We start from the raw sequence: 72089 nt of genomic DNA, 5'->3' as shown, positions 1-72089 counted from the left end.
AGAGGTGCTTCTTGCTCAAGGAATATGATAATGGATGCAGAAGGTGTTTTTTTAGGGTTATACCGAGCTGTTTGAGGTGTGATGAGGCAGATGCGGTATCAAGTGGAACAAGAGGACCAGACATGTGGCTGGCATGAGTGATATAGATTTAGCAGCCCAAGCCTGGTGAGGTGGGATGGGGAGGAGAGGTGTGCCCCTCTCACCAGAAGTGTTTCCTCGCACGACTTCAGATATTTCTGACCCAAAAGCTGTTGCAGGATGGGAAAAAGGAAGGAGTGGATTGATGCCTCCATTCCCACCCTGGATGTGGGCATAATGGTATATTTTCTTGATCATGTATTGATCTTAATGCTCGCAGAAAGTTATATTCTGGTAGCTGCAGAGGCTGAAATCTTTCATGTTCAGGTACAATCAGACATTGCATGCTTCTGTGGTACTAAAGTCTCCTAGCGCTACTTCCTAGGATAGATGGGCAGGTCTGTCTTCATGATGATTAGATCCAGCATTTTGGTGATGTCACCATTTTATTCCAACAATTAAACTGAATCCATCTTCCTACTTCATGTACGTCAAACAGTTGTCAGAAGACAGCTTTCAGCAAACCCTAATTCAAAGCAGCCATGTACCACTAATTTAGAAATTCATCCTAGTCCCCTACCAATTCCGTGGGTTTTCCAGATCTCTCTATGAATATTTCTCTTTCTTTCTATCTCTGGTTTTGAACATAAACAGATGGAGGGTTTAGAAAAAATAAAAAGGAAATGCTGTGTCGTTTCTAGCTATTGGTAAATACCCGGATAAAGTGTCCTCAATAGATTAAAGAATTAAGCTCTTAAGAAGCTTATCCAGCCTCATCTCCTCCTGTTGAACCTTTATTTTTTCAGAATTAGCACTGATTTGATTTTTTCCTGAAATTGTTTGCTTCCTGAGTGGGCTGTCTTTGCGACGTGTAGCTGTGCACAGTGGGTGCTGCTGATAAACGGGCAGCAGCCCTGAGGACAGCGAGCCTTCACCTACCACTTCTAGCACTGGAAGTGGAGGGGGCAAAAGAGGGAAGGAGAGGCTTTAAAAAAAAAGCCCCCAAAATGATAATGTAGCTAATGTGAGATTCTGAAAGCTGGTGAGACAGTAGGAAACACACAGTGCTTGTGCTAGCGTATGTCTGATAACAAAACGCTTAATTGCTTAGAGGAAAGAGTGAAGATGGGGCTCTGAACTTGGCTGTATTTTGCTCCTTGTCGCACAGTGGGAAATCAGCATAATCTTTGGTACAGTACCGAAATTCCTGAAACAATAGCTCTGCAATTTTGAAACAGTGGATCAAAACTTACATGGACTCATTCAAGGCCTGAAAGTTTTAAAAAGAGTAAGTCAGGGATAGGAATTTTAACTCAAATATCCCCAGATACCCAACCGGTATACATTAGCCCTGCTGACTTCCAGGTCAAGCCTGTAAGTCGGGCGAAACAGTCTTACTGTGGAAAACACAACTGTCACAGGAAAATGTGCTGGTAGTTAGGAGCTTCAGTAGTCCCGCAGAGCTTTGCAGAAGGAAGGGATGGTGGGGGTTTGTACGAGGGTTTGCACCCTTCAGCTGTGCAACGTGAACTCAAGCTCTCTTTGAACTTCCTGGTGATGAAAGTTTCCCTGAAAGATGAGGAAACCCTTTATATGATTCAAACAAATGATGGTTATATGCCTCAAAGAAGTAAAAGATGTGAAGGTTGCCTTGTGTGAAGCTGAGACAAAAGCTTCAGTGAAAACTTTTCAGAAAGTGAATACAATGAACTTTGAGGTCCCTCTGTGCAGGCCTGCATAAAAGCTTTCATCTGTATCAATGTACCCTTCTTCCCTCAGGGAAGTTAAAGAGAAAAATTCCATTTACAGTAGCCCGTTTGGTGTTTTGGAGTATGTCTTGCAACCACTTCCACACCACAGAATTGAAAAGGTCATACCCCATTTGGACAACTCTGCTTTGCTTCCAACGATGTTAGCAAATCATACTTGAAGAAAAATTTCTGATGTTTCCAGTTACTCACCTATAACTTTATGGATCTACTTTTCCAATTGCAGTTTCCCTTGACTGACTGAAACTGCTGAAACTGGTAAAAATTGCAACTGGACTATTAAATAGCAAATCCTGCTGCTCTTGTTTAATTGTCAGTGATGCCTGCTTATGATAATTTTGTCACTTTGTCATGGTGGTCACCACAGAAGCCCAAAAACTGAAGACATGCAGGGAATCTGTCATGGCAGAGACTTTAAAAATTTGCATTTGAAATGAACTAAGTAATATAGTAAGTTGTGTGACACTAAAGCAGTCGCAACTGCATCAGATGACAAATCTATGAGAAAGTCGTAAATCATCTAGAGGTTAGTTCAGAGCAGGATGAAACGCCTCCTATGAACACATTACTCAGGATTTGGTTTTAGGTGGGTTCTCAGACCTTGCTGTAGCCAATGATGGGAAACTAAACTTTATGGCCACTTTCCTAAAACAGCTTAGGTTTTATGAGGGGGTAAGGAAAAATTTCCGAAAATGAATCAGGACCACATTTTGAAAGCAGTGGGAGTCAGATGGCAATCCATCTGCTAGGAGACTGTCTAAATGTATGTGTACTTTGAAGAACTGGGTCCTAAGTGATCTGGTTATTCAAAATCCCATTGTAAAAGAGACCTAGCCACTTAGAAGTCTATTTCTCTGAGCTTTCATAAAGGGATCCACATTATGCAATACAATATTTTTGATGTCCATAAATCTAAGAGGAAATATATTCAGAATTGTGTCATTTAAAAATACAGATTTTCCTACAGCGTTACCTTTTGGATTACAATCATCAGCTAGTGAGTTGAAGTCAGCTTTTATAACATGCACAAATGATTGATGCTCTTATCAGAGGCATGGCAGCAACCTCTGCTGCGATGAGGCTTCTTGGGGCACGCTGTAGCTTGGGTCTCAAGTGAGCCACAAAGTTGCCTTGCTAGGGTGTAAGGATGCCCAGAAAAAAAACAAGGGAGAGTAGTAACCGCAGCAGGGCTGAAGGACCTACCTGTGCATAAAGGCCTGTCTATGCCTACAAGGGTAATGGTCCAAACTGCCAATTTATACTCATTATGGCTTTGCTTATGCAAATGTTGCATGGTCAGCTTCAAGGAGCTTCTGTGGGACTACTTTACAAAGTTAATCATGTATGCAAGTCTTTGCAGACCCACCTAGAGAAATTCATTCCAGCAGAGAGGGCCGATGTGCCATTAGTCATGTTTTTAAGACTTAAGAGGGACATAAATCATGCATGAGTTTTCACACAGGTTGTATACACAGATATACATTTCAATAGCATTGTTAGTGCTATTTGAAGTATTTATAGAAGTGCTTTGCATTCAGTGGTGAGTTAAAAAAAAAAGGAATCTGTGCTTCAACCGACATCTTAAAGGGATATTTAGAAACTTTACTACCGTTTCCCCTGAGGCCCTTCCCACGATAGCTGCAATACCGAGACATGGAAGGTTAATTAGGGAATATTTGTAAAGGACTTTGAAGATGAAAAGCTTGCTTTCTTTTTTTTCCTTTTTTTTTTTTTTTAAATGCTAAACATGCTGATGATTATGAAGGTGGGATTTCTGACAGCTTCTTTGTTTTGCATGCTTGCACTGAAGTGGTTTGCTATGAATCCAGTTTGCTGCCAGGTTTTCAGTGGCGAGTTTACCCACTCCGCTTTGTCAGTGTACCTGCTGCTGCCTTTTGTGAGGCTACGGCCTCTCCCGCGGACCAGCAGAGCCCAGGGTGCCTGCTGGCGCTGGGCTCAAGCGCCAGGTTGCACACCACCACCGTGGTTGCACTGCTTGCAAATGGAAGAACCTCCCTGTTTGTAACGTTAAAGTCCATCAGAGTTTCTCCCTGTCTTCAACAAGCGACAGAAACGTAACCTTGCAACCCAGGAAATGAAGCTTATTGAACAAGATCTGTGAGACTAACTCTTCTCATCTACAAAGGCAACCCACACTGACGTTCTGCTTAGCATAATACATCCTACCCTGGCAAGATAGAAAAGATGTGACAGCAGCTTTGCCACTGGCAAGTTTGACAAAACCTTCTTTCCATGAAATCCCATACAAAATGACAATATTTAGAGTGAAGAGCCAAGTGCTAAACAGTCTGCACTAGCGCATATTAATCATTTAAACACAAGAGCTCAGCAGCAACACCAGGCTTTGAGTCTAATTCTCAGAGCTTTCTGCTGTTTTAATAAAGAAAGTTCCCATTGTTTTCATTACACTCATTAGGTTGTTCTTTATCTACTATATGCTTCCACAGGAACTGAAGCATGGAACAAGGCAAACAGCAGTCTCCTTCACCACACAAGTTAGTATACTTTCATATTCAATACAATTAGCTAATGTTATTCTGCCAGCAGTGTTGATGTGCTAATTTATTAAGCTTTCATTAAGGCAGACCACTGTAGTACTGGAAAATTTTATACCTAATAAAAGTAGGTTTATGAAACAGGTTATATTAGTACAAATATGTTTTAGGGCATTTACACATTTGAATGTGTTTATAGCTGAGACACGAGGATACCTTGAGAAGATGCAAATAGCCACTGTTGGACTTCATCTTAGCCACTGCTAGTTACTTGATTGCTTGTTGCTTTGTTTGCCTGCTTTGCTTCTCCATATGGCGAAATGCACCTTCCCTATAAAAAGCATCCAGAGCACTATGACAGAAACCCATCATTAGAGCAAACCAGCAGTGTTACTGAGAGAGGTTGTACTGAGACAGAACAATGCACAGCGTGAGAATTTTCTAAAGGTACAAGCTCCCTGCAAAATGAAAAACCAATGCATTTCCCCAGCAAAGAGCAAATTCACAGCCAAGAAGCCTCTTTGGCCCAACCTGTGTTAAAATATTTATTGTAGAGTAATATGGTGTTGGAGGGAAGGCATTTATACCACATAAATAATTCTCCCTCTTTTTCTTGAAATTATATTATAAATTATCACTACAAGTTTATTGAGCACTACTTTCTCACCACCTATGGGTAAGCAGTCGCGCTCTCTATATTTATGTTTTCAATATAAAGAGTGTCCCTATTACATATTTCAAGGCAAAAATCATAGTCAACATAATAGAGGACAAGCCATAAATTCGTAAACTGATATAAAGCACCGCTGGCTCAGTGGATGTAAATCAGCAGGGTTCTACTCAGACCCCATTGCTTTATATTCACTGGAGAGCTGAAGCAGCCCCAGCACCAGGGAATAGCTCTTCTGCTTGGTGAATGGGAGTGAACTGCCAAACCCAGGCTTGCCTGTGAGTTTCCATCAGTGTTATTAAAATCCTGGCTGGGTGTCATCAGACCAAAAGTCTATGTAGCAAAATATCTTTCCTCTCCCAGTGGCTAAAAGTAGCTCAAGGAAAGTGTGTGAGAAAGAGGACATGTTTACCTCTTGGGGTAATTCAGTTTGTAATGAACCTATTTATTAATTTCCCGATAGCCTCTGGGTAATTTTTTGGTGTTTCTTTGTGTGAGAAAGCATAAATTTAAGTTGTGGTCATTAAATTAGTTTGAAATAGATGTTAACAGAATAGCAGTCTTTCACCCAAGAAAGTTTTCTTGAGCCAACATTTTGAATGATAACCTCAATACTCAGTAACCCAGCATTCAGGATGAAATGTCACCTATGAGCCCATTAAACACTCGTTGAGGTAATACCTTCTCTATGTAAGCAGCTGACAGGCTTGCAAAATAGGAAGTTGCACCCTGCAAAAGGATATATAAGTGCCTGTGTCCTGTTCTACCTGCTGAGCAAACCTCTTTGCATGGAAAGGTTACACCAGAAGACCACATACCCAGCATCTCTTTGTAGAAGTCATGCTTGGTACAGGGGTCGTCTTTTCCATGCAAAATCTAACAGGTTGATTTCAAAGGGACCTAACTGAGCTGGGTACCTGAGAAACCTTGCTAAGAAACATGCAGTACACAAAACAGTCTGCAGCCTGTATGTAGTTCAGCTACAGAGCTAATGCTTGTGAAATTGCACTGACCCTTTGTTAAAGGAGCTGTATAAAAGGCTGCCATCGCCGCAGCTGTCGTCTTAAACATGAGCTCAAAAATTTACTTCTGTAGGTACTTCCTCCAAATTGTCTCTTCCTACAGCCCGTGCTTCTCCTCCCCACTTCCAGGTAGGACCCACAAGCACTCCTCTTTCCGTGGCACTGCCCAAAATGCCACTTGCTACATCCTCCTCTACTGAAGAAAACAAGTCCAAAAGACCATCCGAAGAGCAAATCCACCTAATCCTGTCCAAAATATCTCCAGAGAGCTCAAAGCTTTGCCATGAAACAAAATAACAACATGTATAAAGGGGTTTAGTTAATAACTTAGGAAATTAAATGGTGGGTGCGTTAATATACTCAACAACAGTGACCAAATTTTGATGCAGATTTATTTTAAAGAAAATGCCAGTTTTCTCAAGCCAGTCAAGAAGCCTCTGACATGTCTTTTCTTAGCTCATCCCTCTTCCAAGTTTTCTTTCTGTCCTTAAGAAAGATCTTATTCTTCCATCCTGACAGCCCTTTGTGCAGCCACACCAACACCTATTTGCTCCTCTCCTTAGGCCATCCCGCACCAGCCCAGTTTGCGTTTCTTTTTCTCGCTTCCCTACCTGGGTGTAATATGCTTTCCTACCTCCCAGGGTCCTCGTGAGGTGAAATTTGTGTCACGTGCCATGAAGCAGCCGGGGCCATCGTGAAGGTCTCTGCAGGATTACTTTGCGTAGCCTGAATGTGCCACCTCCACCCTCCCGTCACCGGCTTCCTCCTGCAGCCAGCCGGGTGGCAATCCTCCGAGCTGGCCCAGCTACCAGCATTTGAATGGGCTCATCTCTGGCTAAATAATGATTTCAAGCTTCCCAGTGAGCATTGTCCCCCTGGGAGAAGTGACCTATTGGTCTGAACCAGCTTGTATTGAAGGGAAGCATTAGAAAAGCCAATGCAATTAGCACTCTGACAAGGATGCTTACAAAGATGAATTTGGGATCAGTGCTACCTCTAATAACTACTGCCTAATCACATTTTGTTTAATCATGTATAGATCCCTGTTTCTCCCGGGAACTGCCTGGTGCCTGCCTGTCTTTTTGTGTTGGTTTGAAGTGCGCGTTGGAGGTAGCCTCACCACCGAGTAACTACGAAGGTGTACCTTGCCGCTGCCTACCCCACGGTGGGGGTAACACCCCGATGGTATAGAAAGACTCCCTCAGCAGGGGTATCAGCATGGTTTTGCTTTGATGTGAAACTGGGGAGAAAGCAGGCTGACTTTCAGGAGGAAGGCAGCTGCGCGTGCTCTTGTGATGTTATATATTACTTAGGGAGATGTGCCTCAGAGGCCTGCCCGTTGCCCTCTGCGAATACAAAAGAAAGCTAAACTCCCAAAGATCTCAGGTTTTGGCACACAGGCATTTTGTTACTTTTGCCCACCTACACAACTGATGTCTGATGGAAGTTAGGTTTGTTGGCTTAGCACCCAGAACCCGAGAACAATTCAGAGCCTCACCTGTTTACAAGTCTATTCCAGCATCATTATTCACAGCAAAACATAGAGTGGCCAGATTTTTTAGGCAGATTTCCATTGGATTCTGAAGCAATAAAACAAGTACTAGAAATATCTTCCATTAGTAAGCCCCAGGGACCAATATACTTATTTTTAAAAGTATATGGAGGCATTATTTGCATTAGGTAAGACCGTGGCCTTTCCAAAACTGCCATTCACTGAAAATAGTCTTTTTTATTTCTTCAGTAGGATAAATTTGTGCTAGAGCCTCCTCACATGAAACAGAAAGGCTGGACAAAGACTACTCCCCATCAGCAGTTTAATGATCACAAAGCAAAAATGAACCTAAACCTCTTTGTCCTGATACAGTCTATTTCCATTATTTTAAGACTCTTCACAGCATCATCTGCACAATATTGCTTTTCTTGCAAGACATGAAGAAACCCAATAACTGAGCATTAGGGAAACGGAGTGCTTCACAAGAGCTTCCGAGGGCAGGAGGATGTCACCCTTGTTATGATCTTGTCACCTGTACACTTGTCACCAAGGGGTACAGTCATGTACTTCGGGTGCACGTTGCCATGTCAGACGTCTGCTCTATCATGCATGCGATTGCATTGCAAGTCTACTGAAACTAAACCGCCAAAGAGAAGGATTAATTTTCCATCAGATCAGTGCGGCGATCCTTTCCAGCAGCAGCCCGTACTTAGGTTGGATTAAATGTACCATGAACCTGTACTCCAAATGGACTGGAAAATAAGTCGCCTATGCAAGCTCGTTTTTTCTGCTCTGTTTGCTGGGAGACCTATTTTAAAGCTATGTATGTGGTGGACAGAGTTTCTTTCTCTTCCAAGAGAGGGCACTATTAGCTTTCCTTCTGCTGCTCTCAGACGCAAGGGTAGTTGTAGTAGTCTTGTTGGCTGGGCCCTAAGTGCCAAGCCCGAGGTACAGGCACCAGAAACTACGCAGACTTTGCAAGCTTGGTTCCCTTTTGGAAATCTCAAATAGCTGCATGTGCTTTCTACGATTGCCCCACGGCAGGTCTGGCCGCAGGGGAGAGCGCTGTGCCCAGAGGACCTCACCACCCTGCTGTGCCAGAGCTGCATCCTAGTTACATTTATGCCTAGCCCAGCTTGGTTTGCCCTAGCATGGCTTGGTCTCCACCGGCAGTGGTAGAGGTCACGTGTTGCTGTATTTCTTATCCACAAGCATTAAACTCACATGCAGGTCCTCTGCTTTTGATGATTCAACAGGCTCCAGAAGCTAGATGGAAACCTATACAACCAGCTGTGACCCTTACTAGCTGTACTTTGGCTTGTTAAATGAGTGCCAGTACAAATACTGCTAGATAAAAGCTGTCTGTGAGACATCTCTTGTATCGTCATCACTCCTTTCTGAGGGTGACAGTGTCCAGTGAAGTCTAGTGCAATCCATAAGTCTGTGCCCCCCAAAAAAAGAAAAGGAAAAAAAAAAGTGCAGACCAGTCCATATGATACTGGATAAAGATGACAAACACTTACTGCCCTATCTCTGAGCTAGTTCAGTTTCACGGGGCTGGAACTCACTGAAGGCAGCAGTCTCTGGGGTTAACACATGTATTAAATAGCATTCCTTCTGCTCTCTTTAGAAAGAAAACAGGTTTTAAAGTAAAAGGCTTCTGCAACAAGAGCTCTGGTGTTGAACTTCACACAGATGGTGCTTATAAGAGAGATTTCAATTCCCAACAAACAATTTAAAGTACCACCTGGTCTGTAATTCCAGCTCCTCTCCCAGCTAAACAGCAACAATAATCCACGTTGTGGGACTGGGGGCTTACTCCCCCATAGATACTTACCGGTGGGCTCCAAGCAGGCCACCTCATCTTGTGGGCAGGGATGTGGGGAGCAAGACCAGCCACTCGGCTGAGCACCCTGAGCAGGGCATGTCCCTTGGCACCTGCTGTGTCAGTGACACCCCTCCTGGGGGTCTGCCATGGGTCTGCCTCCGGTGGGCGCTGACACGGGAGCTGAGCCTCTCTCTGCCAGCAAACATAACGCAACTTTAAGGAGGCTGAGTCACCTTCTCTGCAGTTCCCAGCACCTGCCTTTGGTAATTGCAAGGTCCCTCTTTCTTGCCAGACTCATGCCTGGTACAAATACCCCTTGTCAAATGCTGCTGCAGAGTGTTGCCCCAGTCGGCAGCCTTAGGACAGGAACGAGCAAGGCCATCTGTGACCAGTAAAGTGCTGAAACCTGACTGCCCCAATGAGCAACCGCGAAGCCCTTCCACGTTCAGTGCTGTAGTAGGCATGTAGGTCTGTCCCAGGTGCCGTGGCAGGTGGTCAGACTACGGCTGTGGGCCTCCTCAGAGCGCGTTCGCTCTTTTATTGGCCACCTGGGAAATTTCTTAAGCGATCTGATCTAATGATGGAGCGTTCAGATTAGTTCCCTAGAGGCTGGCTTTGTTGATTTCCTAGGTCTAGCTCAGGAGCACCGAAGGGTGAGGCTCGCTCAGCGCTGCTGCCGATAATGACGGAGCATGTGGAAGAGACTTGTATTCCTCTCCTCTCTTTAAACAGCAATTTTCTTTATCTTATCTTAACCTACCATATCCTATGCAGACAGACAGGGGGGTTAAACTGCAGCTGTGTTTCTCTGGCTGTCTTCTCCTCTTGCACCCTTTGTCACTTTTTATGTTTATTTGAAGTTGGCCGCACTGAGCTCAGTGGAATTTCTGAATACTCGTCCTTCCCAAATACCTGCGCTTTTCTATACTGACACCATTCTTCATTTTAAGTTCCTCTCTTTTGGTGCTTTGACAGTGGGATTTAGTCCCATCAGTGTCCCCACCTCTCTGGGGTAAGTACAGAGGCATTGCTCTGCCTCTGTTACCCACCTGTGAAACACGGAGAACAGCAGTTTCCTGTCTGATAAAGACTTTTGAATCTAGAAGTTGTTTTCTGATCTTCGCAGAGGAGGTGTATGGACGTACAACATATATTTCAGTTTCCTTCTCGATATTAATACTTATTCTTCAGAACATCAGTACTAACATAATCTTCCCAAGCCAGTTGATCATTAAAGGCGGGGGGGAATCATGTGCCAAAAGAGCAAAGATTTATTTAATTACTTTTATTAAAATAAAAATATCATGCATTAATAAGCATTAGACATTTCTGAGAACCAGTAATATGAAGATTAAGACTACGTCGTTTCTGCATAAAATAGGTTGAGAGCTGGTAAAACATGCAGCCTACATATTGGAAGGGACTGGATGGAAAGATGAAAATGAGAAAGGTGCTGTAGTGGCTTTTTTTTCTGTGTACAAAGTTCATCTATAAAGACAAAAATGATTTAATTTACTAATCGTGATACTGGGGACTTATCCAGGCTGAATGTGTACAGACAGTTCCAGCTCCTCTCTTCTTTACTGTCTTGTCAACCCAGTGTATTTTGCTTTGTTATGTTGAGGACCCTGTAATTCCTTTAATCTTTGTCTGCTACATGTTCCACCAGTTGGCTAATTAAATGCCAATACTCAGGGGATGCTGGGGCTTCATTTGACTGGCTTTGCTAACAGAATTTCTCTTTCTGTCTAGTGTATAGTACAACCATTTAAGTCACCAGTGTGACTCTGGTTGAGACTTTATTTTGCCTTTCCTTACGAGGGAGTCCTGTATTGCTGTTGCGCAGCTCATGGCTATGCAATTCGGAAATGGCCAGCAGTATGGCTTCATATGCCACATGTCACATGAATGAGCTTTTGAGGGATTGCTTTGACTCTGCTTCTGCTATTATCATAAAAGTGAAGTGAGAACCTGCCATGCAATTGGAAAGAGCAGCTTTTATTAGCGCCCTGATAAGCAGCACCTGGGCTTTCATATTGCACTTCCAATGGTCACAAGTGTTAGCTGCATTATTGCTCACATTATGAAACGCCAGCACTGTGCATGCAGAGAGCCAAAGAGTCCTGGAGAGAGGAAAGGGCCCTGTTATTAGCTTCACTAAGCTCTGGATAAATCCCCAAGGTGACAACTTTTACCAGAAAAAAAATCTAAGTCCATCAATAAAGAACCCTTAATGCGAGTTCTTCTCTGGCTACAAACCCTACAAGCTATCCACTGATTTTTCTTCCCCCCAAATACAACAGTATATTACAATAAAAGTTCTCCAAAAATGAAAAACAATTAAAAAGAATAATATACACCTCATTTTTATCGCTCAATATACAAACAATCTTTGATCAACAGTATAAACCATTAAACCATATAAAAGTCAAGAGTTTCTTATTGTACAAATAGTGCTTTCATAGTTGAGTAACTTTACAATGCTGCAAGGGTACTGTCTGTATCTATGGATATATTGCTTGACAGTTTATTAAAACCAAGACATTATACCTTATACTCGGTTGATTGCATCAATACAAAGCAGCCTAAAACGGGCAATGGATCCATAGGATCTCTGATTATTGCGAGGGATTTTTAAAAATCACTCAACATTAGCCTTGTTTTATACTCTTAGTGTAATCAAGTTAAACATCCCATTAATTTCAAGGGGAACGGTATTAGGAATGTAGGATTAAAAAAGCAACCTAGGTATGTGAGCCAAGCCTCCTACCATTGTAGACAACTACTTTACTTATTCCCTTTCATAAAATATGAGGATAACATTGATGGTGGTTGCAAATGCACAGTCTCCAGCTAGCTTGTGAGAAGTAAGGAGAAGGGTCTGGATAAATTCCAGCGTGACTGGAAATGATGTACCGTATCAGCTACATCGGAACAACACCTTCCACCAGTCCAGTTGTTTGTGGCAGGTTTGATTCCTGGTTTTGACCTTATTAATTAGAAAAATCCATTACTTCAAGGCGAGAGGTACAGAGACACCACAAGGCCCGTGCTGTCGTGCATCCAGACAGCCCCATCTGCACCACGTAAGAGGATGAGAACAAAGCTGGTGGAGCACCAGCCCTGAATCTTGGCCGAAGGCATTTTGCCTCCTGACTTCAGCGGTGCAACAAGTGGCGTGTCTTTTGCCAGCTAGGTCTCCAGTTATCAATTTTTGGATGCTACTGAGGGTTTCCTTGACTACTAACTGTGGTACAGCCTGCTATGGCCGCACTCTTCTCTCCCTGTATAAGAAGAAGGGGTTGCATGAAGTACCTCTGACCGACCCGCAATTCTCAGTCCACGTGGCCACGGTAATACAGGTGATCTCCCAAAACACACGATGTCGAACGGAGGCAGGACGCGTGGCAGAAAGGAAAGCCTATCGTGGAAGCGCCGTGATTTCAACTCCCCTGCATAATTAAAGTAATACATAACCCAAAGTGTTATCGGTTTAAAGTCTCACTGCCTGCCTACACACTTCCTCGCATAAAAAGCAGTTATCTCATCATGTCTCATCTTCACCTCATTGTATTTTTTCCTGATACTGAGCCAAAACACCATGTATTTGTTTCTTTTTTTCTTGGCTGTGTCCCCGTTTAGCTATTGCGTTGAGTAGAAAATGAATCGAAATGGAGTAGAGGTTGTAGGTCTGGCCCTGAAGTGATACCTGGTCCTGATATTTGGTTTGGTTTTCTATGGACAGGCCTCACCCTCCCGTCAAGCCCTCTTGGCTCAGCGGAGGTCTGGCCCAGCCCCAATGAAGAGTGGAGATCTGTAGCTTTTCCCTGTAATGAGAGGCTGTGGAAGTGGTGATCAATACCCTATTCCTTTAAAGCAAGAAAACAAGACGTTACATCTTTGGTCCTAATGCAGCCCATTTGACAAGCTACTTAAAGGTGTCGTGGGGTTTTTTTGCATAAACATTTTTTCTATTTTTTTTTTTATTATTTCAAAAAGGCTCCTTAAAAGTTGTATGTCAGAACAAAGAGATAACACTTACAAAAAGAAAGCTAGAAAATGGGATCCCAATATAAAAATTTGAACCAGTGGTGATAAAACATTACAAAGCATTCTTGCTAAGTGTTATACACAGAGTTTGACATTTCATGAGTATATGGTTTCCATCAGGAAGGAGGACACAAGCACATTTTCATACTTTGTCCTGATTCAGATGTTTTCTCACAGAGAAACGTGGGGGGAAACAAAAGCCAGAGTACCGTAACTGCTCATTTGGAGAGGCAGCGGTCATACTAACAGAAGATGTTGAACCCTGAATCTGAAAAATGAGCGCTTGTCTGGAAATGCAAAGTTTCTCCTGGGCACCCTGGAGCACCCCCAGACAGACCAAGGACACCCCAGGCACCTTGTGATGGGACCTCTTTAAGCTGTTTGGGGTCCTGTGACATTGTTGTAGCCCTAACTGCGTCTCCCAGGGAAGAGAAGAGATTCACCCCATAGTACGAATGCCGCGTACATTGGTTTTCGCACAAGCACTCTCTGCGAGAGGGCTTCGCTTCAAGCTGGTAGCAGGGACAGGAGCCACGTGTCTATTCCCATGTGTACCTGCATAAACAGTCAATGGCCTCAGTGGTGTCCCTGGGCAAATTCGGCAGCTGTCTCGGATATGGATTGGCTGGCTGCACCCCTTCCCTGGCATTACTCTCCCTACACAAGCCCCTTCCTTTCAAATATACCACGGGAGCGTATTTTCTAATGCCGGGGCTTCACGCGGCCATCCTACGGTGCCGCTGGTGGGAGAGGGCATCACCCTGAGGCGTTCCAGAAACCACCATCTACTTCCAGCTGCTCTCTCTAGAAAACTCACTGCATTGTTGCCTGCCAGCTGGAAACAAAAGCAAGCCCCCAGCCTCTCGGATGAATTTAGCTAACAAGACCAATTGCAACATGAAGGAAATTTCCCAAGCCAACTCCCTTTGCAGCAAAAGAAAACAACCCAAGGCCCAAATGAAATCAAGTGCGCTGACACTGTACACAGGTCACTGGAAGACATCAAAGTAAGATGAAGACTCTTGACTTAACTTACGATTTCATATACGAGCAGTTATTAAAAGTCTTAAATTGTTATTGCAAAAGCAGTTTCATATTAACTGCTGCTTTATGATTAAGAGACACTAAGCACTAACTTGTAGTGGTTTTATTTTGCCTTCCATGAGAAATACAGTAAAAAGGGAAATTTTTATTTTCTCAATTGGTAAGACTCTCTTAGCTTTTAAAAGTGGCTGTGGCCTTCTACATTTCCCTATTCAGTTGCATTTTAAAAATCAGCATTTTCTACCCACACCTCCTGAGAGACAATGGCAGAACTTTCAAGTTATTTTTGGATGCTAATTCATTGTAAGCTCTCAAGATGCAGTGTATTTATTTTTTCTAACATTTGTAAAAACACAACTTTTATGTCCCATTTGGTAGCCTAAACTCCATGCAACCCTGCATCAGCAAGGTCCCATGCAATGCTGCCTAACCGTGTCTGCCTTTATGAGACCTATGACCTGCACGGGGCTCCTTGCTGTTACATAGTCAGTGAGCTGCAGTGGGAAAACCTGACTATTTCAGCTGCTTACCGATTTTTTTTTTTTTTTAATCTCTGTGGAAGTCATTTGGTACATTGCTAATGTCTGTCACCCTACGAGCAACAGCCACGCAGCTGCGCGGTCCCATCCGCTCCTGCTGCCGCTCTATCTGCCCCTGCAGGCACGGTCCACAGACTGCAGCACGCTGCCCAGTTTTTGTTTTTTGCTGGCTTTTGAATCATTACTGAGCTGCCGATTTACAAATCATGGCTTACAGGATGCCTATTTACCAGAACTACTTCACAATATAGCTGATCCCACCAATCTGCAATCTGTACATTTGTATGGAGAGTTTGTGGTCCTACAACCTCCTTCCTACTTTTCTCATCAAAACCAATACGTTAAAAAAGTGATGCTCTTTCAAGCTTACATCGCTTAATTTTCAGATGAATCTCCCTGTTTCTAGCAATGAGTCGCTACTGAATCTCTCCTAAATTGTGAGTGGTTTTATTTTGCCTTCCATGAGAAATATAGTAAAAAGGGAAATTTTCATTTTCTCAATTGGTAAGACTCTGTTAGCTTATGGGCAAGCATATCAACCTCTATTAAATAATGTTCATGCTATATAATGCTGGTGATACATATTGCTACTTCTTAGTCACTTTTTTGTTTTAGCTAACAGATTAAAACAAAACATCAATAAATTCTTTTGTGCAATAGTGTCAGAAAGATTCTGCAGGAGAACGTACACTATGTGATTTTCTAGTGTTCTGCTTGGAGACATAACAGATTTAGCAAATTGAAAATTATCTGTGATTTCTGTTAAGATCTTTTTTTGGTTTTACGTACATTCCTCTCGGGGCGGTGGGTGGAGAAAAGCAGCGCTGCCTGTGCGTACACGTTGCACGCTTGTGAGAGCAACACAACAAATCTGCTCTCAGGAACGCAAGGAGAAATCTGCCACTAATTGGACGTGGGAACTGAATTTTGGTTAGCGTTTTAAATACAAGCCAGTAATAATCAAAGTCAAACATCGCATCCTCCATGCTGCTGCGCCTGGGACTTGGTCATGGTGACACAGATGTACCGAACAGGACAATCTTTGGATTTTGACCCAATATACTGCTCTACCCTAGACTGCAGCGTGGGCAGTGAACTACTGCACACACACAAGCCGCTAATGCATTTTACACCATGTTACTTATAAAAGGGGTCATTTCACATGACCGTTCTTCTCCTTCATTCCTCAATAAATCTGTAAAAACAACGTTCTGAGGATTTGCTGCTTGATCCTGGACTCCAGATGCAATACTTAAACTGAGACACATACTGATATATTCAAAACACAGTGGCAGCATAAATTTGACTATTTCTTGCTACTTAGTATAGACTACATATCCTCTGCAACTCAGCTGCTTATGCTACCCTCAAGCAAATTGCCAATGTTCAACTAGTTACGGGCCTTTGTACCAAAATCACCAAATGTGCATTTGCTTTCTGATCTACTGGTTTGATTAAAATAGCCCTGCCAAGCTGCTGGTGGGATGCGTCTAAATTACTGACTAAATTCACACTTTAGGCATTTTACTCCTCCTACATTCATAAGAAATGTTAATGATGGAAAATCTGAAGCTCTGTATCACAGGCCCCTGGAAAGAGAAGCTGCTTTTGCTGCTGTGATTGCTTTATACTATGAAGCTAAAATCTTAGCCTTGCCTAGTCTGCCTATTCCACACTGATAACAGAAGATGATGCTGGGTATTTTAAGAAGCACTAGGCAGCCCTGTGTTTCAGAAGAGGGAGATAATATTTTCCATCACTCCAGATTATTCTTCCTTTCCTTAATTCATTCTCACTGCCCCTCCTGCATTGCCAGGATACGTAATCCCAAAGGGACAGGCAACCAGCCCCAGCCTCTGCCCCAGCGTGGTACAGCAATTGGCAGTATTCTGCCTTGAAGTGAGTAAAGCGTAACACTGATATACCCCTTTTCTTTGACAAATGTATAAGGGAAAATTATTTCTGCTCTGAGCCCCTTTAAGAAGGGAAATAAAACCACTTGGCTAGAGCTACCTGTGTTTCTTGCCCTAGTCAAGTTTAATTTAGTATAGTTCTTCCAGTCTGCCTCGTGAATGCTCCAATTTGCCACCATTTGCATTTCCTTGACATTTAATTAAAGTCTGTTAAACATTATTTGACACTTCATTTTTCAGTTACAGCAACATCTTTAACCGTTTTGTTGAAGAAGAAAGGCATTTTGACAACTCGATGGCTGCATAAGGGATCAGAAAAAAGATGTCTTGCGTTTGACCATCAGAAAGCAGACTAGCGAGCACTTTATAACCATGTACAGATGACTTTGAGGTAAGTTCCTCCTGTCAGTTTTTAGCAGTAGTGGTCAGTAGGTGATGCGTTGTGCCATTTTGCTCCTTGTGCTAGTTTTCCCCAGAGTGATCCACTCTATACTGCCCTGGGCAGAATCTCCCATATGTCCCCCAGATGCACTTCTCCTCTTCGTGCCAAGAAGCAGTATGTGGAGCCAATTTGTAAAAATCCGGTGGTTTGGAATAACTGTTTCTGTTCCAGGAGTTTTGGAAAACTATTTAGTAACATTATTTTTTTTCCTGCTGGTGATCTGAGCACCACATAGCAGACCAGCAGTACAAGCATCTGATCTTGTAAAAGATCCAAAAATTCTGTTAGAAACATTTATAAAAATACAGACTGTAGAAAGGAATTTGACTGTACAATGTGTACAGCTCTCAAGTTCATCCCAGAGTGGCTTCTTACCATGCTACCATTTGAAAATGAAAGGAATGCATCCGTAGGTCTTCTGTCCAGGAAGATCCTGCTCCATCCCAACACGCATCCGAGTGCAGGCCTTAGCCTCAGTTATTACGTGGAAATGGGCAAGAAAAGAACCAAACTACAATCAGATAGGCTTCGCAGTTTCAGCCCCCGTGCTGAAAAGGAAAGGTGTGCTTATTGATGCATTGCGGTCGCCATTCACTATGGGCAAGAGTCCGTTCCTGCAGCAGCCAGGTGGTTCACCGAGAGTCTGGCTTGCCTCACTGCAAGAAGAAATTCTCTATGGTCATGCCGACGCTTCAATGTATTCACTTTTTGGTGCTGCTACCCTCAAGTACTCCGGGTTCTCTGCCGCGGGAACTTTCAAGAGACCGTTAGGTTTGGTTTCCTTCGGTAAGAAGTCCTGCTGGTAGTCAGGATTGTCCAGATTTATTTGGTGGTTGCCTGCCTGGATCCAGTAAGGAGAGCTCTCGAAGACTGTCTTGGCCAGCGGAGACTGGTTGGTGTTGAGATATTCGGGGTTGTCCACAGCTGTGCTGTGTGAATTCTGGTAGCTGGAGTCCGTGGGGACCTTTGAGTTTGCTGTGAGTGAGAAGTTGTTGTAGATTGGATTCTGGACCACTGAGGCAGATGCTTTCTTGGGCACCAACTGGTTTACGTACTCTAGAATAAAAAGAAAAAAAAAAGAGAAGGAATGAAAATGAAGACATATAACTAATGCAGCCATTTGCATCACTCGAGGTCTAGTTTCAACCCAGCTGCCACTTGCTGTTCGCGCACAGCATCTCACTGAACCTTCCGGAGCAGAAAAGAGCCAAAGGCAGGGACTGCCATGCTGTGGCACCAAACGCGCTGCCCTGAAGTTCACCTTCAGGAATTCAGTTTGCAAAGTAGCAGAAAGATGGCTTGGACCACGAGACAGCGAGATAGCTACTGCTGATTTTAGTGACGTGGGGGTGGCTATGTCCCAGATACCGTTCTGAAATTGAAGTCAGGGAGCTTTGCTGCCAGAAGCTGTTTCCCTAGAAAAATGTTTAGAGATGAGGAAAGTGCCTAGAAAATACAGGACTGACAGAAACAGAGACTCCGCATCTCTCTTAAATGCCATCCCTTGCAGGGTCTTTCACCCTTTTTAGCTGTGATGTATTCTTGGAAAGGTTGGGTGGGTTTTTTTAAGGACACAAAGCATCACGGCTGCATAACCCAGCACCAGCTCCCTCGGTGCCTGCTGGCTCGCTCTCTGACCGCCTACGCTGTAAGTCCACGTGAAACCGTGAGCTGCCTTCTGTGTATCCACATCTGAAAGCAGTGAAACTGCCAGAAAGCTGTTTATATTGCTGAAATGGTTTAAGGGGTGAAACCCGGTTTTTAGAGGATATTTTCCGAAGTGCAGAGGTGGTAGAAAGCTTTAAACATATAACCACGCATGCGAACTCCCCGGCCACATGGCACACATGGCAAACATGAGGAACCTGGCCACTGAAGGAACCAAAATGAGAAACGGCCAGAAGCAGCCAGAAAAAGTCTAGGAAAAGGATACGTGCGCACGTTTTCCAACCAATACAGGTAGGAAGCATTTGGATTGCTTCCTTTCTACAGAAAAAGAAGGATAGCGATTATATTCACAACCAAATGTCTGTGAATGAGTGGCTGTGGGATGGAAACACGGGAGAGGTACTCACCCGGGGCTGGCAGGAAGCCGTCGTCTATGCTGTCCTCCAAGAAAGCGCCCGTTGGGTCTGAGCTATACCTCTGGACAAAGCTGTCTTCCCTCACAGGGTGTCCCTGCTAGGTTTGAAATAGAGAAAATCAATATTAAAGGCACTGTTTTGTAGAAGTTGATCCACATAGGCAAGTTGCTCCTTTTTTAAAGATCATCCCACTTACCCCGTTTCTGTCAATGCAGGTTGTAGCAGAATTGTTGCTAGTAGCACTCTTTTAAAAAGAGAGAGAAAGAAAATACAGACATTATGAGAAGCAGTTCACTCTTAAAATTGCTTGTCATGTTTCCACAGTGGAGAAGTTTCATACCAATGAACTCAAGAGAGGAGTGCGGGATGTTGAGGGGCTGTTGAAGAAGCCCTGGTGTGGCACGAGATACTCATCCGCGTCCACTATATCTTCCATGTCCTCCTCCTCCATCAGGGTGCGATAAAACTTGGAGTCCGTAGGGCTGGGCAGGTGCATCCTATCATCTCCCTGTGAGACAAGTTGGTGTGAGAGAGGACTCGCAGACTCCTTTCAAGCCCTCATTATCCCCTTCTCTGAGAGACAAAGTAATTTAGTGAGAGGTCCAAGATGTAAAATCTTGATCTGTGTATTTAACCAAATTTACCTAGAGTTTAGGGAAATTTCGGCATCCAATCTCTATCTATGCCGCTGTAAAATATCTGTGTTTTGAAGAGAATCACTCTGTTCTCCTCTCAGGACTGCAGTATAAACTGTTACTGGTCCTAGACTGGGACCAGTACTAAGAAAATAATGACTGGTCTTGAAATTCTGCTTGTGGTTCTAGCTGAATGTGTTAAGACCTGAAAAGCAATAGTAAATCTGGCCTTCAGTTGTCCGTATTATATGTTTTCATATGCATTTCTAATCATTTTGTGCCTCATAGTAAATGCCCATCAGACATCTTCCTACCATTGGGTTTAGTACCTGTATAACGAGATAGCGTGGGGGGTCACGGGCCATTTTCGAGAACTCCGCTATCAGTTCGCGAAACTTGGGACGGCTGTCTGCATCAATCATCCAGCCTGGAAGGATGACAGGGAAAGCAACACACAAAAAAAGTTGTTTTGGTGATCAAACACAGAGCTTAAAAGAAAATGTAACAGTGAAAAGAACAGCACCATACATGCTGTTAAGGGTTTACCCGTAAGGGACCACCATAAAAAGTTCATTCACCAGCCACTGCTGTGAATTTCAGCATTTAAAATGCACATCTTGGCAGTTTTGGGAAGAATGAAGGAGGTAATAAAACCCCATGTTGGAAAAGCTCCAGGCTGAGCCTGTCTCCTCTCTGCTGGCCTAAATCCGCTTGGGCAGGCAGGTCCCACCTGAGCGATAATTACGCATCAGTCCTGAGGATACCTAATGGGTGGCCAGCCTGGATCGGTCCAAATTAGGCTGCTCTGAAAAAAGCTCTTGAAGGAGGGGAAGCAAACTAACTTCAGCAGGCGGCTGCAGACGTACGGTGATTTGACTGCCTAGTCTTCACTGCACTGCTTTGTGAAATCCTGGGAAGCCTAAAGCAGAAGCTACTCTCTGTACCAGATGTTTTCTAAAATTCAAAACATCCTCGCTGGGGAAAGATTAACCGTATCTAAGCTGTATTTAATTAGTAAACGGACTTTAACAAAAACAAGTCCTACAGCTTAGTGTGAATCAATGCTAGAAGAGATTTCGAATATAGATATTGGTGGTTCAACATGTGAGATTACTTAGGAAACTCACACTTTCTGTTACCAACTAACAGATGAGCTGATGTAGAGACTCTTGTGCTTAAAATTAAAAATAATAAAGGTCAAGCTTAGAAACAGCCTATCCATAGTGATGGAGAAATGAAGTGATAATATGCCATCTGAAATCTGCATTAGACAAGATCTCATCATTGCCAGTGACTTTTTACCATGCTAGAAATATAATCCCCTACTAATTCAAGAAGAAATCCTTTTTGCTTTTAGACAGAGTGGAGCATTTGGGAGTTTGCTGCTGTTGCAGAAGTAGCATCTACTATTTCTGAATTTCTCTCTGAGTTCCATACGTTTAAATACTGCTTCTTAAATAAAAAAAATAAAAATTGTTGTGCAATAACTTTGAACATTTCGGTTTATACTCTCTGCTTATAAAAGAGATGACTGGGAATCCTAAATTCCTTCAGACAAAACGGCACGGCTTCAACAGGGTCTGTGCTGTAGCCTGCAAACACGGGGTGATCAGAGCAGTGAAAGATGTGCAACCGAGTGATGTGGCAGAAGGAAGGCTCAAACCCCAGATCCTCATGCTCTTGAGTTTAAATTCAGTGTAACGGTATGAAAGGGGATGGGGACACTCCACTGATGGTGTTTTAAAAGCCACAGGTACCTGATTAGGTGCTTGGAAAAACGCCTGCTTTCTACATCTGGACTGACCCAAAGGAAGGGCAATGGATGGAGCTGCTGAGCTTTGCAAAGGCTCAGCCCCTGAGGACATGCTCTAGTGCAGGGCTTTCGAAGACCTGGGACATGACTGCTGCAAGCAGAGATGTTGGCAGGGCTGAGGTGTCAGGAGAGTTCAGCATCACCGAGGAGGAGTTTCCAGGACACTGCTTTTGGGTCTGGGCACCTCCCAGGCTAGGTGCACACATCTGGATCCCGTTCCTGCTCACTCTGGTGAGCACAGGATCGGGCTCTCCCCGTGCGGTGTCTGTCCTGACAAAGCAACACTGGGGCACTTTAGGACTCCCCGAAAGTGCTGCACTACGGGGTGTTCATGGTAGCGTGGCTCCTATTTCAGGAACAAGTACATTTTGCTCCAGTGAGAAGGTCTTAAATGCCACCTAGTGGGCTTCTTATCAGCATCCTCACAGACACCACTGGTAACGAGCAGGGATGCGGCAGTCATGGTCTAGAGATGCACAGGAAGCCAGGTAATAATCTGACATTTTAGCAGCTGATATAGATGGAAAAGGGGGTTGGGGTTCAGAAGCCCTTTGATGTGCCCTAACAATGAGCAAAAAGTGCTTCAGAGACCCCCAGCTCCTGTGCTACTTTACAGCAACAGCCATGTGCCGAAAAGGAGCCATCTGAAAATGAGGAAGAAATCGGATGAGGAACTCCGTCTCCGTATGTACATCTGCCATTACGGTGGTGCCTGTGCTCACAGCACTCCTTCAGTAAAAGGAACGCATAATCCGTCTGTGTGATTGCAGGGGCAGGCATATTACTGAACGAAGGGGCAGCCTGCAGGAGAAGGCAGTGTTAATTTTATTTTCTAGACATACAAAACCAGAGTATCAGGTAAAGTGGGTGGTGTTATGCTGATTTACACTGCCTGACAATATCAGTTTAAAATAATTGACAATATCAGCCAGTGGTGTGAATAGTGAAAAAACATTAGTGGGCTGAATTAGCGACTAATGAAACCATATCCCGTGCTCCTAGCTAAAGCTCAAGGTGCAGGAACACACTCTGGTGTCACCACTCTTTTCACATAACCCTATTTCTGTGCAATCACCAAGAACGCAGCATATACAAATGTGACATAACAAAGGCAATTATGCTACTTATTCGACTTAGGTGAGCACCCACAACTCCAAATGTGAACTCACACTTGACCATGATCATGTACACATCGATGGTACAGATGGGGGGCTGGGGCAAACGCTCGCCCTTCTCCAAGACAGAGGAGATTTCACTGGCAGGGATCCCGTCGTATGGCTTGGACCCAAATGTCATCAGCTCCCAAACTGTCACACCTGCAGGGTCGGAAGAGAAGACAATGAGAGGGGCTTTGTCAGGAGCCGGGGTGCTTGGCCTGGGCGTAGAGAGGCAGTGAGTGGAGAGGGCTTTCCCAGAGGCACTGCGTTGCCAGAGCCCCACCCAGGAAAAGCATTTTCTGTCATGATTTTGAAGAGAGACAAATTAATAAAACAGATTGAAATCATCCTGATTTCCTTTTGGGGTATTTTTTGGGTATTCTGGTTTTTTTTCAATCTCAGCTAGTATCTCAAGTGTTGAACATCCCACAAACTTCCCAGCCGCACAGAAAGGAAATGCAGGTTACCGCCTCCTGACTCCAACCCAGCAAGTGGTTTTAAAAATGGAAGTTGTATTTTTGTTTCAAAACAATCTCTTTGGAGACGAGCAAGAGCAGTTTTTGAAAGATGTGTAAACCAGCTGCCTCAGTGTTGTTTGCTGACATACCACGTACTCTTGTGATGTAGCTGTTGTGATTGTCTGGTAGCTTAGGATACAAAACAAGATTTTGGATGCCAGGATACATAAATGGATTAAGAGGACCAGAGGCTGTACTTTTTCTAAAAGAACACAGGATCTGACCATCTGCATTAAATATTTTCCAGGAATATAAAAGCCCATGGAGTGGAAATTTTGCAATAAGTTGCTTTGAAAAGTTTCTTTTCTCCTCCTCTTTCTTTCAAGCTGGCTTATGAACTATAACGAATATAAAATTAATTCTGTAAGGAGGTTATCACTTTGCTTCCCTTTTAGCGTTGTCCTCTCAATACCAGGACAGCACAAACATTTTAGGCCACAGCAGTTACACTGATTGACACTGACCGACAGCGTGGCCGATGGTTTTAAGTCCTCCCTCTAGTTATGTGGCTTTATTGTCAGCCCAGTTATATTTCACGTGAAGTTGCTGAAGAAAAGCATTAGCAGAACTTCAGCAAATGGACAGAGTCTCCTACCTGCAGCCCCTTTCAGGGGAGGGCGCATCATCTGAAAGTATATTCTGCAAAACATCTTATACCTCACTAGCATGCAATTTCATGGGAATTTTACTTTATTGAATAGGTAATTTGGGCCCATCGTTTACGTTTAATCTCTCAGTCTCCTCACAATAGGAAGAAAAAAGGTCTGTGTAGAGTCACTAGCAAATCCTGCAATTTTCCAACCCATTTGCAATAATTATAACTGGTTTTAGACTCACCATAACTCCAGACATCACTTTGATGAGTGTAAATCCGGTGTAAAATTGACTCCAAGGCCATCCATTTAATAGGAACCTAGGAAAATTCACGAATAAGCCTTAAGAGGCCGACTGAAAATTTATCAGCGATATTTACCACCAGGGGGTGTTTAAACCAATAGTTTGGTTGCCGAAGGGAGAAAAAACAACCAACAAACAACACAACTATCCCAGTGGTACAGCAGGCAACTTTTGAGTCTTTTTAACTTTTATTATTATTTTCATTTATTATGTTGAACCTGGGAACTTGTGAAATATTAGGCATATTAGAAATATCTCTTACAAATCAGTTTTACAATATTTTTAACAGTCAAATTACTGTTTTTTTAACCTTCTCCTATCATAACAGGACACAAATCCAATCTCAGGCTGTATGACAAAGACTGATCTGCGCTCATATGGTTTCCATTTATGGTCTCCGCAATATTTGCAAGCAGCTTCTCTTTAATTTCTCAGCAGGACACATTCCCTCCATCAGCACGTAGTACAACACGAAGGCGTGTTGAACCAAGTCTGACAGGTCTTTCTTCTGCTATAAATATACAGCATTCCCTTTCTCTTCATAAACTGCACAGTGTTATTGGTGTTGGCTACACTGATGAATTCAGCCATGCTTTTTTTTTTTAATGTTTTTTTAATAATCTTGCTTTTTCCCAGACATTCTGGGTGGGAATTTCAAAAGCATTCGCTGCTCTGCTACCTCCGTTCCCACTGCAGTCCCACTGGCCTGACGCTGCTTCGGCTGATTTCAGAGGACTCCCACAGGCTTCAAAGGCAGCACGCTGAGACGGCAGTTGAGCACTTTGAAAAACCCACTCTTTTTTTTTTCCCTGTGTTTAAGGCTCGTGTGCAAGCACAAACACCGACAAATGCACAGCGGTTCATTTCTCTGATGCACTTTACCTTGCCTCCCTCGGCGTGATACTCCTTCTCATCGGCGCCGAGCAGCTTTGCCAGCCCAAAGTCCGTGATTTTCACGTGTTGAGGAGTCTTAACGAGGACGTTCCTGGCAGCAAGGTCACGGTGCACCAGGCGACGCTCCTCCAAATAGTTCATTCCCTGCAATACAACAGACCATGGGTAGGCATCACGCGCTTTGGGCTTGGATGCGCAAACGAGTTACCAAACGCCAGCTGCTCTGTGGTAACTGTACGCACACCACCATAAACACGTGGTAACCTATCCCCCCTTCAGAAAAAGGTTTGCTGTTTTGATTTACGTGATGCTTATTGCAGGGTGAGGATGTGCGCTTGCACAGTTACAAGAAAAAGTAACTATTACCCTCCAGGAACCTTTCTTTGGGTCCATGTGCCAGTGGAGTCATGGAGAAAAAAGGGACAGTAGCAGGTATAGCAGGGGATGCGGTTCCTTTGGGATTTAGTTCAAGAAATACAAAATTGGGATAGGACTTGCAAATAAGGGGGTAAACCCTTCTTTCAGCTCTATTTGTGCAACCCCAGTCACTTCAGGAGAGCGCAGTGCAGAATTTAACTATCACCTTCCATACACACGCAGGCCAACCCTACAGAGAGTACGTAGACACTAACGGCCTGGGAGAAGAGTCCAAGCAAAAATAAATTAATCATTCAGAGTTGCCAGTTCTGCATCTCGTTACAGTGTATTCTGCCTTCTCCCTGCTGACGATGAGGCATCCCACCGCAAAGGTGAGAAAAGGAAATAAAATTAAAAAATTAATTTTATGGCTGAGCTTAGAGTGGCATCTCTTTTCAAGTCCTCTTTGAAAAGGCAAGTTCTTCCAGTTTCACTGCCTCCCATGATTAGACTGGGTTCACCATAGCATACGTGCTTTTTTGGTACAACTGTCTCTCGTGGAAGAATACAACTAATTGTGTTGGTCTGACTTTTAAGCTCTGAATCTAACAGCTGCATTTCTGACCACAGAGATTATTTCCCTTTCCATCAACTCCAATCTCTTGGTATATGGAATCAAAAAGCTCATGATTTCTAAGCTTCCTGCAAGATGCTTTCTAAAAACCACAATTATTCCCAGTCGATAGGTTTCTGCTGGCAGCAGCTTACACGCTTGTATTTTTATGAAGAGAGAATTAATAAAAAAGTACTTCTAACCTACAAAGTTAACACCAAAATGATCATGTTGATGTGATGACAGAGCACTGGAGGGAATAATTCCCTTCCAGCCTCCACCCCCTTCCTAAGCCTGCTGCTAACCTGGACCACCATCGAATCCTCCACCCAAGTCCCTCAGCAGAACTTCACCCATGCGCTGCTCGTGTTGCCAAAACAAACCACCCAAACAAACTGGCGCAATGCCACTATGAGCGTGCATTTAATTACACAAATAGATCTTTAGAGAGCAGAGCTCTTGAAACAAAAAATCTTGAGCTGCCGACAGAAAGCAGACTGTCTTAAAAAAAAATAATAATCACATAATCTAGCCCCAGCAGGACAAAAAACTTCCTGCTAAACATGTCTTGCTGCAGGGATTTATTAAGACTCAAAGCTGCTGAAAGGCAGAATATCAGTTTCACACTAAGCTGTTTAAGACACTGATAGCTAAAAGACTTGTGCACGTGCATAACCGTACACCGAAGATGTTGAACTGCTCGTCTAGAAAGTTCAGCAGATCTATAATTGTGTGCAGGCCTGGGATTTAAGCCATTTTTCATCATTAAGTGTGAGACCAGGGTGTTCAAAGAGTTACTTCACAGTGTTTCTGCATGTGGAGTGTCTATGCTCTGTCATAACATCTTGTCTGAAAGACAGGACTCCATACCTCAGAGAAAGATAATGTTTATAAATGCAGAGAAAACTTAATTCAAAGCTGTGAAAACAGAAACAAAAGTAAGCTTCCCAGGGAACTTGCCTCCTGCTGGTTAGTTACCAGACATAAATATATTTGTTTCAATTTTTTCCCCCCTCCAAAAGTACATTTTTAAAGAGTCAGAGAATGTCCAAAAATCTGGCATGACTTTATCAGAGTAGTAACACCAGACACATTGGTGGGAAAAAGCCGTACGTGTGATTTACGAGCACTTTGAGGAGAACTTCAGTGCGGAGCAGCACAAAGGAGTATGTCGAAGGTCAGGCATCGCTGGAGAGGGTAGAGGTTGCTATGGGCAAAAATCAAACAGAAGCTAACAATTGTGAATGGCAACCTTTCGGGCAAGTGATGCCCCAAGGATCAATTTGGAGACTGATTTTGCCACCTTAAAAATTAACAAGGAGGAGGAGGAGGAGGAGGGAAATGTGGCCTCCAGCTCATCCTCCAAAGGGAATGAAACCAGGACAGAGCAGTAATTGATTTTAAACAAGACAGCAAAAGAGTCAGAAAAAGGCAGTTCACATCCCGGGTGGAAGCATAAATTAAAATTCACTTGCTGTGGAGCGCGCTGTAAAAAAGTACACACACTGAGATGAAAAATGTGCTCTGTATACTTTTGGTATACATTTCTGAGGTCCTCAGCATGTTTCCTGAAAGCAAACCGTGGCCGGGCAAGCCTGGGATGTATACAAGGTCTCGGGGGACCGATAAGGCTGTAAGTGTGTGGTTAGCTTGCAGACCGTCCTTCCCAAAATAAGCAGCATTAAAGCAGCCGGGCTTTGCGGATACTGCCATCTCATACGACAAATTTCCAACAAACTGCAGCTATTTTTTTGCTGCTTTTGCTCCATTCTTCCATGCTTGCAAATGGCTAACCACCTTCCAAACACAGCATATTGCTGCTAAGGGCCAGAGGCCGTACTTCAGTCTCCTTTGCTGCTCTTCTCTTTGGCAAACAGTGCCAGGTGTGATAATGAGTCTTTTATTTGGCACTATGGCCATTGCAATTAGATTACAGGCACCAACTCAGTGCGTATAAATTACAGAACAGCCCGGGGGTGCCTAAATGTCTTTCGGTCACAGCCAGCCTGTGCTAGAACAGAGCTGGTATTTATTAATCAGCAGTTCTGATCTCCAGGCCTCAGAGATTTCAGCCTGAAAAATCAGGGTCATTCTCTGAGGCACCGTTTGCCCTGAGGCACAGCCCAAAGAAATCCACTGGTGGAAGCAGCACTGGAAGCAGTACGGCAATTGCCAAATTCTACTCCCTTGAAAATGGTAAATTGTTTAAGACAAAGTAACTGCTTACTGTCCCTTATAAAGTATCTAGGAACCATGTGGTGAAATATACAGACTTACAGAGACAAGTAAGTAAATAAATACATTACGCGCTGTCAGATCGCCTTGTTAGAGTCTGAGTTTTAGCTGATCTGTCGGCGTGCCGGTCCGCTTACCTTTGCAATTTGCACACACCAGTTGAGGAGGTACTGGGAGCCGATGTTGTCCTTGTGCTCTCGGATGTAATCAAGGAGGCAGCCATAAGGCATCAGCTGTGTGATGAGCTGAACAGTAGAAGTGAGGCAGATTCCCAACAAGCGGCACACATGAGGATTGTCAACACTAGCCATCACGTAAGCTTCCTGAGCAGAAAGGAAAAAAAAACAATGTGAAACACTCCTTTTGGCACGACAGAAATGTTTGGATGCAGTATAAAATAAGTTGGTCATTTAAGAGGTTGCTAAAATACTATATGTAAAATCTGCACTCCATCCATATCACACACAAAATACTTGTATTTCCCACTCTGTGGACCAAGTTTTTTCCACTCGGTGGAAGGTCCAGATTTTGAACACTGAAGCATCACTGAGATGCTGCAGAAAAGCCAGTCTCCCACTACTGGGACATAAACATGGGACATAAAATCCCGGGGACAAAACTTACGGACCTAGGAGGAATTAATAAATTGAACATCAACTGGAAGCTGACGGGACTTCATAATTTTGAGCACCTAATTGGAAGGGCAACACATCTTGTGAACATGTGTCAAATGGCTTTTTTCCCTCCACAAATCTTTTCACAAAACTGACTGGAAATCAGTACTTTTGAGACCTCTGTCCCTTTGTCAGGGTTAGTACTAACCCAGAAAGTCAAAAATTGTCATCTAGGATGGGACTGACAGTTTGACTTTTTAAGAGACAAGGCTTCTTTGACCACGTTGTTCTTCAGTCCATGTCAAACCAAACAGGTTAATGATCAGTTCACTTCCTTAGAATTCTGAATACACGTCTTACTTTAAGCAACGCTTGTGAAAATATTGTCCCCAATTGGAAAAACCTGTTTAGACCCACATAGCAATGCAAATAATACCAAGAAGGTACTTATAATGTGGGAGCCTAAGCATAATAAACCCTTTGGTCAACTGGAATTTGGGGTTTGAGTTTCATAAATATGTGACAAATTCGCCTTTCAAGCCTGGGTTCACGCTATGTAGCTTTAGGTACCTATCTAAGGTACCCAAGGTACCTCCTCTTCCTTTGCTCTTCTGTAGGAAGGGAGAGGCCCCTTCAGAGGCTGGTGCAGCACGCTCCAGACACACTGAATACATCCTTTAACACAGCCACATGGTAAAAGCCCCCGACTTCATGGTTTTTGCATATGAAGACTACTTACGGATTTAAATTTGAGATCCATATTTATACTGACATCCACTGTCACGTGCAAGCTCAAAGAATGGATTCCAATAGGGGGAAAAATTAGCGCTGAAGTTGTGGTTTTTTAAATTAACTTTGTGTCTGATTTACAGTATCTTACTTCTAGACATTTTTAAAGCCCTTTAATTGAAAACCAAAACAATGGGAAAGAAACGGGAATTTTTCCAAGCAGTGAGCTTTCAGGTCAGCATCTTAACTCAGCATCTGGAGTGACACAACTAATCATCCCTTGGCAATTCAACATTAGGCTAGCAGCCCCCCAAAGCCTAAAATAATAGTCAGGCAACTATTGTAGCAGGGAAAGGAGCAAATCTGCACTTTCTAAGAGCTTAAGAAACGAAATACCGTAACACTTTACTCATCATCTAAACAGCTTTCCACAGATGTCACATAGCTGGTAAGAACTATTATTAAACAAAGTTATTAAAGCAATGACGTTCAAGAAATAAGCAACCCCAATTCTTAAGCAATACTTTCTGGCCTTGGTATTGTTGTTTGATGTGCCAGCCTAAGCAAAACATGATGTAATACAGTTTTCTTCTGAGGTGCTAATTCTGCATTTGGTATCCTTGTTTTGGAGCCTCTGGGATTAAAGTGGTCTGCAGGCAGCCAGGTTAAAGAAGATCTCTGGCAGAACTGGGTAAGGGCTCCTTAACCTACTGCAGGATGTGAGCCCGGCATTGAAAAACAACCCTCTGTCAAGGCTAACACTGATTCTGCAGGCTAGCCCGAGGAAAGATAAAGCAAGAATACAATGTGCTATTCAATTACATAGATATTTGTGGCAGTGTTTTTTAGAGAACCTTGCGAATCCACTTGCTCAGATGCAAGTAAAGACCAAAACATGCTAAATCTCTCTAGGCTTCCAAACCGAGCCGTTGTACCGATGAAGGGTGTCTGTTCCTTGCCTTGCTTCCTGTTGGGATTCAGATCCATATTGTATTCATTTCAGCAGGGGGGAGAAAAAAATCTGCAGAGTCGGAGCTGTTCTCACTGCCCATCTGCCGCGCAGCCCGCGCAGGGCTGACCTGGGGGCTGAGAACTGGGATGCTGGAAGAGCAGGGTGGGCGTACGGGCCACACAGCTTTCAGAGAGCGTCCAAGCGTTGACACTGCCTATTACATTTGATACTGCAAAGGAAAATAGGTCACCTCTTCCTCGCAGGGAGCAGAAGGGAGCTATTGTGCGGTCGTGGGTCCCTCTAAGTAGCCCAAGACATTAAAGTGGGCCTTTGTTTCAACTGTTTATCTTGGAAATCTCTGCGGTATGCTCTGACCTGCTCCAAGTATGCTTGGTATTCAACAACAATCTTCTGAATTAGCCCTACCTTAATAAAGCCACGAAAGCTCGCCTGGATTCTATGAGCTAAAGCTGCTGTGCTTGTTCTATACCTAGCGTGTTTCTGTAAGACAAATCATCTTTAATTGGACATTATTATCTCTGAGGTTTCAGTGACCTTGAAAAGTCGGCTGTGCAGCAAAAATTTGTTTTGGGAGGAGCTTTTGGAGTCATCCCTCTGACTTCTTTCACTGGTTTTCTGTTTTTTTAAATTTTCCTCTGAAATATAGAATGAATTCCACCAACCAAGTCATCTGAAAAATGAACAGGACTGAAAAAAGCAAGAGCTTTTTGTTAAGGATCTTAATTCAATGGAAAAGAAAAGATAATGTAGCGATATGATACAGAAACTTCTTTGAAAAGGGAAAGTACTTTGATACCACCGAAGAGCGCACAGTCCCTGCACCTACTGCTCCGTCGTGTGAGTATCTTGATCTGCTGAAGGCAGGATGCAGTACTGTAGGCTTGTTCATTAACCCTTCCTTCAGTATACAGGAATTTAATGCAGTTAAGTCCAAAACACCCTTTGCAAAGACTGTGTTATGCTGCTTATCGCTGTGAAGAGGGAAACGAGGGGCGGAGCTCAGGGCAGGCAGCTGAGCAGCATCTTTGCCAGCTCCTCAGTGTGGGGAACGCCAGCGAAGGGAGGGACCGCAGCCTGCCCGCAGGCAGGCGAGGGGCAGGGACCAGGGCCACAGCAGTCAGGGACGTGGGGAAGGGCTGAGACTGGCCTGGAGTCTAACTAAACTAAAATCAGGATGGATATTGCTTCATGTATGGATTCTGAGATGGACCACCTATTCTTTTGCATTGCTGCAATACACATAACAAATCACATGGTACGTAACACATGATCTGTTGAAGTAATGTATTGGAATAACACTATTTATTCAGGGTGATTGGAAAAATCCAGTGTGCTTTATTATCATCAGTGGCAGAGGTATGTTTGTTCACAGCCATTCGTCCTGACGCTTCTCACTATGAGACTGGCCTTTTGTTAAGATCTTCACCAGCTTGAACCATTTGAGATCAGCCTTCCTACCTGAGGTGTCATTTGCTGTCCAAAGCTGGATTTTTTTTTTTTTTTAAATAAATTTCCTGCTAAAGTGGTTCAGTTCCTACCAAAATAAAAAAAATCCACAGTTTTCCCCATGGCTGAAGGACCATCACCTCCACGCAAACAGGCTGTCCCAAGCCGTGGACCTGCACTTCATAGGCCCATTTAGGACGTACCAGGGACATGTGCCCTGTCCCTGCAAACAAGCACTCGATAGATGAGCCCCGGCCAAATCCTGGCTTCCAACCTACGCTTTCTAGAGGCACACTCATGCAGGTATAGCAAGCAGAAGCTTAAAGACTTCATCTGTACCAAATACACTGTGTTGCTTGGGGAGTCCCTGGCCTGACCAGTCCTCTGGAGTGACCCAGCAGGCTCCAGCTCAGGGCTCGAAGGGCTGACCAGGGCACACACACACACACACGCAACCGCTTCTTGTCGCTGAGGACTCAACCGTAGCACAGGAAAGCTGAACTGAACGTATACTGAAATCTGAGCGCTCCTCTCTGCACTCAGCATTTTCCTCATATATAAGCATATATCCTTAATGCTTTATGTTATATGGCTTCAGATCTAGCAACAGAGTTCAGATTTTTAGCTATTCCAAGTTCAGGGAACTTGTATTTAGGACTCTGGCTCACCCGTTGTAAACTCACACATTTATAAACTCCTGAATTCCCATGCCTCTTTCAGGAAGCGAGATAATTTCTTGCTGTTCATGGCAGAGAAATCAGACAGCTGGGGTATTTTTTTTCTTTTGGATTTATAGTTAATTTAATCCTATGTAACCAAGCAACTAGCTTATGACAATCTGCAATGTCAGGATTGAAAAATCATTAGCTATGTTGTTATGGGTTTTAGTTCTACTGCCGTAATGGCAATGAATGCCACAGTTTAAGGCCTGAAACATCAGAATAAAGAAAACAGAATTAGCTGTAAATGTACGGTCCTGACCTCTCCTTAGGTGCCACCCCACGAGTATAACATCAGTACTTGGACTGTGAGCAAGGGGTTCATAGGAGACACAAAAGCACTTCACAGACTGGGCTGTAAAGCCCAGTACTTCTAGATGGAGAATGCAGTTTGGGGTGCAAAATATTTCTTCCCTCCCAAAATCCTGAAATCCCTTTATTTGTTATAGAGGAAAATGCACAGAGCACTGACAACTTTACAAAACAAACATGAACACTTACATCAAGTATTTCCTTGTTGGCTTTTGGTGATGTAGCCTCTCTCAACTCTTTAATAGCAACAGGAATTTTGACCTTCTCCCCTTCTGGGATCCAAAGTCCCTACCAAAAAGAAGTACAAAGAGTTACTCAGTCTCATCTCTAACAGGTTAATTCTCACAATGACATATACATTTTACATCTTCTGAGTAGACTTAAATATTCTGAGCAATGGGAAGGCATGGCAGACAACAAAAATATGCAAAAAACGTGTCTTGTGTGCGTTAACAAAATCCTGTTAATGGAGTGAGTGGTATTTCTCTTTCAGTCACCTCTGCTGTATTTTTCTGAAAAACCATATTCATGACCTTAGCCCAAGAGATGCATAAAGAGCAACTTTTGCGGATGGAAATCTAATTCATTAGTGCATCACAGCAACTGTATGTGCAAAACCTTGCCACTTCCAATATATAAATCATGGGATGAAAAGAATTGGCATTTTCTCATGAAAACAAGATGGCATCTATACTGTACAAATAATCCAGTCCTAAACATATGCACTGGCAGGTAGGTTTATGTCCGATTGGTTCAGTGCTCTACATCTATAGTGTCAGGAGGCCATTTAGACGGCAGGTGAACAGCATGGCACTGCGAGGACACCCTGCTGAAGTACCCAGCAATGTAGCTGCACATTTTCAGAGGTCAATGGGATTTGTGCCCCTGAAGTTCCTAGCCATAGCTGGAAGCCTGCTTCGGAACATAGAGCTTTATAAAGAGATATATGAATCTACAATTTATATTTCAGTACTACTGGCAAAGCCTGAAACACATATCCTGAATAAAAGGAGGAGCACAGAAAAGTGGAACTTGGTGAAGAAAAAATGCAGAGGATAAACAAACCAAGAGAAAAAATACCTTGTGGACCTACACAACTGAAGGTGTGTAGACACTTCCACACATCTGAGTCAATTCTAATGAAAGAGTGATTGACAATTATAAAAACAAGACCCCACAACACACAGAAAAATGGCTTAGCACTGAGCTGACCAAAGTGTATTTCTTTTTTTCCTAATATTCACAACAGGGTGTATTTGGCTGTGGTAGTTTCTCAGTAGAGTCTCTCAGTAGAGATAGGTTCAGCAATATGGCTTTGGCAACATCTTAGGTAAAACTTCCCATGTTACCCAATTCATAACTCAACTAACGATGATTGAGTCATCTCTTTACCATTCAATATATACATGCTATAAAATCTGATTTAAAAAAAAATCTACACAATGATCGTAGCTCCCAGTTCATGCTTTCTTTGGGTGGCTTCTGCATGAGGGAGCAAGATGAAAAGGGGAAGAGAAACATGGTGATCTTACCTTATAAACAGTGCCAAAAGCTCCAGAGCCTAAAACTTTGACCTTTTTAAATTCTGTTTCCTTTAAAATTCTCAGATGAGCCTGGTTCGGTGCCTCCCCGCTGGGTGTCAGTGGTTCGACAAGCTGGTGCAGAGAGAAGACGATGTTAGAAGGATATACAGTCTAGGAGGACAGCAAGCAGCACACTTTGGGGAAGCAAATAAATCCTTCCTTTAAAATAATGAACATTTTATTCCATGTGAAGTTTATGGGGGGACAGCTGCACTCTGACTTGCAGCAATAAATACGTAGAGTTGCTCCAAATTTCAGAGGTAAAATCAATCACGGAGTGGTGACTGCCATTTTGAAGGAGAATGAAGGAATACTGTTCAAATAAAGGCTTTGACTTCAAAGCCTTAAAATACATGGCATGAAGAACAATGTAATTACCACAGATCCTAAAGAAGATTTTTTTTTTTGAACTGTGAATAAATTATAAAAATGTTTTAAATAATGGGCAAGAATCACCTGCAACCTTTCAGGTCTGCTCTTGTTTAACTGGATGAAATTCCCGTGGTACCAGTGGCTCCCCCAGACCGCAGGGTTTACAAGTTCTGAGAGTGATTCTTTTCTCAATGAAAAAGATGTTGAATTGACTATCAATGTTTTCAAAATTTGATCTAAGCCTTATTGCAAACAGCAGTAATGCCCTCCAAATAGAGATATTTAACACTTTTTTGATGCGTAAGTCAGCTTTTTCTCTTAGTGCTCTTTCTTTTTCCTTTCCTTTGGATAAAACCATATTTAGCTAGATACAATCTGATTTTAGTGGGCCAGCAACCTTTCTGTTGTGATGAAATATCCTCATTTTGAGGAGTCCAGATGGTACAATATGAGCTGAGCACAAACTAAACTCTACTATAACAACTGTAGAATACAGTGGCATGTAAAATATTGTTAGGTAGTGCATTAAGAAGCAGGACAGCTTTTTTTTTAAGGATTTTAGCAGCTATCTGCACAGCCAGTGAGCACAGAAGGAAGCTGCAACTGGGCTTTTAGCAGAATGCTAAATACAATTTGCTAATTATTTACTAGGATTGGACTAGAAAGAGAAGGGGGCTAATCATAAAAGAGCGTCTTTAATCCAGGATAATGAATTTTGCTATTTTATAGGTGAGGTACCCAGAGGGCGATGCTGTAACACACACAAAACCATGCAGAAGACAAAAAGCAGTGTAGAAACCTTGTTCATGCCCAACAGGGTGAACCATTCACTTTGATGGCTTTGTGGGTTTTTTGTGCTAAAAACAAACCAAAGACAAGACACAAACACTTCCTCAATTCCTTTCCCTCCTCTCCTTTCTCTCTCATTTTTTTCCTCAGGATCAGACATACGCCTGATCAAGGGAGTAAAATTTTCAAAAGTGCCCAAGTGCCACAGCAGCCTCAAGGCTTGTCTGGAGGGAGAAACGATTTGAGGCTGAGGGTCTACACAGCAAGGTGGTATGGATTAGCAAACACATTGCACCTCACCCTGAAGGCGTAGTTTTTTCCGAGTAGACAATCTCAATGATTTTCATTGAGATTTAGACATCTAAATCCCCTAAAGCTTTTGAAAATTATATCCAGAGGGATCAGACTTGAGATTAAGTGAGAAGGTGTTAGGTGCACACCGCCTCTTTTCCGACTAGCACGGCAGACGCAGTGTTTGCCAACACAAGGGCTTGTTGAGTTACAAGGCAGACGCACGGTGTTTTAATTCTTTGGTACGAGGAGGCCAGCACCCACTGCCCCAAATAAAGCAGCCGGTGTTGCAGCCGTGCCGGCGACGCTCACCTCCCTCTCCTGCAGCAGCCGGCGCAGGGTCCGCTTCCTGACGATGTGGCGCCTCCGCAAGTAAAGGCCGATGCCCAAGCCGACCACCACCAGGCAGAGGAGACCTCCAACGACGCCAGCTGCGATAGACGGGATTTTGGAGCTGCAAGACAGGAGGGCATGCAGAAAGAGAAAAAAATGCTTAGCTGTAAGACTTAAAAAAAAAACCCTACAGAGGTTGCGTGAAGCCTTAGGTTTTGATCAAACACACACTCTGGACATCCGCTTAAGCCTATTGGACATTTCAGATATCTTGGGCATCTGTATTTTTCAGTTTCTCATCCAGTAACCTGCTCAAAGTCTTCACTCTTCTCTCAAACTCGCAATTGGAGCTTAAGCAAGGGGATTTCTCCTCCCTCTGACAAACCCACCAAGCGCATGAGCATCAAACCTGTGATGCCTATATAAGCCAGCCATGGGCAGCCTGCATGTGATCAGATACACGAAGCACGTGGAGAGAAGGCGATATCAAGAAGGCATACACAGTTGTGATACCGGCAATGAAGCTGACATTTCATCATCATTGGGGGGCCACGCTGTAAGGGTCACAATGAACTTCAGATCATTGGCCCTCCTCCCCAAGTACAAATGTCTGAGGCCAGGTAATGTGTGAACCATCCACATTGTACATACGGATTGCTGCCTCTTTATTAGAGCCTGGGTCATTTCAAATTTAAGTTGAAAAGAAAAACCTGTTTTCCAAGGTTGTTTTTTGGTCTGTACTTAGAGATCCATCACAGCTCTTTCTAAGTTGCCCCAGGGATTACTATTAGATAGAGTCACTTTTTAACAGTACTTCTAGGCTGAATTTGTCTTGCCATAGCATGACTTTGTGGCCAGAAACTAAATCCCTCTCTTAGTCAGAGAAGCGTGGTTGCTTGTTGCATGACCTTGAGCAAGTTGTGAGGCCAAACAGTGCAACGTAAGATCTAGTGTGAAGAATGAACGTCCATCTGTGCACAGAGCAGTTGGAGATGGACAGATCACAGGGCTGGAAAAAACCCCGAGTCTCTGAGATGAATCCCCTGTAATGCAGGTAACCATATCAATCCTAAACATAACTCTCTCTGCATTTAATCCTTTCTTTTTCCTCTTTTTGTTCTCCAGTAATAGATCCCAGGTCTCACCTTGACAAACAAGGTAAGCAGAACAAGGTTTTGGAGTCTTGTGCCAGCAGGAATATTTCTCAGTTCTTTAAATCATTTTTATAGGTCGGAGCCTGCTCTAATCTGTCACTTCCCTGTACAGAGCTGAAGACAACTTTAGTCCCAGCCTTGCAGTGTCCAGCGTGGAAATGTAAACACACATGCATTCTTTCCAGCTCTGTCGTTAATTGTAGCAGATTAAATACTCACCCGTTTGGACAGCCTTCAAGACCTGGCCCTTTGCACCTGTAAAAACAAATTAACGTTACAAACATATTAGCTCTGGCATACATACTTCTATCATTCCAACTAAGAGGAGTGCTACTGATTGAAAAGTTTGTGTTTCAGAGCAGTCCAAGTATTAACAAAGCAATTTATAATAGTCATACACTCTAATAAACATCAGCCAATGGCCTTGCTCCAAAAGCTTTTATCTAGAGGCATAGTTATGCTCCACAATCAGCTTAAAGAATATTTTAAAACAACTTTCTATCATGTGGTAGAATGGGGGAGGACATAGATACACAAAATCCAAATGGACCTGGATTCCCTGGCTCTGCATGGACATCTGCGTTAGCACAGAAGCTCAGGGCTGACCATGGAGGACAGAAGTGGCCTCTCCTCTGCACAAGGGCAGAAAGCCACATGGAGACGTGTCACTGCAGACCCTCCTGCATAATCCTTGTTTCCTGACAAGTAAAAGATTCCAACTTCCAGATTTTCTATTGCAATGGAAAACTTGGGTAGCAGATACACGCTCCCATCAGAAAACAGGATTTGACAGCACTCCCTTCAGCTATAGTCTGTTGGTATGGGTCCATGATATTTTTCTTTCGGAACCTAAGGTCTTGTGTTGCTGGTAATGTAAACAGGTACGACAGTTATCCAGAGAGCCAGAAACTCTACTAGCAAGTCATTCACCCTCTGTTTGAGCTTAAAATGCCTGAAATTCATTTTGGCAGCCCAATGCAGAAAAACAACACAGATGAAAACACAGTGACTGCGTTCACTTGATGGTCTAACGGGCGTGAGAGGCACCGTGCATTCCCTAAATGCTGCTGGGCTATAAGATGTATGTTCTTCATAGGAATTGTGGTCTTTGTGGTGTCTACTGAGGAAGGAGAGCATTACAGAGAGGGTTACATCATCTCTGAAAAACAGAGCACAGCAAGGAGAAGAGTCCAGTTTGCGGTATCCACTCCCTGCGCTGACTTAAAGAAAATGGATCATCCCAAAACAACTCCAGAGGAGGTCAAGTAGAGGGTAAGGAGTGAGCCTGTGCCAGGAAAACTGCTCTGAATTCCCTCTCACCGAGAGGAGGAACCAAAAAAATTTCAAAATGGCAGGTGGAGTTGCAGATCTTATCTCATAACTTGATCTAGGTCTGGGGGAGGAAGAGGTGAAGCAACTACTCATTTTATTGGGATTTTGTTTGTTTGTTTGTTTTCATTACTCTGATCTTCCCTCGTGTATTTGCCTTGTTTCTGGGCCAACACAGTGCTCCAAGACCCAGCATCTGGAAGGTCTTGCGAGTTCACTGGGCTCCCATGCAAGAATGTGCATCCCGGTGTCCTGGACATGCTGGAAGTGCTGTGCATACCGGTTCCTGGATCCCGGGCGCCCAGCTTTGTTAGCGTTCCCTGTCTGCCTACGGCTTGGTTTGTTTGCTCAGTTGTGTACGTAAGCACAGAGAGGCTGCACGTGCAGAACAGAACCACCAGCTTGCTTATGGTCACAGGAGACGTATCTCACTTTGCACCGGGCTTTTCTCTTCGGGCGCACAACAGAAAACGGATCTAGGACCCAAGACCTCATCCTATCATGCTTTTCCACCCAGATCTGAATTTCTATATGCTAATGCAACAAAGCATGTGCAGCTTCTCCTGATAAAGATGCGAAATTAAAAGACCTCACATTATTTCAGAATGTGACTGTGGTCTCTCAGTTATGTCTTCCTAAAAATACCGATTTGCCGTGCTACTTTATGATGGCAAGTCCTCCATGTGCTTCCTAACAGCAAAAAAATTGGCTGAGGAGACAGTATCTACAGTCTGAGGAATGACCGACCAGTTATTTTCCTACACCAGAAAGTAGAAGCAGGAGAGGTGTAGATTTTCATCTGTCTCCTTCTTTTTTAAAATTATTTCCCACACAAATCCATCAATATCAAGTCTAGTGGGATAAAGTAAAACGGTGTTTGGGAAGAAAATGACAAATCAGCTTGTGCTTTTCAAATCCCAGGTGATTTTCTGATTCATTTCACAAGTCAAAGGAGAAACAAAGCCTATGACAAATATCCATCCTGGACTAAATATAACCATCTTTCTTAATGTGGAATTTTATGATGACACCCAACATAAGTAACCCAGGTTTTATGGAATCTAAACATCACTTTTTCCATTCCTGAATCGTTTTTCTTCTGCTTACAGAAACCAAAATGAGAAATGTGACCTTGTGTTATGAACTGCCTCAAGATCTTATGGATATATCAGATGGAACTTAGCAGCAGTTGTAGTTTCTGAAATATTTCTCTATTTATTGGAAAATTAGTAGTGTGTACAGTCCCTGAAAACTATTGCATCCTGAACTCAGCATTTCATCTGTCTACATAAATATTAGCAGACACAGCTATTTATTTCCCAAATGCATCAAGATTTTAACATTTTTCTCCTCGACCCATAGCTCCTAATTTGATGTAATACAGCCAGGTTGCTATGATTTATGGCCTTTCAGGGGGAACTCACACTATAACACCTTAAGTTACTTCACAGCCATAAAAGAAATGGAAAACGATTGGGCTTTTTAAAGCCTTACAAGAACTTTCCTCTGCCCTTTCTTTCTCATTAACCTTCAGAGTGTGACAAAGGCATCACATTTGTGCTGTGCTGCTGCGACTTTCCCTCTTGGACCCCTGGCTGCTTTTGCACCACCCCCCAAATTCCCCTAGCATTTAACTTGAAGACTGGCGAGATACGTAGTGTTGGTTGCGACTGTGGAGGCAGGACGCGTCAGCCAGTGCTATTAGCTACAGTTGTGGCTTCTCTCCTTCTTGCTCTTCCACCCCACTGTAGCTGAATTTAATTCCCGCGCTCCAGGAGAGTGGCAAGGGAAAACCAAATCCTTCAACATCGAGCAGATTAATCAAGCTGGTGTCTTTCATTAGTTGCTGGAGGTATAAATGTGGTAATTCTAGGGCTTTTGGGATGTCGCTGTCTTTATTGGAGTGTATTTTCTCAGCTGTACTAACGGCAAAGGGAAGCCAGTGTACAAAATCCCCAAGGAGTTACAGGGAAAAGGGGACAGAAGGGGTCTTTTGGGCAGAGCAGGAGAAAGCTACCTCCCTTCTGTTTTCTAATGAAGGCTGAACAAACAACTCAGCAAAGAAAATCAGACTAGATGGGATTCTTCACAGTGATACAAAGGAAGAAATGCACTACCAGTAAGCACACCTACATAAAAAAAACCAAATTCATCACAAAGCTCAGTTGGGAAGAGAAGTCCTCTTTACTTGCAGCTTCTTCAAATAAGGAAAATAGAGCCAAATCCTGGAAACCCTTACTTACATGACTACTGAAGTCAGCACACTTAATCAAGCTGATAAGATTTTGTGGGCTCTAGCCGTGAAATTGGACAGGGACAGAAATAAAGTTGTTGTTTCTTGTCATGCAGAAATCGCTGAGACTGTGGTTTCTAAGGATGCAAAAACTTTGCGAGACAGATGTTTTCCACCCACTGCTGAACAGATCCCATTCCCGCAGCACAATGAGGGAAAGGCGTGAAGAGAAGTAAGTGGCATTACTGATTGATTGCCTTCACAAGGAAAATACTGTGCCAGACTGCACGTTCCCAGATTACGCTCCTGACACTGGCTCCCTACCCATCAATGCCATTAGCCTCAGATGTCCCATCTGTAAAGCAAAAATAGTAACACTACCTTCTCTTAGCTCTCTTGAGCCCTTCCGGGATACAGACTATTTCTTCTGCTGCATTTGGGCAGCAACTCGAACAGGGCCATTGAGCATGTCCACAATATAACTGTGTCAAACTTAGCCCAGTTCTTTGATGTAAGAGATGAAATTGATACCGCTTTTTATGTTCTGCTTCATAACACAGGGCCAAATACACTGAGCCGTATGTTGGGTACCCCTAATTTTCAAAAACCTCTCCTTACCCCTATCACCTGCCAGGCTCCCATCCACTGCTACAGCCAGGCAGGAATGGACTTTTCTGATGAACTCTGCTCTGGGGACTTGCTTGTGCACAAAGAGCCACTGTGTGGCTTGCAGCTACATCCATATCTGGCAGATTATGTTCTCCAAGTTTGCATTCATTGGAGTCTAGTGTTTGATCTCGCTACTGAGGCCGCACAGTTGAAAGCCTTGTTCAGATGTGGTTACCCATTACGCTGCTCCAATAATCAGCCACATTTTCATGTGGCCAGTTAGAAGAAGGATATTGGATCCCTGTGGCCAGTTTGTATCAGTAGGGACTACTGAGGTCATTAATAAAGAGCAAAGTTATTAAGATCCCTTTTCAACTGAGATCATTTGTTCTCAGGCGTGTGATGGGAAGCCCTGATAAGCCTTGCCTGCGACTGTAACAAAACACAGGGGGCATCGCCATAAATCATGGCAAACCCACATGGCTGTTGCAGCTACCATCTGAAAACCAGAGCACTGAATTCGCTGTGAGCACTAGCAAGGGCCGTTACTTGCTGGTTTAACCCTTCATCTCCTTTTCTTCATGAAGGTGGGGGCCTGGGCACTCTGCTCGTTCATGACCCGGCAGTTGAGTTCGCTAAATATACAATGGGATGATGGTTGGTCTGAATATAGTTGGAGGCCAGTGTTATAACCTCTCTCTTGCAACACATATTACAGGCATATTACAGAAGAATTTTGGATCTGACAGACCTGCAGGGTACAGGGCAGGGGCCTGTGAAGGAAAAGATACTAAATGTGGGTCGTTTTTTTGCTCTGAAAGCATCACAGTCCAACAACCAAGTCTCAAAATCTAAAACCTCTTACTGCCCATCCCATGTCCTTTGCAGATAGGAAACCAGGAGAGGAAACAGCTGCAGCCCTGTTACTTATTGCCATGTAGGTTAAATACAGTTGAATTCACAGCTCATTATAGGTGGTGATTTAAGTGTGCCTACAAATGAGGACAAAAACGGTTCACACAGATTGGGTTTACTGTGATACCCATTAATAAAGCCACACTCAGGAGGCAAGCCAGGCTTGAAACTCAGACCAAGTGCTAGCATATGGAAAGAAGGAAAGAAAGAAAATCACTGTGGTACCTCACTGGGATTTCCCTCCCAAAAAATGAAAGGTGCAGAGAAAAATGGGCCCCAGGAGCCCAGCATCCACCAGATGTCACTGATGTTCCTCCCACAAAACAGAAGACCCAACACCAGGCCCAGATGTCACTGATGTTCGTCTCACAAAACAGAAGACCCAACACCAGGCCAGGTGGGAAAAAACCAGAAAGTGCATCACTGGTGGGTGAGTTCTGTAAAATTCCAGGAAGTTTCCTATTTAAATCAACAAACAAAACCTGTTTCAAACGCCCTGAAACATTCTTCCTCTTTTTTTTTTTTGTGTAAAGAAGAAGTGCCACTGAACTTTTCCTATTTACAAAGTCTGCTGCGCTCTGCTTACAATACCTGCGCACTCCTGACCTCTCTCGCTCCCTGGTATTACTTCTTGGTCATTTGAAATGGGACCATTAGGAAAGGAAAGAGCTCAAGACGAGCTGTTCCCCTATTTTTTTCCCCCCTGTTTCCATTCAGCCCAAGGTTTTACTCACCCCCGGGTACAGTTTGGATGGCAGAGCTGGCAAACAGCATTCCCGTCCGCATATTTCCAGACGAGGGTGTCATTCTCACCCAGAACCCCCGCCGGGCAGGATTTCACACAGTGGGGGCCGTCTATAAAATGGGCACACTTCATGCAATTGTCAGGGCCCTGCGAAGAGAAACAGCTTGTTTATAATGCCCTTACATCAGCCTATTCAGGAGGAAATTCAGAAGATGAATCTAAATGCCTTCCACTGCTGGAAGTTTCCAGCATCATCTGGTTTTATTACGTTGCTACCTGATATTCTTGCAAGTATTTGCTCTTGTAGGAAGGACTGTACAAAAGGCAGTACCTGATGTTTAAAGCTAATATTTCTTGAGTTTCAGTGTTGCTGCTTTTTTTTCCCTGCCTTCTGCCTGTTTGGAAAGTTTGCATTTTTTTTCATTTAAAATGGGGCATAATTTAATGTCACCTTGATAAGGGGTAAGCTCAAAAGCAGAGGGCCAGGCTGCTGCCTGGTGCAATCTACCATCACATGATTTAAAATGATGGAGCTGGACATGCTGACACCTCGCTGAAGTACTGGCCTCAAATAATTATTTTCCTGTTTCTTAGCACAGGTTCTTCCCTTTGTTAGAGAGAAGCAGGGGATTAGGAGGCAACCCAAGGAGTCCATGCGTTTTTTTACTTTGAAGAGCACTTAGTTTGTGTTTAAAGGCATTGCCTTTGGCTATTTTTGGCAGAACTGTTTTTATTCAGACTATAACAGCACCAGGAATGCCCTAAATATTTTAAAGCAGGGAAACCAGCAATTCTGGGTCAAATTCTACTATGGAGAAACACCAGACCAGATCCACAGTGCTAGTTTCAGTGGGACTACAGTAAGACATGCTATAGGAAGATTATTTTAATTACTGTAATGTCTAAAGGCCACTCTAATAGACTGATTACTAGATGCTGGGCAAATATGGAACAAGGGGGTGGTCACTGCCTGAAGGAGATTATAATGTTAATAACATCCTTTAGGCCACGGTGGTCTAAGCTAGAAGGGAGGATGGAAATGCTTCACATTACTGAGCAGTGACTCTGCAGACTGATGATGGGCAAGGGTCGAACACTCAGTGGCTGCAAGGGATGGCAAGAGGTGTTTAAAGAGTTGGGTTAAAGAGCACAGAGGAGGATCTGTGATGGAAGGACGAGATTCAATTTCAATTAACATCCCCCCCCCCAAAAAAAAAGACAATTAGAGCTTTACAATTAAGATATGAGTTTGAGCTGATTAAAAGGAAATAATTTTGCACTGCTGCCAAGCTGGACATTTCCTAACGCAAAAGGGTATTCTCAAAATTAAAGAAGAACAAAATTCTGGATGACTAGTAAGACTACACTGTATTGACTTTCGTAGAAAGAGCTTTTGTATGAATTTGGAATATTTAAACAAGGTTGAAAATCGAATTATTTTGTTTTGATCGTCTTCCTTTGAACATAACTTACACCTGCAATTACTTTAATATAGGTATTTATTGTAACCTAGTCAGAGGAGGGAACATGGTTTTAAGTAAAAACTGTTTCCTGAATATTTTCCAGTAAATATCTGGTTTTTGATTGATAAGCCAATTTTATCATGGCTTTTCAAAAAGGCAAAAAGCTACTGTTTTAATCCACTATTTTTAATAGTTCTTTCTTTCGCTCTGAATAAAGAAATTTGATTTGTTCATGCCAACTTCGCTGTTCAGTAACAACATGTTCCCGAAATGTTCACCAAATTACCGTATTGTCACATATGTAAGTAAGCCTTACATTTTTTTCTGTAAAAAGACACAAAAAACAAAGGCTCTGCAATGCCTGTGACTGTGGACTACACGTATGATGGGTGACACAGAAGAGAAATAAAACCCTGAGGTTCCCTCTCCTCTTTCTGCTCCCCTGCCCCGAGATCTTGCCCTCTAACCCCGCCACTGCCACTCCACCCCGGAGAAGGGTAAATGAGACCTCAGGATTATCTCAACATGGGAAATAGGTATTAATACACAGTCTGAGGCGCAGGTTTGCTAAGCTGAATCTGCTCTTACAGGTCCAGTGCAGGTTGCGTTGTACGCGGTGGAGTTTTGCACCAGGCACTCAGGGTGGCAGGGGAGGCACTTGGAGTCCCTTTCAAACTCTCTCGGCTCCCTGGAAAACACCAAAAACAGGAGAAATAATTAAAACCCAGGCTGATTATCAAGTGATAAATTGTGGTTGTCTCTCCTTTTCTTGACTTTTCCAGTTTAAATAGATTGGGATGATGGTACTGAGACAGGAGGAGGTACAGGGGGACCCTCCTGGTTACACCGGTAGCGCTTGCTCAGCACAACCAGGGAGAGGTAAGGGAAATTTGGTTGACGGTGAAACACATGGCACTCCAGATTGCACACTACAAATTAGTTTACTTTGCCTTTTAAGCTAACGACACAGAATATTCACAATGATTTCCAAAGGCTTTTAAACGGTAGTGATGCAAAGAGATCAGCAAAAACAGTTCAAATGATTCCAAGGCTCCAAATAATAATTAGGAAAGTTAAACAGCAATGCACTGGTAATTAAATTCATGCCCTCCCTACAACACACAATGAATCATTAAAATATGAAAGTTGGGAACAGATGGTTTCAATAGCAATAAAGCTGTTCCACTTCAAGTAATGGTGTTATTAATTAAACTAAATCTACTCATCATTTGACACAAAAAATGCCCAGATCTGCCCTTCAGGACATAATAGCTGCTGGAGGGAATTCACTTACAAAAAAGACAGCTGCTGAACTGCAAGTTGCTAGACAAATACAAACATCAGGGGCATCAGCACCCTGTTCAAGTACTTGCTTAACACTCAGGATTTTTAAAAGTCAAACTTTGAAAGATTTATTAAAAGTCCGTGTAATTTTCGGTGCTAGCCCTGTCTTTCTTGCCTACATCACCTGTTGAATTGACTGAAAAACCCAGCCGAGCCGCAGCCCTGACACACAGGCAGCGATACATTTTCCTTGGCCTGAGCAAAGCCGAAGCAATAATTTTGCCTGAAATTGCTGCTCCCAGTGCTTTTCGGATGAAAGCTCATTCTCCCTTGACTGCAACTTTGCAAATTGCAAGGGCGAGCCGCTCATTTGAGCAAATGTAAGAGTCCCTTTGCAGTAAGGAAGCCTACTGAGCAGTGAAGCCCTGGCTCCAGGGGTGACTGAGCTCCCGGTGACTGCAGCTGGCTCTGGCTCTTGCCCGATGTGCTTGACATGACAGGCATGGATTTTCACATGGGGCTTTAAGCTCCTTTATTTCTTAGGGGAAGAAAGCGTAAGGCTTAGCCTCCTTGGGCCTCCAGACAGTCTCCTCACGGGCCTGAGGGGATGTTTTCATGGCAGTCACCGTGGCAGGAGCAAACTCCTAAGCAATGCTGAACGGGGAGGGAGAGCTACCTCAGCTCCCGGCTTTTCCCTCTTTTTAGGTACTGTGCTCACACGACATCTGTGCAAAGCTGGTGAAAACCTTTTTTCCTAGCTACAACATATTCTAAAACCCAAAATCCCCATATCATCGCCAAACCTCAAGCAGTGCCCGGACACCTTACCCTTGCAGGATATTGCACTGTTTCACACACTCCTTCTGGCGATCGAAAAACCTGCAGGAGAAGCAGTGGAAGGGTCCGGGGCCCCAGCAGCCCACGTCTGAGCACAGGGGGTCACAAACATGCCTGGCAGCAGCTGGGAGAGAGAGACAAGAAAAAAGGCCATGGATGTCAAGGCAGGAGAGAGGGCAAACAGCACTGCAGGTGACTCCATCCTGACCAGCCAGTTTCTCCAACCTGTTCCAAAGCAGATGTGAATGGTCCTGGCAGTGTGGAAAAGGAATAAGCACAATTCTCTTAATTCTCAAAGCCTGAAATTAAGAGTGACTTCCAACCTTTCAAAATAAAAACAAGCTCCTCTGTGACGGCTTAACAGCTGTGTAATAAAGCCAAACCAGTACCAGGCTGAAAGAGTTGGGTTTGTTCAGCCTGGAGAAGAGACCTTTTTGCAGCCTTTTAATACTTAAAGGGGGCTTATAACAACTTTTTACCAAGGTCTGTAGTGACAGGACAAGGGGCAATGGTTTTAAACTGAAAAAGGGTAGGTTTAGATTGGACATAAGGAAGAAATTTTTTATGACGAGGGTGGTGAGGCACTGGCATAGGTTGCCCAGAGAAGTTGTGGATGCCCCATGCCTGGAAGTGTTCAAGGTCAGGTTGGTCGGGGCTTTGAGCAACCTGATCTAGTGAAAGATGTCCCTGCCCAGGGCAGCAGGGTTGAACAGGATGATCTTTGAAGGTCCCTTCCAACCCAAACCATTCTGTGATTCTATGATCAATTTCCAAAATACAACAAATTCATATTCTGCAAAGAGAAATAATTAGATTTTGGCCCAGGACCACTGCAGTCAACAGCAGCATGGTTGAACAACAGCTTTGACCTTGTCAAAGAAGTCTGATGTTCGGAGTTAGCTTCTGTATCCTTCAACCTACGTGGCTTCACTATGCCCATAGTGGTGAAGCAGCTCCTTCCCAACTGCTGGACACCATGAAGTCCACAACCTCAGTGGAAAAAAATCCCACTTTTCCCTCACCACCGTCATTAAAGCACTATCACTGATTAATTTTGCAGCCAGGGGAATAGAGAGAAAAAAGCCTTGCTCAAATAACTCTTGCGTTTTAGCACGAGCTTCCGCAGGAAGGCAGCATTGACTTACCACACTCATTCTTATTTCTGTTCTGTATAATCTTTGTTTTCTGGCTCTGAGTTGCAAACAGGCTGCGCCAGTCCATGGTGTCAGCGTAGCAGAGGTTCTTATTCTTCATAATGGCAACATCTCCGTCACTTATTTCCTTGAGGGAGCGCAGCCCCAGTGACTGTATTTTCAAGTTAACAACGGCGAGGGAATACTGGCCACTAAAATGGAGATGGATAAAAAGAAAAAAACACAGAAGAAAGAGAATTGGTAGGCAGGGTTTAACTCAGTACATTTTTCTTTTGGTTTTCAAACACTTGTTGCTGCGAATTCAATTTTGTTCAAGCAAGACATTGCTCAGCCCTCTAAGCTTAACGCCTGGTACATGACATACCTATCATAAAACAACTGCAACACTCATATCTAGTTTTGCATGGGAATTTTAAGCTAAAACTGGCAGGACAAGTAAATGATGTGCAACAGTGGTTGTAGTAGAGCAGCTATTATTTTGCGCTGGTCCACCAAGCCGTCCTTCCTCTCGGGGTAAGCCCAGGTGGGCATTGGATGCACTGACGGTGTCTGCACTACAGGGCAGCCACGGTCTCCATCCCTGACTGCCCAGCTACCTCAAATCCCAAAGTGATTCTGATCACATCGTATCCTGCCCCGGAAGGCAAAGAGTGTCTTCTGTCCCGCTTGCGCTTCCAGGCTGGTGGGGGAGAGCCTGGTCCTAGATCAGGCTCAGGACAGCCCTCCACCTGCAGCACAGAGCTGAGGGTCTCACCCCCCCCAGGGGACATTATCTACTGCTACAAAGATGGTGCTCGACTCCTCGCAGGCTTTTTCCCATTTTGCATCAGTTTGGGGACACCCGCGTCTCACCGCTTGGTACCTTGGTGTGCTAAGAAAAATGCAGCTCTAAACAGAGTTTCTTTTACAGTTGCTCTGGCACATGATTTACTTACTGTTGCTTGGTTCTGCCTCGTATAATCTCCAGGTTTTCGAAAGCATAGAGATCAGTAGCATTATCAGGCCAGGCCTGAATCAACAAAAATCCTGAAATGCAGAAAAGAAGATTAAAAAATAATAAAACCACAGTCAGTAGTGGCAGCAGGACCTCCTCCTTGAGCTCCTCCTGTGCCGGGAGAAGGCGCTTGTGCTTTTCCTATGCTTATCTGAGAATCTCAAAGTAAAACATGACATTTTAGGGAGCAGGAAGATATTTTTAAACCCCATTTTATAAACAGTTTACTTCTTAGCCCACCGCGAGGGCTTAGGAGCACAAGAGCCGAGCGTGTCGGTGACCCGCATATCCTGCCACACCGAGCCGCCACTGAAACGGCTCTTGCCAGCAAATACCCTGGCTGAGAGGCTGCGGGAGAAAGGCATGGCTCCGTCCCATTTGTGAGCTGCCCTCAGGGAACAGCAAAACTGAAAAGAAAGCAGAAATGGAGCAGAACAGACAGCCGCTCGGGGTGGATTTGCTAAGGCAAGTAGATTTCCCTGCTCAGCCGAGGTGCTTGGGAGGAGGGGGAGAATCTGGGAAATTGCAGGCTGCCATATGAAGCTCTAAGGTTAGTCATTGCTACCCTGAAGGAAACCAGACAGGTAAGAGACAGAAAGAAAAGGGGAACTGGAGTCACGACTGTGGACCCAGCTCTGATATTACACTCATTTTATAATGGGCTGAACAAAATTACTTTTAATTGATACTTGGTGCAAGACTTGGCTCCGCTGGCCACTTTGTGCTCGTGGAGACACATTCACCCCAAGGAAGAGCTCTTCAGGCTGGAGAGGGTGTCTCCGCAAGGATGACGCAAGCCACTGAGCACGCTTCCCTAAGGAGCTGCTGAAAGGTTTTCCACAAATAGAAACACACTTGGCTTTTTTCAGCCGCAGTGGCACGCCTCTGCATCACCACATACTTCTTGGGTGGCTGAGGATCTCCTCTGCTTTTACTCTTCGCTAGGGCTGACAGTTCAGCAGAAGGGATGGTCTGGCCAAATGACACACCTTGGATGGGAGGCCAGTATGGGTTACGTGGGTGTAACGCTGGCAAGGCACTGCTGACCACCTTTGTGAAGAGTGACCCTTGGTAGCTCAGAGACAGAAACCGTTTGCTTGCACTTCTCTTCATGTGCTTAAAAAATTTCTCTCCTCTCCCTTTGTGTTTTTGGCAGTACTGATCAGAGACCATCTCAGCTTAAAACCCATTGCTGACCTGATATTTCTTTGACTGTTTTGAAGACATCCAACTTCTTGGGGTCCAGGGGTAGAGTCTTCGTGAACGCATCGCTGAAAAACACAGAATGAGGAATTGGGAAAAGAATGGCTCAGCCTGAATTTCTCCTTAGCCCTTCTCCTCCAGCGCTAAACGACCAGCGGGCAACTCACCCTAGAAATGCAACTGGGAGAATGCTGACGTCTCCGTTGATCTTCGTACAGTTTTTGAAGGAGTCGATGTTTGTGGCATTTATGGAGAGGATCCCTTTAAGTTCACCTATTCCAATGCCGTTGCACACTGTTAAAAGAGAGATACAAAAGTCAGGGAGGAGAAGAGTGAAGCCCAATCACATGGAAGGGAATAAACATGAAGATGCCATTAGCCCACAAAGCACTCCCATATGGTCAAATGTATCACTGTAAAATAAGTTTCACAGATCTTTTGCCTACTTTTCCTTTTCAGAAAGCACCACAGGACAAACACTTCCTGCTTGCTCAGCTGTGCAGCCCTGGTCCGAGCATCTCCGCACACAGGCTCTGGCACATGCCCTTGTCTCTCTTTGTCCCATTTTCATTTTATTCCTCTTGATGAGATATTGGGAAGGACAAACGAAGGTGAAGGCTGATGTGCAAGATAGATACACATGCACACGACACACAGTTCTACTGTACTTGTGCTGTATCCCAGTTGGAGAGCGTGCTCCACAGCCATGTTTCCTGATCAAACCACTTGTCAGATCTCCAACTATCACTGGATATTTATCATTGAATTTGCACTTAATTAAGGTCAGAACTCCATGTACTTTTTCTAATAAGTTACCTATCATCTCAAAGCCTTACTGGTTTATTCCATGCTTTCTATACCTTTGCTGCATAGCCCATCACACTTTTTACACTTCCGAACACCGTTTTCTTCCACTTCATAAGTATCAGTATTGCATGAGCGAACGCAGGAGCCGTGGTCTGTCACCACGTAGTTGTCTGGAAAAACAAGGATACAAAGGTCATTGAAATACAAGAGGGATGCGTTGGGGGCTGCACAGGCACTTCAATAATAGGAAGAAAAAGAGGTTTTGAACTTTTGGCATACTTAGCAAAGTACAGGCATTAATTATTAATTCTCACAAACATCCTTTGAAGGTAGACAGACATACAACGCTATCACCATTGTACAAAGAGGAGAATGGCCACAGAAGGATAAAACAACATTGCCAAGGTCAGCCTATGCAGCAGTGCCATAATCGGGATCAATACACGGCACTTCTGATCCCTCACCTTCACTTACTCTTCCAGGCTAAGGGCCAGGCAGGGCAATGGTCAACCTCAAAAGGGATATCAGTTCTGCAAGCTAAACCCTCTCTTACATGTAAGTCTCAATAGGTTAAAAAAACATGGACATGGAATAGCATGAAAGAAAAAGCAAGCATCTGTAGAGGAAGCAATGATCACAGGCCTTGAGAGGGAGTGTTTGAACCAATTACTTTCTATCAGTCCTAATTAAGAACCTTGTTAAGAGTTGATAATGCTTTGGTAATCCACAGGATTGATCCCATATGACTTGTTTGGCCATTGTTTTGATGATTCTCGTAAGATGCTTTTTTTTCCCATCAAGAGAAAAATCTTCAGAAGTCAAAATATAATGGTTAAAAATCAGGGAAGGTGATGGATGCAGCCAGTTTGAAGTGGCTGTCTTCTTTACCAGCTATTTTCTCATTTTTGTCACCTGTTTCCGGTTCCCACAGAGGCTGAGGAGAAGAAGGAGGTGCTCTTGCACTTGGCCATAATGCAGAGGGATGACACAGGTCCCTTCCCACCTCCCTCCAACCCCCCAACTCCTCTGTGGCTGTGACCTGAAATGAACTTACGTGGACATTCCCTCACACAAGTGGCTCCGAAGCTGTATTTTCCATCGGGGTTGACATCCATCTGATAGGTGGTGGGGTTATACAGGACCAATGGCGGACACGTATCCTTGCACGTAGCATCATCCCGAAACTTGCGGCATGCCTGTCGTTGAACAACAGCACCCATTAAACTACCTTCTCCTTAAAAAGCGACAATAGTTTTACATTAGCTCTTTAATAACACTCTGATGGGCTCATCTGTTCCCTCCTTAGCTCTAATGGAAACCCCAAGCACTTACAGGGATGGTGCCTCGTGCTTTGAAGGTGAAAGGTTGCTTCGGGTTGGGCAATTGAGTTTAATATTTGGGAAAAAAGAGAGAACATGAGGTTTTCTTGTTCTGAACAAGAAACCTTGGCACTCTGGTGAAGAGCTGCTGGGATTCACGTGGGAACAGGAGCAAATCTGCATGCCTTAGACAGAAGAATTTTCCCTACAAGCAGTAACCAGATCAAGACAAACGGTACTTTTCTTGGCTGCTTTTTAATAACCTAAATCAAATCAAGTCCCTTCCTGCCGATTACTTTTCTGGCTAAATATTAAACTGAAGCCATTATATTTGGCTGCAGGTAATGAACAATTTAGCAAGGCATTTATGAAGGACAAGTTGGTTCTTCCAACCTAATTCTGCATTAAATTAATAATCACTCTTTTCTCCCCTTTTTTCTTCCCTGGCTTTCCAGATGAGAGAGAATAACTGTCTTCTCTGTGAGTCAGTAAGGGCATCATAGCCATGCAATTTATAAGGGGACCAGGAATACAGATACAACGACAAAACCAAGACCAGACAGTTTCTGTGGCAATTACTTAAGTGTCACTTAATTCAGAATGAAGTGTAGTGCAAACATAGGGAAGAGTTAAAAACACAGCGTGCACCAACCCGCTGAAACTCTTGTAGGAAAGCAATGGGTTTTTTTTTCCTAAAAAAGCTCCATTTGCTCCTTCTGCCTCCACTGCCCTAGGGTCCCCTAAAGACACAGCTTTTGCAGCAAGAGAAAACCAGAAAGGGAAACCTTGATTTTGTGTCTGAAGTTCAATGAAATGCAAAAAGAGTGAAGATCCATCATATTTGATTACTCTTACAAGTTCTTCCTTTGGTAAACTAAGATTATTACTGACTAGCATTAAGGAGCACATGGCAAAGCTGTGATGGCATGGCACTGCACCGTGGTGGCAGCTGAGGACTCGGGGAAGTTGCCCTACAGCAAACACTTAGCTGCTCTGCAACAACTTCGAGCTCACTGGGCTCTCGAAGGCACTGACGCTGGTTTGGCACGCGTTAGGAAGGTCCACCTGCAGAGTCAGTAAAGACCAGCTAAGGGTGCTCTGAAGTTCACGTCCTCTTCCCTCCCACTGGCCACCTGTGCAGGGAAGCCCTGGGGCACCCTCCAGGTCAGCATCTCTCAGAGGCCTTCTCAGATGAAAGAAGGCTAGAGAACATGGAGCTGAAAGCCTGCCTCGCCGTGCCCAGGGATTTAAGCAATTATGGCGGTGGTGTGGCATCGTTACCAGGCAGTCGCTCTCCCGAGGCCCTGTGCACCCCGCAGCACACTGGTTGTGGCAGCAGTCGCTGGGCACCTTCCCCCTGCACCGGCCAGAGCACTGCTGGGCGCAGATGACTTTCGTTACTGGAAGACACAAGAAAAAAGGAAAAACATCAGGAATGAAGAATGTTTAAGCTGTACTTGCTGCAATGAGATCAAGAAATATGGAGAAAAGGTCTGGTGCAGGATCTGTGCTAGATTTTCCCCAAGGGATGCGTATTCTGTCCTGATATAGGGCCAAAGCTCGGGAGGGGTGAGAGCTGGTGTGGGTGGTCACTGGCGAGAAGGGGTGGTGTTCAGCCCATAATTATCTTGGCTCTTGCAAGGTGCTAAGCACTCTGGTCCCAGCCAGCAAACCACGTCCTCCTTAGAAAAAGCATCCGGGTCCCTGTGGCACCAATGCCTAAACCAAGAAAAATGCTATGGAGACATTGCAGCTTACAGCTGGGCAATAGAGCATGATCTGGCTCCACTTTGTTGAGAAAATCTGCTATTATTGGTGCTAGCTTTGGGAAAAACAACACAACAGGAGAACTGCCAGGACTCTGTACTATAACGGGAAACCGTACATTGTTGGTGTGGTGTTAGGATCCCTTCAATGCACTAAAAATATTTCTGAAATTTGCAGAGGGAGGGGAGACCCACTCAGCAAACGATTTCATACGCATATTGTATTATTTTTCCTTAGGCTTCAATTCCTTGGCCAAATTTTATCTTCATTACACAACTCCCATCGGGTTTGCACCAGTGCAGCAACCCGGAGGAAGAACTGGCCCTGATTCAGCTTTTTGCAGGGAAGCAAAAACCGCCTGCAACATTTTGTTGAGAATCGGGAAACCGTCTCCATTTGAATATCAAAGCAGAGAAAATGATATTCAGAACAATTAAAAAAACCCCAGAAATTAATGGCTAGCATGTGCTTGTACCAGAGATCCAAAAATGGGATTGTTTGTTCTCTACAAAAAAATTACTGATCCACAGACCCTGGCATCAGACGTCAGAGAAACCTGATGGCTAATCCGCTGCATTACAGCACCCTGAGCGTTTCGGCTGTGCACTACAGTAACTGTTATCAGCTTCGCAGCTGGCACAAACGAGTTACAATATCATCAGGAATTCCTGTAAGTCCGAAACAGATGGTTATTAATTAACAGAAAATTATTGGAAAATGTGGCCTGCTACAGGGTATGTAACAGTGATTTTTTAAAAATCGTATTTCCTATCTTTTTCCATTACACACTTTTGTATCCAAACTGTATTATTTCATTTTTCTTGTAGGCCTGTAAGCAAGATATTATATTTTCAAGGAAACAGATTATTTCCACAATATACATTAGCTTCTCTGATAGCAACTCCTCTGTTCAACTAGAAACAGGGGAATAAAAGGCACATTGTTCTACACGAACAGCATTTTGATATCATTTTTTTCATAAGCATCAGCAGGGGAGTAAAACAGCTCGTCACTTTGATAGCTATTGACTAGAGCTTCCTGCTGGAAACGTATATCACAGCAAACGTTTATATTTCATACAGAGTATCTCATGTTCGTTGAAGGAGGAAGATACGTATCACCCCAAACTTTCCCACATATGGAAATGTGGGATACATTTTCAGTTGGCCAGATTCTCAAATGCCTCAAGATGAGAGCCAGAGCCTGCAAACGGTTTTGGTTTATGTGCTCCTAGTCATCCTCCCGAAGCCAGCAAGAGTTTCTAAATGCTGGAAGCTTGCAGGGCTGAGACCTGAGGTTTTGCAAGCCCCCGGGACAGCTGTGTGGTCTCAGCTGCCGGCACCAACCTGGGAAGGGCTTTGTGTGCGCAGCCACTGTCCACCTCAAGAGCAGTTCAAAGCATGAGCCAAACTGCAGAGCTGACTGAAAAAAACCCTAAAGCTTATACTAAATGAAGAGAGAGAAGCTGCATGTTCCTTTTTCCTTAGGCTCCAGAAACCATACAGATTTGGCCTGATACTTGCAAGCAAGGAACTTTGGTTTAGGTGATTATTTGCAATGGAAAACCGAAGATAGGGTGTTCCTTTCATTCGCATTATGTCTAGATCAGCAGTGTTTCCACTGAACTTTACACAAAACCGGCAGGAACGAACAATCAGAAACAGTGCATTTCCCTGCTTACTACAGAAAAAGGAAATAATGAAGTGTCAAAACAAATTGAGATGGGCTTCCTCCTCAGCCTTTACTTTAGGAGAAATAAAGCCTTGCAAAATCTCAAGCACTTCTAAATAGATGTTTCTGTCTCTCTCTTAATATCAGGCAAGCATCCTACCTGCACAATTTTACAGTAAAGCACAGGCAACCAAACTGAACAACCTCACGATGCCAAATACTTCCATTTACAAATTAAAAAATGGCTATGCATTTTCTGAGAGCCTTCCAAAGGTCCTCCGAGTACAGTATGTAGTGTGATTACCCACATGAAGTTGACATCTTTTGTGTTTACAAAAGAAACCTACGGGGATTCCAGAAAGAGGAATCAAAGCCAGCAAAAATAGGGTTATGTTGTTGCTTCTAATAGTAGAAATTAATCCAAAGTATCGTTAACTAGCCTGCAGAATGGCTCTGTGGGAAACAGCAGGAAGGCAAACAATTCAACATGCAGCTACTGTGTTCTCTTTTATATGGTAAAAGTTCTCAAATGCAGATGGGAGAAAGTTGTGGGTGACAGACAAAAGCTTTCAGCACAGGAGACAGCTGCAGTCTTTTCCCTCTGGAGGAACAGCACATCTGCAGGGAAACCCAGACCCAAGTCAAAGCACCTCGAGGTTTCCCCTCCAGAAATGGAGCTACTCGGGGGAAGCGGGCACGACCGTCCTCCCCGCGACCGTGCTTCTGCAGAGGGGGAAGCAGGCCATGTCCCTCCGTGGTGTGCTTCAAGGAGCTCCAGCGTAGCGGGATGCAGAGAAGGACAAGTGTGAAACACGTGTCGCTAATTTGTGCTTGACAGGTTAGTTCTTCAGTAGATAGACTTTTAGTATGCCAGAGCACACAAGATATTTCTAAATTAATCTGCAGGCTTACGTGTCTGGCAGTTCTGTTCGCCAGGGCCCCAGCAGTGGTCTTCTGTGCAGTTCGGATGGCATTTGGGACCTAAAACACGAGAGCAGAGTATTATATTCTATAAACATGGACAACAACAACATCACATGAGTCACAGAAAACAAAGACTTGAGCTTTCCTTCTCGATAAATCAGGGGAGGAAGCACCTATATACCAGTGCTCAAAAATTTTGAGAGCTGGACCTTAAATCCTTATCCTTTCTTCATCTCTGAATGTTTCCTACGTGCAGTTCTCCACACCTCCGAGCAAGCAAGTGCAATACCCAGCCAGTCTAGCTTATGAAAGAGGCGTATTTTTCCCAGGAACAGGAATCTCAGCTACTGCCCGGCTGGCCCTTCTGCTGGAGTTTGCATGCAACAGCAAGCCACCGCCGGCTTGCGGCCGGGCATGTGCCAGCTGCTCGCTACAGGCCACATGTAAATCAATGTTTCTGAACAAGGCGGTTCTAAAAAGAAAACAAACCCAACTGGATTCGCAGGCAACTGCCAGCTACTCCGACCACAAAGTAATTCGACTTGTCTGCTTCGCACCCTCCTCCCGCCCTCTGCCAAAAATACTCCTCGGCGTAGGACTACGCGGCAGATGGACAATCGATGGAGAGGCGGCAGGATGGATGGACACTCTGGCCTGACCTTGAAGGTTCAGTGCCGAGCTCTTTCCCATCCCTCCCTCCTTATTCTTTTCTTTCTTTTTCTTTCTCTTAATGACAAGCAAAGTCCCAGAGAAACAACTTATTTTAGATTACGGGATCATTATTAAAACCATAAATGGCTGTCTAAGCAGATTAATTTGGAATTCACTACATTTAAGAGGCATTTCCTACTAGAGTGATTCTTTCTGCTAACAACAAGATTCTCCCTTCCCCCCACTGCCCATCAAATAGCTGAACAAATGCCAATACTTGTCCAAGAGTTGATTGATTTGGTGCAGGACCAGAGAACTTTTTTTTTTTTATTTTTAAAGTTGAAAAGTTAAAGGTTAACATTTCTGTGGTGTTTAAAGCCAAACTCCTGTGCTGACTTGTATTGTTCGCAGCCCCTTGATTACGCTACGGCTCCGCAGAAAAATATGTCAACACAGAAGTTGGCTATTAGCTCTCGGGCAATTACGCAACTGGAAGAAGATAAAGAAAATATGTTTTTCCGCCAATTTACAGTGCCAGAAATGAAATGCTCAGAAATGAAAATAAACTCTCCTTTCCGTGAAATGACTGGGGATTTGACAAGGGACTCGTAAGGCTGAAGGATTAGCTTGAGCCCACTCAAAGCATATGCTACACAAACTTTTAAATATATGCTCATCTCCCTGCTGATCTAAAGCATCAGATTTATCTGCCTGTTTATCATTAATTTTGCAAGGATAATCCGTGCAGCCTAAAACACCAGAGTTTTATGGCACTCAACTAGGACCCTTGCGCTAAAAAGGCTTCAAGTCCCACAGTAACTCCATGAACGTACCCGTATGGGTCTTCTAGAGCCTTATATTGTAAACAGAAGGTTGCTGGAAAACAAACGAGTGCACGTTATTCTGAGCTGTCTTTGAAGAAACACATACGTAGGGTACTGCCTGAAACCAAGAGAAGCTTTCCCAAGAACTTCACTGAGCTATGAGTTAAGGACCTAACCACCATGAAAAACCACATCTTAGGCCAGTGGTGAAGAAATGAATGGGTTTCCCTTGGAACAGGGCTTGGTGGTCCTGCATGCAGGAATTGGTGGACCTGAAACCCACCGCACGAAAGATGGGATGTTCGTTCTTCTCTCTGAAATGGGGAAGTGCATAGCATTTTTGCTAATACTCACAAGAAGACAGGTTGCTTGCAAATTCAAGCACCGTGAGAGGCTTCTTGCTCGTGTCAATGATGTCATTCCAGAGAACAGTGTCCATGTTGCACAGTTTGGGGTTGTTGCTGATTTTAACACCTCCATTGAGAATTTCTGCCACAGAAGGAAAAAAATTGGTAAGCGAAGCAAACTGCCTAAGTCTTCTGTCTCCGGTATAAAGAAAGGGGAATAAAACACGTTTCTTCGCCTCAGTCACAGTATGCTGACAGAAAAGGACAATCTGCATGGCACCAGCACTCCTGATGGTGCAACTAACACCAGGGTCAGACTGACGGGTTCTGGAGGGTCGGCTGCTGTTGGATGCCATTAAGATGCCACTACATGTGGCTTTCTGCCTGCTGCCACCTCCAGAGGCCGCTACACTCAGCAGGGATGGCACTGCTGGTGTGCAGAGCCAGAGACCTTCAGCCAGGGACTGTGTAGGACCCTAAGTCACATACCACCAGCTCCCACTGGAATTTAACAGAAAATACTGACATGCACGTGCTGGAATCAAATAATGCAAAATAACGAGTGGATACTTCTTTGACGTTTTGGTGGACACAAATAAATCTCACCACCCTGCCAATGCTTTGAATTTTCTGGATCTTTCTGCAATGGGAAATTTGGAACTTTCTTCATCTTTTGAAGAAGGCTGGCTAGCAGGAAAGCAATTAGGAAACTGGGAAGCTACATTCAGATCCTTGTTTTTAAAGCAGGATTTAATGGCATATGACTTTGAGGGGAGATCTTCAGTCGGATCTTGATACCAATAACCTAACAGTTGAAGTTTGCTTTACAGGTGCCTCCACCTCTTGCCCTTATCTCACCTGATAGCCGTTTCATTGGCAGCTCTCGGAGTCCCTGGGTTTTATTCATGTGGTAATTCGATAAAACTGCCAGGGCGTAAGAGTTGTCATACAGCACATTGCCTCGGATGATCTGGAGGTTTTCTAGGGGAATGACATCCACCATGTTAAGCGCGATGAGCACATAGCCTGCAACCTCCTGTATCGTCTGAGAGAACAGAAGAAACAAGGTGCTTAATCCATAGCACTCTTCTACTCTTGACAGAGTCATTTTCCTCCTCCCACCCCTCCAATCCACCATCTTTCAATTTTAAGGAACGATAAACCACTTAATCTCATTAAAAAATAAATAAATCCGAGGACAAGAAGGGACTATGTGGAAAGCAGGTATAAACTGACCCTTAGAGCAGCTACCAGGGGGTCATTCCAAAGGTCCAACTTACCCCTGTTCTGTCCCCAAGCAAGGGCAAGTGGGGCTGCCTGGGATATGCAGGAGAACAGGGCAAGCATGTATGATATGGCAACCAAGTGTGATACTTCCCCTGAATACCTGCCCAGCCTCCAACCATTGGCAGCACAGAGGCGCCATCTGATTGAGGCTTTTCCACTCTCTCTTCTGTGCCCCTTCCCTTGCAGATCCTCCAAGGGATCCTCTGCTCAGCAGAGGGGAAGATCAGGTAACCTTCTCCCTCTTAAGTAATAAATAGTTACAGGACAACAAGACAAGTAAGGCATTGTCCCTGGATGTAGGTTAATTCCTGCCTTGTACTGTGAAATGTGTGCATTTCTATCTCCTACAAAAATCACCGTAAATGAAAAACCTTCAGGCTACCACTTAGGCTATTCTCCTATTCTATGAAGACCACCAGTGAGTTTTCAAGAGACCTGTTATGTTCCTAGGAACACTGAGCTCCATGGTCAAGTTGCGCTTGGGAAAGAAAAATGGCAATACCACATATTTGTAACCTGTATGTCTGAACCATCTCTTTTCTGATGTTCTTGCTTGTTATTATAATGAAATGTTTTCCTCCCTTTCTTTGTTCTCTGAGCAGAAAAGCTTACACAAAGAGATTACTCGTCTCAACCCAGAGGACTGACCTGTTTAATCAAAGCTACCATACAAGAGCTCTTGATACCAGACATACACTTATCATGTCAAAAAAACTTCTTCCTCTCCTGCCTCTTTCTTTGAAAACCTCCTAATCTGATAATGAGGCATGTGAAAAGCAATGCATTTAAAACAACTTCTTTAAAAAAAAAATAACCTAAGGTGCGATGCTATTGCCACTGGCAATAGTAGTATCCCTTGCCCAGTCTCTGCTGGTGGAGAACCTGGAGGTCCCCATGGCAGACAGTGCTCCTCCTCATGGTGTGGCTGTGTTTTAACATCCATCCCCTGTCTGTTCCCCTCTCAGCTATCCCTGGTCGCTCATGTGCTTGTGCACAACACAACTGTTGAGATGGGAGTAGCCCGTGTGTCAACCACAGAGGATTATCTTGAAGATTGCTCAAAGCGTCCACGTGGGAAGTTATTGCACAGGACCTGCCTGCCTGCTTGGGGTGCGGGCGCTGCAGGCTGGAGAGGCACTCACCACCACGGCAGGGGAAGGGGTCACAGCTTGGAGGGTGGGGTAAGGGCCTCCACACTTCAAAATCTGCCATCAGTGGGTTGCCACTCACTTTGCGATTTGCTTTGCCCAACAGCACCACAACGTCTTCTGCCTTCTGAGGAGTGAGGCAATGGGTAAGGAAGTAATAATATTCATAAATAAGAAGAAACCCATCTGCATGGCAGCCAGCACAGGTTGGCAGGTGCTTGAAAAGCTATTTCTCAAAGTACCTGATTTAGTATAGTAGGGTTGAGCGTATCCTGCAGCCTACAGGTATGCTGAGACGGTGATCTGCAATTTCTCTGACATTAGCTAGCTATGTTTTTGGATCACCACAGAATTTTATAGGTAGCTGATCCTTTGCACTTAAAAAATGCAGCAAGATTCCTTTAGCAGGGAAGGCCACACTGGCCAAGAACACTAACCTTCAGGAAAGAGAGGTCACGATTGTGCTCCACGTATGTAATCTCCAGGTTGCTCAGTACCACCTCACAGTTGTTGTACATCCTCTGCAGGCTGGTGAAATGGTCTTCCACATGTCCCAGCTGGGTCAGCTTGTTATTTGTCCCTTGACAAACTGTGGAGGAAAGAAGAAAGCTCCATGAAGGAAAGCAAGAATAAGTACAGGGTAAAGACTTGTTGCCCGCTTATCTTTACAAGCACCACAGTAAGTGCAGCATCAGCACAGATTCATAAGAAACAAGAATGTTATCTTGCATGACCCTAATGGCAATAGCGTAGGGAGCATGTGACGCTTCCCAGGCACAGAGATGTACCAGAATTAAGAGCTGGAATAACCCTCCATCCCTTTCCGTTATACAAAAAACTCCAAGATGAGGCTTTCGCACTTAAGTAGCACTAAGTTTTCTGTACCACAAACATAACTCAGTTTCTGAGGAGAGGGCACTGATACAGTGCCATCAAACACTATTGAAAGTGGTGTGCTGCCAGGTATCACCAGAGGCGATTTCCCTGAGGACCCACTTACAATACTTTGGGGGGCGTTGGGTCTCCTTGTAAGCTCAGTGGGAGGGAGCGGGGGTTTCCTGCAGGACCCCTCAAGCTACAAGTCCGAGTTTTAAGCGCAAACTGAACCTCCAGGGCTCACACATCTCTGGCCACTCCGACATATGGGAGAATGGTAGATTCAGGAGATTTCCTGGCATATTCAGCTTTGGCACACAAATCCACCTAAGCCTGCTTTGCTGGTGGGGAAGGAAGCAGTGCCATACAGAGCACCACTGAGATTACAAACATTTATAATTGCATGGTGGAAAAATTAGTCCCCACCTAAAATTTTATTACTTGGCTTTACCAAACCTAGAGGAACTGTCAAGATATCACCACTATATTCGACTGCAATAGAAAAGCAAAATGCAAATTGCTTTAAAGAAAAAAACACCACACACAAGCCCCAGAAACTCTGTACTCTTCCAGTCATTCCCTGGGCTATCTCTACATAGCTAAAATTAAAACGTCTCTGAGTTATGCCAATACAGAGGAAAAGAGAATGACACAGAAGGCAATGTAGTAGAAGACTTCACAACACCTTCCAGGTGGAAAGCTTCAGCCTAACTTTGCTCTTCAGTGGGAGCACAAGGAGGCCTTTATCTCTTTGTCGCTGTAATGCAACAAGGCTGACCTCATAGCTTTCCATAAGACACTGAAAGAACTGCATTCTTTTAACTCAGAGAAAAAAATAAATGAAATGATACTTTTGTAGAGCCACAATTCCTAGAAGCACCAGTCACAAACTGGAAGACCATTGTGTGGGGTGCTATAAAGCAAAAAACAAAGACTCTTGACAAAGCTGGAAATAAGTTTCAGAGCTAGTAGTGTAAGACAACACCTGTTGAAGATTTACCGAACAACTGATGTTTTATTAGTGGGAAAAATAACTTAATAAGCAGTGATAAAGACACACTTATCAATCGTCAAAACCATTCGCTGAGCATGTGTTACTTCTCAGTACAGTCATCACCATTAAGGAGCTACAGTGATAGCAGATTAAATACTCTTTGTCCATGTTTAAAACAAGGCTATTCACTCACATTCCTCAGTTATTTCTCATTATACGTCTAGATAAACATTATGGTGTTTGGGATCAGAGTGGCAACTGCTAGTAAATGGGGACAGTTTAACAGGGGCTGTGATTACACCGTCTGAGCCGCTTGTTACTACACGAGCATCAAGTCTAGAAAATGACCCTTTTTACATTTGCCTTGAACTTCTGTAACGGACGAGAAATTCCTAAGCAGAATTTTCTGTTCCAGTTTCAAACCTAACTGTTCCAACATGCTTGTGCTTAAAATCAGCATTTGCGTTCCTCCAACAAAGGAAAAAGCCAGTTACAAAAGATTTTCAGATGGTTCAAAACCCCAGTTTGGATGCTCGGTTTAGGCACCTCAGATCTCATCTATAAAATGGTATGATTCTGAAAAGCACTGAAATACGATGCAGAAGCTGGTGCAGTTTAGACTGCTGAGAGTCAGCCAGTTCTGGTCTTCAGGGTCCACAAATGGCCTGATGCTCTTGTTGCATCCCCAGTGTTAACGGCAAAGATCTGCCCTGGTACTCAAGAGAGGCCCTATGCAAAAACTGCAGTGTTTATGCTACGTCTGAACCAAAGGAAGGGTAGAAGGAGGAGCCTTCTGTGGCGGCATCCTCCTGGCCACCCATACCCACCATCGACCCTACACGGCTTGGCACTGGTTGGATTGCACAGTTCAGCTCACTGAAACAAGTCCTAGGAGAAACTGCACACACTTGAACGTGTTTCCCCTGGGATCGGACAAGCGTTGGAGCTCTGAACTTGGCTTAGCCGTCCCGAGAAACACAGACTTTTCACTGCTTACTAGGTCAAGGCTGATGCAGCAGGCGGAGAGCATGGTTACTCTTGCACTTCTCCCTCCCCCTCTCCCATGGGGCTGCTCAGCGAACCATGCCAAAGAGTTGATCCAAGCTACAAATAATGCAGAACAATAAATAAATAAACGGACAGAGGGTATTTTTAGCTCAGGAAAGCTCGCTGATTGGTTTCACCATGGTGCCCCATGAACCGCTGCATTGGAAACAGCTCTGAGGATGGCGAGGAAGCAGGAGCAAATAGTCAAGAGAAGGAGCTTGCCAGCTTGTGAAGAGGGAAACCAGACATAATGAGCTTCAAAGAGGCTTCAGGTTGGTCCTCCAGGACCTACTTTCTTCCCCTGTTCTGTGAGTAGAGAGCGCTTTGATGGCTTTCTACTGAAGGTATCTTAAGCCACATGCAAAACCACTTGACCTCTCCATCAGACTCATCACATCCTCTCCGCAGTAAACTGAAGATGTAAATGAGATGTTAGTTAAGATCTGGAGAGCAAAAGAAAATGGGTTGTTTTTTTAAGATCTCAACAGTATACGGCTAGCATCAGCCAGACCACCCTATAGGAGCCTTCCCCCTCATGCACAATTTTTTGCTTGCTCAAAGAGATACAAGGCCAAATCCTTGTTTGCTGCAAAGGGATCTAAGTACATCCAAAAAGTGAACTTCATCACAGCAGTATTTACCAAATGAGAACCTGGGTCATAAGCAGTATATGCTGAGCAAATAAAACCCAAATCAAACAAAACAAGCTAAACCCCTGCAGCAGTATTACTGAACTCAGGCAAAGGTGCTGAATAATTTTCCAACTAGAACATTTGGAAAGAAAAGAAAATGGCCTGCTTGCATCTGATGAATAATATCATTCCTGCAATTTATTCACTTACGAAAACCGTGTTCTTGAAAAGATATGTGCTATAATTATCTGCATATAATACCACAGTGTGAATGCCATTCTGGCCAGAGGGAAAAGCACAGACAATGTGGTGCTCGCCTCGCTCCGCAGAGTTTTAAGTGGGATGTGCATGCATGAGTGGATGGATTATATTACGATTTAACCTCTGTTGAGCTTGACCTGTTTGCCCTCCAAAGGACAGATTTTGATGCCACATACATACAGTCATTATATACTTTTGTTTCAATGTGTAGCAAAGCCAGCACTATCTAGGTTTAGGAGTCAGTGGTGGGTATGGATACTTACGTGGTACTGCTGGGGACTGTGGTAGTATGTACCACATAATACGTGTCCCATGTGGACACTTACACATGGCTGCAGCACGTTTTAGCTATAGAGTCCTTTATAGCACATTTTAGCTATAAAGGAGAGAAGTTTCCTGTTGAAAATTCAGGGTGAGAATGTCCCTGACCAGTAGAAAAGCTGAGATCCAGAACTGAACTTCAGGGCATGGACTGATCCCTAAAAGACAAAAGTTTTGCTCTTGTCTGTGATGTTAACATAATAAAAACACAGCCAGTCTGGAAAGTCTGGGAAGTTTTGATGCAGAGAGGACGTCCCAGGAGGCCGCCATCTGCAGCAGTGCGGAAAGTGGGGCTGCCTGCTGGGAGCAGGAGGCTCTCCTGCCCCAGCCCAGGCGACCCGCTGGACCCCCAGAGCCCCCGCCATCACCCCTGCGACGTGGAGGCAACCCAAAAAGTCTGCAGGGCAGCAGCATGGGATTACCACCGTGAAGCATTTTATTTCTATACGATATTGCTCTTACCACACATGCTGTGCTTCCTAAATGCCGAAGTAATGTTGATCTTGAATCAGTTACAGTATTACCTCAACAGACAGCCTAAAAAAAGGCAGATTTTGCTGAAATGAGCCAAAATGTCAGGTGCTATATAGGACAGCAGCGATCAAAGAGCTGAAGAAAGAGGCACACTACCGATAGATGCAAACTCGCTGAATTTTAGTGCTTATGAAGAGTGCAAGGTTGGCTGTCCTGGATACTAAAATCCTCTCTCTGTCCACAGTCATGCTTGCTCCCTTTCTCTTCCTCAAACTTGGCCTAAAAGGAGTATTTCTCGGCAATGCAAACGGGTTCACCCTCTGCAACCCTCTGCTTCTTGGCCTTCTTTTCCTTGTGTAGCCCAAAGAAGTGGAGTGAAACCACAGCATTTCCTAAACGGCATTTTCCACGAGTAATGGTAGGGAGAGAAAACGCATCTGTCCGGCTGCAATGCTAGGCGACTGTATTCTCCCAAATCCATACAAGCTCAGATTAAACACAGTGTTCTCTGCAGCAATTGCCCTGATACAAGTGAAATCTGTTTTCATCTTTTCCCCAGAAAATCTGATTACTGAAGTCCCAATCCTGTCACGCTTATTTGTCCCAGACTTGAGAAAAACCCTAGAGAATGCTTTGAAACCAAATTACCACGAATCCCCAATTCATCAGCTGTTTCTGTCCGTGCTTAGCCTGTGTTAGTCTCCCTGCAGCTCTGACAGACGCATCAAAATAATATCTCGCAAAGGCAATTTCAGAGACACACAAGTCCATTTCCATGCTTCATATATCACTTATAACTGTATACGACCTAGCATAATAAATTTATATACTACTTCTGCATGTTTTCCAGCCACTATTGATAACAACACAAAACTTGCAGACAAGAGATATTTGTTTAATCTGCCAGCACATTTATAAGTATTTCTCTCTCCTCACTAATTGGCAGTAATTTCACTTCTGATTTTTTTTTCGGTATTTCATGGAAGAGCAGTACCTTCCCGGGCACTTGGTCCAGATACAAAGCTGGCTCTGAAGGCCAGGGGAGATAATGGCACTTGGCGTCCCACCATCAGTGCTGCCCACAACCAATTCACCTTAACCAGAGCATGGGTAAAAAAAACCTTTCAAGTGAACGGGAATAATTTTGTAAGAAATACAGTCCGACACATGTCTGTATGGGCAATCACACCATCCCAAAGCCCTGCCCCTCACATGGGGGATCCTGGCCATGCCCTGCACCTCCACGCTCCTCCCTAGGAGAAAAACTGTTTCCCCTTACAAGGGCTTCACCTAATGGGGCCTCAGAAATTAAATGCAAATCCTGTGTCATTCAAGAACAAATCTGTACATCAGCTATAAGGGCAGGTCCTGTATATCAGGTATTTTCTTTTTAACTGACCTCAAGGCATTCCCCTACAGTTATCAAACAGATCCACATAACCTCTCCATACTACTGTGGAAACCAGAAAAGTGCAGCTAGTACTATCAAATGATCAAAATAATGGCATTTAAGCTTACAAGGAAGTACTAGAGCAGACAGGACATTTGTCATCGTGACTAAAGCGTATTTCTGATAGAAAGATAAAGAACTATGCAATGCTTTCCCTAAATAAAACAGGGTATGAAATGTCAGAGCTTGGAAAAAGGACGTGACATTATATTATATGTGATTAACCATTTAAATAGAAACACTTCTTATATCAACCAGTTCCTCAACACTAGAGAGAGACATGATGGAGAAATTTAGGTATTACTGGGTCGAGTGTGTTTTACATACCGAGTAAGAATTTCAAGAGGGAGGAAAGTCCACGTGACACAAAAAGAAAACCAAATCTGCTGCGATGTGCTGTGGGAAGTTATGAAAAGGAAAGGAAAAGCTAGAAAACAGGTGAGGAGTACAAACAGTGCTCAGACGCAGGCAGATGTTTTCCCCTGAGAACAGTGGTTGCAAATGCATATCACGCCTAAAAAGTCCAGTTTCAGCATTTGGGCACTGGATGTGCTGCCACAGAAGATAATAATTTTTGCACATATTCAAATAGTTTCATTTAAAACATCAAGAAAAATAACCCCGTGTGGCTATACTAAGTCCCTCCTCAAACAGTGTGGTTTAGAGTAATGCAGTTACTGAGATTAGTTCTGACTTTTAGACACACTAGGAAAAAAACAATGTCAGAGCTCTTAAAAATACTTAGATGGAAACTGTAATTGCAAAAGTGACCCAAAACTAATGCCATAGTGGAGAAAAAGAATATGCCTTAAGGGAAAGCTTTCCCAGATGGTTTCTTATTTCTATTTACTTGATGAAAGCAACTTTTCCAGCTAAATCTAATTTTAAGTTTCCCTTGCTCCGGTTAGGCGTGGAGACCTCCGATGGCAAAAGTCACATCCTAAATTGCAAGGGACATAGGCAGCGTGACAGTTGGATAGTCCAATTGCTGGTGAGCGCCTGCACCTGAAAGAATAAATAATCACAAACAAAACAACTTGCTCCTGAATGAAGACCTCTCCAAAGTCAGAACACTTCTGACAACAAGGGATTCAGCCTTATTAATACCCTAGGGTGCTTGTTTTTTTCCTCCCCAATATCATTTAATAATATTTCTATTTTTCTTCTCTGTTGCCATTATTTAATTCAGCATGTATCTTCATTAATCCTCCAGATTAAGGCCAGACCGGGATATGCTGAAATCAGTCTTCCCACTGGCTTCAATGCGAACTGGATGGGGGATTAAATTCTTCTCTTGCTGACGCCGGTGTAAATTTGGAGCAGCTACAAGGACAGGTTAGGCTAGCCCAGAGTTTGAGCTTTCCCTTCCGAATGCCTTAAGATGCAACTGTGGGAGGGATACAGATATTTTCTGTAAATACCAGCAGAATTTCAAAGAAATAGGAATTGTCACCTTGCAATTTTCTACAGTTTGGGAAAAGGTTGGTTTCTAAAGGTGAATAATAGATGGGAATTTTTGAAGGGGGTGTTTCTAGTGGGGTACTGAAAGACAACCCGGGTTTAGATCAGTTTTCTTCACACGGCTTTGTCAGTGGTCTGTAAGAAGACATCAAATCACTGCTGAGGATGCCTGCAGATGACACAAACATCGCCAGGGTTCTAAATAACAAAGAGGGACAGATGACCTGCACAGGCTGGTTTGTATAATTCAGGAAAATAAGCCCTCTGAACAACATTATTTGAGCCAAAGGCAAGGTCTTACATCAAAGACTGCAGAACACGTACTAGACAGAAAACAGGGTGCTGGGATGCAATCACCGTGAAAAGGACTTGGGGATAATAAGAGGTGACCAGCGCATTGCTTGACGTAACAGAAAACCGCAGCCGCTGGGTGCATCAGCAGGAAAATGCCGAGCGAGGGGAGGCAGGAGCCGGCACCGATCGCCAGCGGTGCCCCGGCACGCCCGAGAGCGGCAGCCTCTGCACTAGAGGGCTCTCCTCTCCCGGCAAAGCGGGTGCCGCCGGGCGCGGCTCCCGCTCCCAACGGCACCGGGATGCTCCACTCAGGCTTCAACCCTTCTCCAAGCTGCATTTCAGCCCATGGCCCCGCCACATGGCCAACGGCTAGAGGAGTATGACCTTGCCTGGAGTTTTGCAGGCTGTTTACTGAGAGTGGAAAGTCAAGCTCCCCAAGATGTCCTCACCAGCAGCTGGGGTGCTGCTGCTGGGTTGTTCCTCCCACCGGCACCCTTTGGGGAGGCTACTACAAAGGAAACCAAGAGCTTGCACGGGGCTTTCTCTGTTGAGTGTTGCTCAAGGTTAACGGCCAGGTCTATCGCAAGTGCAATCACCAATGAACACAAATAATGAGCTGTTCCTATGATTTATTAGTGAGGAAAACCCAAGAATAAGGAAACTTCATATCTGTCGACCACTATGCAAACATACGCACACATATGTACACAAATGATAACAAACAGTTTATAAATTTTATACACACCACTTAATAAATTCTGTACAGAAAACCACACAGGCACCTTCTCCCCCTTTTTAACCATCTTTATAGAAACTCAGGCCACACTGACTGTGTTATTTGAAGTCAACATTGACTTTGAGGTCCCCCCCCAGAAGTTTCTCCATGTGAGCCTGACAGAGCAGGGTGACAAGCTTGGCCCTACAAATCTATCAAGACCAGGATGGGCAAAGTAATGAGTTCATGCCATAGCTTGCCATTTTTAGGCCCCTGGTTCCCTACGCACAGCAGAGTGACTCAAGGTGGATGGTCTAAGGTGCAAAACATGGCTCTTCAAGTCAAAACGCCAGCTGCAGCTGGAAACACCAGGGAAACACCACCGAGTGCTAGAAAGAGGAACGGGACTTTGGAAACCGCTGTGGAGGAAATCAGGAAGGGAGGAAAGGCAGAGTTGGTGGTATATTGGTAACACTGGATGGAAGTATTGCCATCCCACTTACACTGGGTCCTCCAAAAGAAAGCATTGCCCATGGCTGTCACTTTCAGAACAGTGACCTTTATGCTGTGTGAAACCCACAGTAACTAACCAAAGTAAGTTTGTCTTGTACTGTGGAAGACAACCCCAAACAAGACCACACAAGGGGCAAAAGACCCCGGTGTCAGCCCCAGCAGGCTCTGTGCCCTCTGATGATTTCCCCCAAGGATGGGCCCACCACGTAGCACAGCCGCTGGCTAACAGTCCATGGCTGCAGCCCTCCTGCCCTCCAGCTTCACGCACCAGCATAGCTACTACGCCCATCACAAAAAAGCCGTATGCATCGCCCGGGCCGAGAGCTCTGGAGCGGGAGAAGGGCCGTCACGCAGCCCCATCCACGTGAGGTTCAGGCCCTGGGAAACGGCTCGGAGAAACGCAACGGCTCTTGGCATTCACGGCAAGAATTGTTTGTATTACCGTGTTGCTGCAAGTGGTATAAAAAGCCTGTGTAGAGCGCAGCAGCAAGCGGCCAAGAGACCTCTGACAACGGGCATGGCTCACCGAGCCTTTAATCGGGTGAGACATGTGGCAGGGGTGTGGCATCTCAAGATCTACATCAGGATATTTGGGAAAACAAGTGGATGACAACAGATATGTGAGCCTCTGCTCTGTGTTCTAAAATACTACATTCTTCATTGTTGTTTGTTCTGGCAACATCTACGGAGCAGCAGGATTTTATAGCACAATAAAAAGAAACTGAAGATGCATGCCCATGAAAATGTGGTACCGGTTTTTAGTTACATCAGCAGTGAACTGTTTAAAATTGTTTCAAAATGAGTTAATTTGAGAAACGAGAGTTAAAAGCATTAAACTATGCTATGAACATTCTACCACGTGGGATTTCTTAAGACACTGCAATTGCATATTTTCATTTATGCCTTCCAATGAAAAGAAATCACGTTTTTCTTTATTTGTATTAAATCAAGTCTTATCTCAAAATAAGAGCACATGTATGATGCTCATACATGTACTTCTGAATCCCTTGAGGTGTAAATTCTATGTGAGCACTCACACACTGACTCAAAAAGGCCAAGAGAAACTACTTATATCTGATTCCAAGGAGAAGACTAAAAGTTTGCTAATACAAATGCAGCACATTCTTATTTTTTTACCAATAAATATATATATACACATGCACATACATATGTAGCTCTCCCAGATGACTACATTGACATCTCTAGAGACGGCAATATATCTGGAGAACTGCTGAAAACACAACAGCAACCGTGCAAGTTTTGTTCACTGCCTTAAACTACACGTGCCCACCTCCACGATAACCCCATCTACTTCTGTGCGTGGTTCTGCCCGCTGAAGTCACGGCAAGTGCTGCCAGCAACCACACTGGATGCTGCATCAAGCCTCTGGGCCCGTATAGCTGCATCAGTGCACGATGCTTCCTCCGAAGCCGGTCTGTAGCAAGGAACTATAGCAAGTTCCAGCCTCCTATGGATTCAAGTTGGAAAGCTACAGAAAGAAGGATCTATGCCCCAAAATTTCCCAGGAGAGATCTTGTCGCTTAGGAATGAGATCGCCTTCTCGAGCAAGGCTAAAAGAAGGCAAAAACAGCAGACAGGACTAAGATAAACTATATTTGCTGCTTCAAACACTAAAGGTACTGTTAAGTTATCTGTACT

At 44.0% G+C, this 72089-nt stretch overlaps 1 protein-coding gene across 2 annotated transcripts; it reads right to left on the bottom strand.

Moving 5' to 3' along the window:
- Nucleotides 1-11725: 11725 nt before the first annotated feature.
- EGFR (epidermal growth factor receptor) lies at nt 11726-61975 on the bottom strand. 2 transcript variants are annotated; one of them, XM_075142932.1, is made up of 27 exons: nt 61830-61975; nt 59816-60002; nt 58965-59099; nt 57124-57192; nt 54055-54173; nt 52509-52650; nt 51508-51624; nt 50815-50941; nt 50642-50715; nt 49386-49476; nt 48442-48641; nt 47288-47420; nt 45764-45863; nt 43702-43859; nt 38101-38136; nt 36707-36848; nt 34892-35014; nt 33549-33647; nt 28704-28889; nt 25350-25505; nt 24408-24483; nt 23065-23211; nt 20412-20509; nt 19788-19955; nt 19644-19691; nt 19439-19544; nt 11726-18419 (listed from the first exon to the last, which is right to left on the bottom strand). In XM_075142932.1, exons 1-27 carry the CDS (start codon nt 61908-61910, stop codon nt 18043-18045), a joined length of 3495 nt encoding a protein of 1164 aa, XP_074999033.1. In that variant the 5' UTR covers nt 61911-61975; the 3' UTR covers nt 11726-18042. The 2 variants fall into 2 exon arrangements, with proteins under 2 accessions (XP_074999033.1, XP_074999034.1); XM_075142933.1 differs by lacking the exon at nt 58965-59099 and having other exon boundaries at nt 61830-61925.
- Between the last annotated feature and the right edge of the window lie 10114 nt (nt 61976-72089).

The sequence above is a fragment of the Calonectris borealis genome, chromosome 2, assembly GCF_964195595.1.
Source record: "Calonectris borealis chromosome 2, bCalBor7.hap1.2, whole genome shotgun sequence".
In the NCBI taxonomy this organism is placed as follows: Eukaryota; Metazoa; Chordata; class Aves; order Procellariiformes; family Procellariidae; genus Calonectris; species Calonectris borealis.
This window is presented reverse-complemented; position numbering and strand designations above follow the sequence as displayed.

Coding starts and splice junctions, on each gene's coding strand:
- EGFR (XM_075142932.1), bottom strand. CDS start 61,910: ATGTACAACAACTGTGAGGTGGTACTGAGCAACCTGGAGATTACATAC. Junction 35,015..36,706: donor GGCTGCTGCAGGAGAGGGAG/GTGAGCGTCGCC, acceptor TCTCTGCACCAG/CTTGTCGAACCACTGACACC. Junction 25,506..28,703: donor GGTGTGTGCAAATTGCAAAG/GTAAGCGGACCG, acceptor GTTGTATTGCAG/GGAATGAACTATTTGGAGGA.